Below are 58614 nucleotides of genomic sequence, written 5' to 3'. Positions count from 1 at the left end.
GTGACTGTCTGCCACCCCCGACTATGCTCGTAAACACTGCCCATCCCCTTAGGCTGCCCTTGACCAATCCGAACCCATACCTGATCAAAGTCCAGAGCGGGACAACGATAGCATCCATGTGCAATCCCAACGAGGATCTAGATGGCGCCAAACAACTAAGCGAGCCTCAGATCCGTGAATTCCAGAGTAAAGGACTATTAATACAGGCTGTCGCAGCGGAAGCCAATGTCCTGGGACAACCTGAGGAAGTCCATGATATTGACGGAGCTTTGGTCGGACCAAAGACAGCGGAGACGATACCTGGAGATGAAGTCCTTCCTGAAACCTTGGTGGATGTGGTAGACGTAAACCCAGAGTTATCGCCTGAAGAAAAGGAACAGCTCCGAGCCTTGGTGCAGAAGCACGAGAGGGCCTTCGCTATGGCTGGGAACCTGGGACGATATGATGCCCGCATGCATATATCATTAAAAGAAGGCGTGAAACTGTCAGGGCACACCTGCCTGACCTGGGCCCACCCGGGCCCACCCGGCCACACCACACCCGCTCCCCACTGTCTATCCCCCTCCCCCCTCCTTCCTCCCTCTCCTCCCCTTTCTTTTCCCTCTTCTTTCCCCTTTCTTTATTTCATTCTTCTCATCTTCCTCTTCCTGTTTATTTCTTTCTATCTACACGGACCACCTTCCTTTGTATCGATGTACTATTGACCCGTCCGGCCCACACACCCCGGACGGCTTCCCGCTGTGCCCAGCACGCGCACATGTAGCGGATGCTCTTGGGATCCCCCACGGGGACACCTGGATGCCTGCGGCTGCCTCTGAGGATGACGTGGCACCTGTCATGTGACTCAAGCCGCATGTACATAAATGTACCTGAAGTGGGAACTGAAGAAGTAACCTTCTTCTCACATTCTCCACTTCAGTCTGAGTGGCCAGGGACCACTGTCCCGGATCGGGCCCGCCAGTATGCACGCCCGCTCCACACCCTGCGACGGTGCAAGGGGGCAAGGGATCTACCACCCTAACGAGAAAGAGAGGGGGCCACAGAGTTGGTAGTGCTCGGGGGAGGTTCGGATGATGAGGAAGGGGGAGGAGAAATGGTCCGGGTGCGATGTGATAAAAATGAAAAATCTCGTAAATCTCACTGATAATCAAACTAATGGGAACTCTGTCCCTGCACTATGTCTTGAGCCTCTTTGGCTTTGTATTCGCCACTCTGGGCACTGGTAACGTCTGCTAAAACTTCATGTTCGTTGGGGAGCACCTCTCTCTGTTTGGGGGAGTCCCTTTTTTTTTAAATACAGGGAAGAGGCAGTTATAAATATGAAAGAAATACGTGGAAATCCGAATGATCCGACGGGTTTAGGATGGCAACAGATCCACAAGGAACAAATAAGAAAAAAGCAATATCAAAGAAATATTGATGTTGTTAAGGAAATAAGGAACCATGGCGATCGGAACAACCGCTGAACCAAATGCGTCACTCGTAACATCGTTCGACTCGTGTTGACAAGGGCTTTCCAACGATACCAAATTCGTCCGGATCGGTGGAGAATTGATGGAGATACAGAGGAAGCGGCGGAATATGCGGGTGACAGTTGCCCAATTTGGAAACTGATGGTTGTCCGTGGTCGGGAATGGCTTGAAAAAATCGGAAAAAATATGGGAAACGTGGAAGGGGTATATGGAACAATGGTAGATGTGTTTCGGGGTGGGGTGCTTGACATAGGTGGTAGAATCGCGATAATCGGCTTGTTTGCGTGGTACCGGCTGTGCCTGCCTACAACGGCCTCAGTGCCGGATATTACCCCGGGCCCTCTCGACCCCGGACGCGTCCCTGACAGCAGAAGAAGGTTTTAACCTTATTTCCCCCGCCTCCCCCACCTCCCCAGCCATGGTGTCAGAAGAACAGTATGATGACCTGCTGGCCCGCTTCCAGGAGCTCCAAGCCATTGTGGAGAGCCAAACCCGCAACCACCCCCCACCCGCACCTGCACCCGCACCTGCCCCTGCACCCGCGCCCGTACCCACACTCGCGCCCAGACCCAAACCACCAAAGGTCGCTGCCCCCACTCCCTTCTCGGGAGCCAGTGAAGACCTTGATCGTTTCAAAGCCGAGTGCGGGATCTACTTCCATGTCCGCGCAGCCGAGTTCCCTACCGAACTATCCCAGATCCTCTTCGTCCTCTCCTACATGAAAGGAGGACCCGCAGGGGCGTGGGTGACACAACGGACGATCACCCTGCTGACAGCCACCTCCCCCACCATAACCATGGACGAGTTCAACACGGAACTCGACGCCATGTTTCAAGACCCGAACCGGGAGGCCACAGCTCGGCAGAAGTTGGCAGTCATCCGCCAAGGGACTGACTCCGTGGATAAGGTCATCCAGGAGTTCGAGATATTGGGGCCCGCCTCGAGGCTAGGCGATGTCGGGCTGGTCGACCGGTTTGAGCAAGTGATTAACTCGCGGCTCAGGGAGAGTATATACCGCCTCCGCCCCATGCCCACCACTTGGACTGAGTGGAAGCGCGAAGCCACGCTTCTGGACAACCAGTGGCGACGTTTCCAAGCCACCCAACCACGCGCACCCCCACCTAGACCCCCATTCCCGCCAGCTCGACCTCCGCTGACCGCGACCCCATCCCAGACCCGACCCGTGCAGACCCCCCCACGACCTGCTCCCGCACCTCCGCCCCCCACCCCAGCAGCCCGTCCTACACCAGGGACGGGCCCCCAGCCGATGGATCTCGACAGGTCGAGGACTGACCAGAGACGGTGCTACAATTGTAACACCCCGGGTCATCTTGCGCGAGAATGCCCACACCCCAGGGTCAGCCGAGTACGACGTCTCCACCCGGAAGACCTGAGAACATTGATGGAAGGGCTGAAGAGGCAGTTGACCGAAGGGACAGAGACGGTGGAGGGGGAACCAGAGGAAGAACCTCAGAGGGATTTTCAGGCAGGCGACCGGTAAGGGATGCGTCCCGGCCGCCTGTAGAAGATAGCTCGTGTAAATACCGCAGCGCGTGTAAGCCAACGCCAATGCCAAAGTTTCACCGAGTCATCGCGAAGAAAAAGAGGAGAAACGCATCCTCCACCCGTGAGAACGAGAAGACTCCAAGGGCAGCAACGCCCGAGGTAGCAGTCTCCCCCCCAGCCATTTACGTCCTTTCCAAGCAGTCCCCCAGGTCTCTTAACCTCACAGTGAAACTGACCGCCCTAACCTCCCTCGCGTCGGTATCTGTATCAGCCCTCCTGGACTCAGGAGCCACCGGGAACTTCGTAAGCCCTGAGTTCGTCCGAAAGCACAACCTAGAGACAACCCCCCTTCCCCAGCCCATTCCCGTCCGCAATGTCGATGGAACCCCGAACGAAAATGGAGCCATAACAGAAGAGCTAGAAGCCCTCCTAACCTTCGGGCGACACACAGAGCGGGCACGCTTCGCGGTTGCAAATCTCGGGCGCCAGTCCCTCATCATAGGACACTCGTGGTTGCTGCACCACAACCCAGAAGTGGACTGGGTACGACAGAGAGTCGTCATGTCCCGCTGTCCGTCCTCCTGCAGACAACCGCGAACACAAGATGATCAGGACCCGGTACTGGAGCCTGGGGATGGGACCTACGCTGCTATCATTCCCCCAAGCTGGGGCCATGACCTGAGAGCCACCACGACCCCCTCGCAGCGGATGGCCCAAGAGGCCCGTGACCCGGAGGCTGAGCCTGCGTCGTTTGAGACGCTAGTACCAGAGCACTACCAGGACTTCCGGGATGTGTTCTCCAAAGAGGCCTTTGACCAATTGCCCCCCCGGAAGCCCTGGGACCACGCTATAGACCTGGTACCGGATGCCAAACTGCCCAGGGGGAAGACCTTCCCACTCTCGCGCCCGGAACAGAAAGAACTGGACGAGTTCCTACACGAGAACCTACAGAACGGGCGCATACGGCCGTCCAAATCCCCCATGGGAGCACCAGTCTTCTTCGTCAAGAAGAAGGACGGGTCCCTACGCCTGGTCCAGGACTACAGGAAGCTGAACGAGATCACGGTGAAGAACTCGTACCCGCTCCCCCTCATCTCAGACGTCCTCGCCCGCCTCTGCAACGCCAAATACTTCTCAGCCTTGGACCTACGCTGGGGGTTTAACAATGTCCGGATCAAGGACGGAGACGAGTGGAAGGTGGCATTCGCGACCAACCGGGGGCTGTTCGAGCCCATGGTAATGTTCTTCGGCCTGTGTAACTCCCCGGCAACCTTCCAGACCATGATGAACGACATCCTGAGGGATTTCATCGACCGGGAGGTTGTCATCTGTTACATGGACGACATCCTGATCTTCACGGCCACCCTGGAGGAACATCGAAGGGTTGTCCGAGAAGTCCTAGAGACGCTGAGGAGAAGGAGGCTCTTCCTCAAGCCAGAGAAGTGTAAGTTTGAGCGAACCCGGATCGAGTACCTGGGCCTTGTTATCTCGGAGGGTAACGTTGCGATGGACCCGGTGAAGATCCAGGGTGTCCTCGACTGGCCCCCCCCAACCAAGGTGAAAGAAGTACAATCCTTCCTAGGATTCGTAAACTTCTATCGCCGGTTCATCAGAGACTTCTCTGAGAAGGCCCGCCCCCTTCACAGGCTGACCCGGAAGACCCAAACCTGGAACTGGGGCCTGGATGAAGACGATGCCTTCCGTGCCCTCAAGGAAGCCGTCACCACAGCCCCTGTCCTCTCTTTCCCTACCGACCACGGCCGCTTCAGGCTCGAGTGCGATGCATCCAACTTTGCAACCGGCGCGGTCCTCTCCCAGCTCCAACCGGATGGAGAGTTCCACCCGGTAGCATTCATGTCCAAAAGTTTCACGGATGTAGAGCGCAACTACAAAGTGTACGATAAAGAGATGCTTGCAATCGTCCGAGCCCTCGAGGAATGGCGACACTTCGTGGAAGGTGCTGAGGAGAAAGTCGAGATCTACACCGACCACCGTAACCTGGGCTACTTCCGGATGGCCCAGAGGTTAAATCGACGTCAGGCCAGATGGTCCCTTTTCCTCTCCCGCTTCCATTTCACCCTCGTCCACCGCCCAGGGAAGCTCATGGGGAAACCAGACGCACTCTCTCGCCGCGCTGACCACCCGAAGGGAAGGGACGACAATGAGGGGCTGACCCTCCTCCAACCGGCCTGGTTCGAGGCCTGTGGGACGGAAGCAGTCTCAGTGGAAGGTGAGGAGGCGGATATCCTAGAGAGGGTACGAGAAGCAAGAGATCATGACGAACAGGTGGTAAAGGCCATGAGGGAACTGGGAGAAGGAACGTTGAGGTCGGACGAGTGGGAGAGACAGGGAGAGTTGGTCCTCTACCGAGGCAGGGTGTACGTTCCAAAAGACCCACAACTCCGCCACGATCTGGTACGGCTACACCACGACGCGCGGGCGACGGGACATCCAGGGCGATGGAAAACCCTAGAGCTCGTCTCCCGCGACTACTGGTGGCCTCGGATGGCAGAATATGTTGGGCGATACGTACGTGGATGCGACACCTGTAACCGTGTCAAACCCTTCCCCACATGGAAGGTTGGGAAGCTCACCCCAAATAAAGTTCCCACCCACCGTTGGCAGGTGATCTCGGTAGACATGGTGGGAGAGCTCCCAGAGTCGAAAGGTTATAACGCCATCCTAGTTGTAGTGGACCGTCTGTCCAAACGCATCCACATGATCCCCACCGTGACATCCGTGGACTCGGCTGGTATCGCCCGGCTCTTCCTAGAGCACGTCTGGAAGCACCATGGGCTCCCGGAAGAGATCCTTAGCGACAGAGGGAGCGCCTTCGTCTCGTGCTTCTCGAAAGAACTTGCAGATCTCCTGGGGGTCAAGCTAACCCCTTCAACGCCCTACCACCCCCAGACTGACGGACAGACAGAGCGGGTTAACCAGGAAATCGAGGCCTATCTTCGGGTGTTCGTCAACCACCGCCAGGACGACTGGGCGGACTGGCTCCCACTGGCAGAATTTGCCTACAACAACCACGTCCACTCGTCCACCCGTCGAACCCCCTTTGAGCTTGACACCGGGCAGCATCCCAGGATGGGGACGGAGCCCACACGTACGTCCGAGGTAGAAGCCGCTGACGCCTTCTCGTCCAGGATGATGAAGATGCAGGAAGAGGCGAAGGCGGCCCTGGAGCACGCAGCGGATGAGATGGCCCGCTACTATGACCGAGGTCGAGAGACAGCCCCCAAGTACCAGGAGGGTGACCGAGTCTGGCTCAGCGCCCAAAACTATATGACTGACCGCCCGACCAAGAAGCTAGACCATAAGTGGCTAGGCCCCTTCAAAGTTGTCAAGGTCGTCTCCCTGGCTGCTGTCAAGCTCCAGCTCACCGCATGGCAAAAGGGAATTCACCCAGTCGTATCTGTGACGAACGTAAGACCCTACCGCCCGGACGAGATCGCAGAACGACCCCCCGACCCCCGCCCGGGCCCAGAACTCGTAGATGGAGAGGAGGAATATGAAGTGGAAAAAATACTGGACTCTAAGTGGTTACGCCGGAAGCTCTGGTATTTAGTAAAGTTCGCGGGTTGGCCGAACTCAGAGAATAAATGGCTCCCCCGAGACCAACTAATCCATGCCCCTGACCGGATTGAGGAGTTCCACCAAACACACCCCCACGCCCCAGGAAGGGAGAGAACGAACCCCCTGGCTGCTTCGAGGCGAAGCGGCTTAAGGAGGGGGTGATGTCAGGGCACACCCGCCTGACCCGGGCCCACCCGGGCCCACCTGGCCACACCACACCCGTTCCCCACTGTCTATCCCCCTCCCCCCTCCTTCCTCCCTCTCCTCCCCTTTCTTTTCCCTCTTCTTTCCCCTTTCTTTATTTCATTCTTCTCATCTTCCTCTTCCTGTTTATTTCTTTCTATCTACACGGACCACCTTCCTTTGTATCGATGTACTATTGACCCGTCCGGCCCACACACCCCGGATGGCTTCCCGCTGTGCCCAGCACGCGCGCATGTAGCGGACGCTCTCGGGATCCCCCACAGGGACACCTGGATGCCTGCGGCTGCCTCCGAGGATGACGTGGCACCTGTCATGTGACTCAAGCCGCATGTACATAAATGTACCTGAAGTGGGAACCGAAGAAGTAACCTTCTTCTCACATTCTCCACTTCAGTCTGAGTGGCCAGGGACCACTGTCCCGGATCGGGCCCGCCAGTACGCACGCCCGCTCCACACCCCGCGACGGCCTCAGTGCCGGATATTACCCCCGGGCCCTCTCGACCCCGGACGCGTCCCTGACAGTATGGGTCCAGGTCTGGGCCAGGTCAGGGTATGTGCTGCAAGAGGGCTAGCGGCTCTCTATGCCAACTAAGCTTGTGGGGCCAAGCTCTCCAAAACTCCTACTTCTTGACTAGACTTCGCTACGCTCTCGATCTTAAACTCCGTGTGGGTTCTCCGGGGTTCTGCAAGGTCCGGGCTCAACTAATCTACTACCCACTCGTTGTGGGCTAGACAGTTGCCCTTATTCCTACTGTTGGATTCCACACACTCACACCCACTCTAGCGTGTCCTAGCACCTTAGAGAATTTTGGGGGAGGGGAGAACTTCTTTTCAAAAATCCGGTATGTACAGGATTATAAGAAATAATTATTTTTAGAAATAATAGATGGCAAATATTGGTACCATATGGCACCTGGGTACCTTATTAGGCGAAATAATAAAAAAGGGTAACAGTAACAATAAAAGAATATCAATCAATCACTGAAATGATGGCAAAATATGAAAATATACGAAAATAAGCGATTTCTCAACGGATTTACGGAATTATGAGCCGAAATTGGAAATCAAGCCGGAGATAACTCTCACACAGCCGATAAACATTTTTACCAATTTATTAGACCCTGTGGGAACGAGTGAGGCTGGAATTCTGGGTTGCCGCTTGAGATTCCCACGCCCGCACATGCCCGTGCCTAACTTGCCCAACATAGAACTCCGTCAATTCTCCACCGATTAGGACGTTCTTGATATCGTCGGAATCGTACGAATTAGCACTATTTTTATATGTCAAATTCGTATCGAGTTGTCGCATGAATGGAAGGGGTTTTCTGAATGGTGGAAGTGGGTATCCGAGCTGGCTCTGTGCATGGGCGATTATCCCGCCTACAGCGCCCTGACACTATCTCAGCTGACTGCAAATTTTGATGCAGCCCAGTGTGTCTGCTGGGCTGAAGAGGGGTCATGCATGCCAGAGTGGCAAGCAAAGAGTTATTAATGAACTCTGGAACTCTGGGAATGGGAATTCTGCAGCTCAGCCACATTTCACATGTTGACTATCATTGCTTTGGGCTGTGCATGGCTCAGAGATGTCATATTGTAAGGAGTGGTGGCAACACTTGCCCCATCCTTCATCCTATATCTTTATTGTATATTTGTTGCATAATAAATATGTATAAACATTGTATATATGGAAGCGTGGGAATGTTGCAAGGGTGAATTAGCCTTTACTTCCCCGTTGAAAATACAGCCCATTATAGCATATTTGACGGTCTGGAAGTGTGAGGCAAACATAATATCGCACATATAGTGCGATTAAGTAAATAGCTTACACATATCCATACATGCCCGATCCTGATTCAACTCCCAGACCCTTTCCACCACCTCCAGAGTCTTACCCTATTCCTGTCCACTCTGATCTCCACCTTTGGACCCAACCTCACCTTCCATTCCCCCCAACTCTCCCCTGCCTAATCTCTGCCAAGGTACGACCCCACATTCTGTCCCATACCCCAAACTTGGACACCAATTGTACCTCCACCCCAAGATCCTGTCTTGGTCCCAACCTCAGACTTTGTGTGAGGCCCCAGCCCATGTCTATATTCCACCCACAACATCAATTGATGTTGTGTTGTCTGATAATTATGTCGTGATGCTAATTTAGTGTCGCAGAAGCTTCTCTATTTATTTGTGCCGAGAATGCATTAGAATGTATATAAACCCTCGGGGTAGCTGTAAAAGGCAGATCAGCCTTTACTTCTACCCCATTAATATACAGCCCATCAAAGTGTATACTTAGACGGACTAACTGAGGCCTGAGGCGAATGGGGGAACGGAACGTACCATCCCCAAACAAGTAAGAATCCTTTCACTTTTTTATGCTATATTTTCTTTTCCATTCTCAGCACCGCATTACTGGCACCGAAATCCCATTTGGCAACATGCACATCATCGGCCCCTGACAATGCACCACTTCGATCAAGTTCTCATGCGAACTTGTTGAACAACTCGACACATCCTCTTGATGTCATGGAGATATAACACCAGGAGCACGTCTAACACTCCTGCCAACATGGCCTTCCCCTCCACTGGTGGTAGGGCGGAAGACGACACCACCTCAAGTGATGGTGGTGATCTGGGCCTGCAAGGGCCCAGCAACGTGTCTCAGACGTATTGAACCTATATGAGGGATGTTGATCAAGTCACAACATCTGAAGCCCTCATAGCTGAGACTCTCGCAACATACATCCCAATGTGCATGTCGCATCCTCCATCCCCAACCCACTCCCTCACATCAACCAAGTCGACAAAGACATCACCAACTTGAGGGGCAATGTCCATAACCAGATCTCTGGGAATAGCGATAACATCGCTCGTTTAGATTGCAACATCATTAAGGTGGAAGAAAGACTAAACGAGAAACTAAACGAAATTCTCCTTGCGCTCTCTCGACGCGACGAGCCAAAGCCACCCATAGCAACGGTGGAAAAACCACCTGCAAACCCATCAACCGATGGGGATCCCATTGTCACCTCTAAGCAGATGAAAAAACCCGCTGTTGAGGCGCAGGCGCCCCAAGAGGTCCCTGTAGTCCCCATTAATCAAATGGGTCAACCAATCATTGGGGTCCCAGTACCTGAAGGGATCCCCACTGCCACTGCCGTCGTCACAGAGGTGGCAAGTTCATGCCCATCCGTCGAAGTACATTGATGTTACTCAAACACGTAATCTCCCTCCCAACTACGGGAGAAAGAAAACAGTGCCAATGAAGGCCACTGTGGAGATGATACAGGAAGAGGACAATGACATGGAAGTCGTCAATGTTCCATACGATTATCACACACGGAAAAAGTGCCCGATCTATGTCCAGGACCGTGTAGATGACATTGGCGGACAGCCCACCAAGGTCAGACCAATTTTCGCTGAGCATAGTCTCAGCGAATCCACTTTCGACTTTAACACCTGTCTGGATACAGATGCGGCATTTGTATACAATGTGGGTCATGGGGCAAACGGTGAAAACCCCGAAAGACTGTCCCACGGCACAGCACTCAGATGGGTGCTGGATGATTACCACCATTTCTCACAACCACCTGCAGCTCCAGGAGGGAGCAAGAGGCATGTAGACCAAGTTAGGTCTAACTCAGGAAGAAGGCCCTGCCATCCGAGTGGGGATGGTGATGACGAGGATGGTGGCAAGGGTGGCTCATCCTGGCCCAACCCACCATTCCCTGACCCATTTGGCACCGAGATAAAACGGGAGCCTTCATCTAATTTTCCAAACCGCTTGTCTGTATGACCCGGTTTGTTTGACTCAACCATGCATTCATACGCAGCACCTGCAGCATGAATAGTGCCTGATTGTCAGGGCACGGACGGTTATCCGGCCGGCCCGGACCTCTATCCGGATAGGTTGAGTACCCGTAAGCCGATATCGGCATGTGATTTGCCGTAGTTAGAACGCAGGCTGTATTCAATGCGCTATTTCCGCTATCGCGTCATCCCTCACCCGTTATCGCCCCCTTATCCGCATGATCTATTCTCCTATTTCATGTCGCTTCTCTATCGGCTACCATGTGTTCCCAGTGTAGCCGCGCTCTTATGAGTTGCGGAACTCATGTATATAAGGCCTTATCGCCAGCTGGGTTGGCCCCCCAGCTTTTACAACGACTAGTTTCCTGGGGAGATTCTTACGCGCGAACTGACGCGCGGACTCTGACACTGATCCATCTGAGTTCATGGCTCAGCTTCTTGAATCTGCATGCCGAAGTGTAGAAGTTCGAATCCTGCAGCCACTGCCTGCAGATGTCCGTCCAGAACTGCTCAAAAAGATGCAGGGACTAACCCTGACCATTAAATGGTCTGGAGAAAATAACTCAAAGATATTTCACAACTGGCTGCACTCCTGGCTAGCCTATATGTCATCATGTGGGTGGAAGGGCAAAGCTTACAACGAGTTTCACGTCCACACTTTGACAACTGCTGTTGAAGGCGAGGCACAAGACCTCCTAATGCACTATATTGTCAGAAACTGTATTCGAGGTGATTGCAGGAAGCGGAGCAGAGTGCGGCAGCATGAGTGGTCACTTAGCTAATGTGCAGCTCCGTTGCAAGGCATCTTGGGAGGTGGGACTTCAGCTTCAACAACTCAGCTGGAGCATTGCGCCACACATTCTAGGCTGTCCCATATTTCAGGGTAGTGGGAAGACCTTGCGGCAACGTTACTCAGGCAGGAATGAAACTTAGAGGCAAACTTAAGATGAGAGTACTTTGGGGGGATTTCCAGTCGATATTCGAACTGAGGTACATCGACAGTAAACTACAAGTATAAGTACAAAAGGAGAACAGAGAAGGGGCCGGTCGGTCCGGCGTGGGATGGGAGCAGGATGGTAAGTGCAACAAAACTAAAAGAGCGATGAGAACCAGGGAAATGGAACAGAAGAAATGAATGGAACAGTCATATCCATCCATGGCCATCGACTTCCACTACCTCCAAACTCTGGACTACCTCCGCTCCTTCTTCACTAACCTCGGAGCTCCCATATTCCGCAATCACCTCTGCTTCCCTCAATGGTCACCACCCCCTCTTTTCAATATATTACCTATGCCTCCCTAAGTACAGAGCCCCTAAGGCTTCCAGTGAAGGAGAGAATGAAGGAAGGTCAGTTGGGAGGTTCAAACGAGATCACCACCAAGCTGTTCCCTGGTTCTTTAGTTAGGATGGGGAAGTGTACTAGTATTATTAGTTGTAAATATAGTACCAATCCGAGTGTTTTGGCTAATTCTATTTTTATGGGTTAGTCTAAAATTTCTGGGAATTGACTTACAGATAAACCGAGCCCTGTGGAGCTGTTCCTTTATTGAAATTTCTTAATTTGTCTAGGTGTAATTCTGTGTAGCATTGTTTAATTTGGAATTTAACTTGAATTAAATCTTCTACTTGGTGAAGTTTCAAAGATTCTACTCAGTTAATGGATTTGGATTGTGTCTGGAGTGTCCCTTGAGTTTGTTTTATTTTTGTCTTATTTTATTGCTTGTTTTAACAGTAATAACTGTTTTGTGTTTACACTTTGAAATCTGGAGTGTTAACCAGCTCTCCTGTTGAAATATCTACTTAGTATTTCTCTCCTTAATTGCTGCCTTTTACTACAGTGGCATGTATATCACTTTTTCACACTGGAGTGACAACCAGAAATGCTTGAGAAAAATAATACTCTATTTTCTTACTTCTCTAAGGGGGGCAAAAAGTTGCAGAAAGGGTCTCCCTTTTATACTCCTTGGGTTGCCTTCCTTTTTCATGCTGTACCTCATATTTACAGGATTTATTTACAGTGTATTTTTCTCAAACTGAATAAAAAATGAAAATTTCATGCTATAGTTCTACTGCGCTTTGCTGCGCTGAACTACGGCTCTACTGCGGTCAGACTGCGCCTAGAATCCTTATTGTCCTTCCTCGCCTAAGCTATTTTAATGGTTAATTAAAACTTGACTGCGCTGCATTTGTTGCAGTTTTCCTATTTCAAATTCCTCATATTTACCATTAAATTTGCTATGACTCGGTGATTCTGAATTCAAACTTCGCATTACTATGCGTGCAGCTGCGCTGAGACCTTCAGCTGATTTATTCCATTTTTATTCAGCGACATTTAGTTAAAATGAGACTTGAAATGGTGAATGAGTGAATTATTCAGGTTTAAAACCGAAAGAAAAAGTTGCTAGTAGTCAAGAATTACTCAAACGAATGTATTATAGCTCTCCACTTCATTAGAATATCGTTCCCTAAAATTCCTGCCATGGTCCATCGTAGTTTAGTGGTTTTCATGGATTTCATTCATCTTCCCTGATTCCCCTTTGTATTATCACATCCTAATCCTCCATATGTATTGTTCGTTGTTATAGCAGGTCGTCCTCGAAGATATCATATTTTTATGTATTTTATTTAGGGCTCTGGACCTCTTGAAGCTGTCTTCCCGTGCATTATCAGGTTTCTAACTTCATGTCCTTGTATCTCATTCATTTCTGGATGGTTTCTCACGTTCTTGGTATAATAAATTTTCATTTATTCCCACCTTTCCAATGGTACTAAAGTTGTGTTCTATTTCCTGGTATTTGTCGAGTTAGCAAAAGTTTGCATGCACATTCGGTAATCATGTGCGTCGTTCCCATAGTCGTTCATATGCAGGCGCTGTTTCTGTTTAATTGTTCGGGATTTATGGTATGCGCGGGTGTTTATATCCTTCATATGGGCTTCTGTGATTTATTTCAGATTTTTCCCTCATGATCTAAGGTTGTTTTGCACTTTCTGTGCTTTGTTTTGACCAGGCTCTTCCTTATTTGGACGGAAATTGGTCTTCGCGATCTGCCGAAGTGCGGATCTTGGTTCCGACGGCCAGTTCCCTTCACATTGCCACCCTCACATGTCATTAAACATGATGCAGATTTCTATATTCCCATCATTGGTATAACATTACAATGGCTGGACCGTTTGGGCTGAAAATTTGCATAACTATAGTTTCCTATTTTTCATAATTTCCGTGTAAACTTCGTTGTATGTTTTAATTATGGATCCTACGTAAACATCATCTTTTCCCTGAGCTTGGACTTTTGATGTTGCTATTCCCATTATTGGATATCTCATTAATGCGTGATCCTTTTATTATGAAAGTTTGGGTGGATTAAGATTAGATCCCTTCCTTTCTAATGGGCTATCAAGCTCGTCTCGGTCGTTACTGGTTATTCTTTGCGCTTGCTTTTTAAGCGTTGTCCTCATTTTGCGGGAGTTTTAGTCATATCTCCGTCGTTTATGGGTAGTTTTCCCTGTAATTACTTTCATTGGGTCCGTTTGGGAGACATCTACATTTCCTATTATAAACACGACTTTCAATTTTGCATTAGTTCCTGAGGAATCCTTGTTCTGCAGTACTTCCATCCTTGGCTATGTGTGCGGACGTGGGAAAGTAGTTTCTGTGGAGGTTCTCTGATTGTTTTTATAGTCAAATCTTGGTCGATTGTCCTAATTCTTTGTTTAATATTTGCTATAAATTCCCCCGAGAATTCCGTCTTGTTGATGCTAAGCTTGAAGTATTTTTGCTAATTTTCTTTCTTTCAATTTATTGCATATAATCGTAATAATTCGTAAAAAATTCGTTAAAATTCATTAAAGTTCAGGTCCTTCTATTTTCTCATATCTACTTGTCGTATGGGGTTCTGTGATTTATCTGGCATATTTCCATAATGGGCTTCCATAGTGTGTCCATTATTTCTCCTACACCGGACAGCTCCGACATCCGCTAGCGCACTCCTGCCTCCACTGGGCAATTCACTCGCTTGCCCTGCAAGCCCACCTTCGGGCCTATCCCTCCTTTCCATTTCTGGGTTATCACCTACCATTCCACTAACCCCATAACCCGACTTGTCGGTAATATTCAATCAGCTAATGTTTAACTCCATTAGCTCTGCTCCGCTTGGCCCCGCCATTTACGGGCCTGCCCTCGTTGTAACTATATATACTCAACTTGTACATAGGTTACACCTCAGTAATAAAATCGACTAGAGTTGACCCCCTTTAGTTCTCGTTGCCAGTAAGTGAGATTAGGGCACGGACATGTAACTTGGCACAGTGCTCCTGGCATAAGTTGCTGAGGCCGAAGCCCTCTGCCACGGAGACATTCCCTCGTCTTGATCTGGTCTCTGACAGGAACAGAGGATGGCGAAGTTGGGAGGCAGAATGAATAGGCCGACAATCTAGGCACCAATATGGTGGTGGATCAGAATGTCAATATACAAATAAATCAAATGTCAATAAAGGAATAACCAAGTGTCAATAAAGGAATAAACCAAATGTCAATAAGGAGCAGATCAGCAGCGACAATATCGACCACTAGTAAGTTAAGCAAATGAATGAGAATAAAACAGTATCGGCCAAATGGCTGAGGAAACTCAAGTGGTGGTGGGAGAAAGAAGGAGGCACCGCTACAGGGCCGTAGATGGGAACCACTATCAGTGCCGCTAAGTGATGGACGACAGCGCGATTAATGGGTGCAAGAATGGGGGTGCAGATGATAGAAGTGGTAGAAGGGCAGGGACTTTGCGGGGCCGTGACATATATACGCATTGGAGTGCAGAATGGGGTAACTCCCCCATTCTGGGATCTACTGGAGATCCTTATCTGCACCTTCATTAAGAAGTCTGCAGCGGTAGCGTCCATGAAAGCGTTCAAAACGCTTTCATACGATTCCACGAAGGGAATCAAACACTTCTATAATCAGCTGTATCGTGCAGCTGAGGAGATGATCACGCCTCCTGACCAGGCAACGTTCAATGAACGTTTCCTGAATGCCATCCCTGGAAAAATGCGTTGGGAGATGGTTATGCGCCACGAAATTTCCGTGGATTACACAATGAAAGACAAGTTGTGGACCACCGTGCTCCACCTGGACCATGCATATGATTCAATCAAGGTGATCTCTGCATATCGTAGCGACTTGCAGGCACCAACTGCGTCAAAGCCGACGCAAAAACCCAACACCAATACTGCAGCAGCAACCAAAAAGGCTGCTGATTCCTCGTCCACCAAGAAGGTGTATAAAAACACCTTCAGCAGGAACATGTCAACTCAGAAGAGCAGGCAACGCTCGACCTTCCGTGCAAGCTATTCGCCGACTCCTAAAACAGAAAAGTCGACGTCGTCTACAACAACAAAATCGATGCCATCCTTGGATAAGGATGGGAAACCGTGTTGTTATAAATGCAGGAAAGTAGGGTATCAACGTGATTGCCCAAATCACGACAAGTCCAAACCGTGCATGTACAACATGGCCGTCGAATCTGATGAGCAAGACCTACAGGACTCAGAGCCTGTAGAAGAACCGGAAGGTGTTGATGATCCTGCAGAGGTGCAGGATTATATGCCTGATGACAAAACGTTCAACGATAAACTCGTGGACAACCCATACGATCCCAACCTCCTCGCTGAGGCAGAGGAGGAGTACGTAGAGGTGGATGCCGACATGTTTGTCGGTGCTATGATGTTCATGGACCCCACGGACGAAAATTTCTCCGTTAAATTAGCATCTGCTCGGCAAGCGGACAAACTGCCATCTGATGAGCAGATAGTGGCTGAGCTTGTCGACGATGCAGTAAAATCTTACAAAAGGGACGGCATAATACCAGTCCCTAAATCTTCATCCACCAAACTGTCAACGCAAAGTGTGACGAGTTCTTCAGTGCCTAACAAACTTCTGAAGAAAATCCCACCAATATTTGACGTGAAGTTGAGAATCTCACAAGAGGTGGGTAAATACCCTGAAAACTGCAGCGCTGACTTAAGGTGGATGCTCACCGGCGAGGTTAACATCGCCGGGGTAAATGCTTTTGTCCTATTTGATAGTGGCACTGAAACAGATGCCCTATCTCCAGATTTTGTCCGAGCAGTGCACATTCCACTGCTCGAGTTGCCAAACCCCTTGGTTCTCCAAATGGGGACCAAAAACAGTCGTTTGTGCATAATGTATGGCACAAAGACTCCCATAACCATTCATGGGGTTACGACTACTCACTACTTTGATGTCATTAACATTGACCGCTACGATGCCATTCTCGGAGTTCCTTGGCTGAATGCCAATGGAGCGTCCCTCAATTTCAAAACCCACACCATCCACATAAAGATGGGCAACATCAAAATGTTTGATGTCCTAGGTAAAACTTCCGTGGGGGCTGCTGCATGCGGTCGCCCCAAACTTCCCTGTGCACCGAGATCCGAACTGCCATCTAAACAGATGGCATGATGCAATAGGGCGAAGGCTGTAAACCCTTCGCCACGCATACTTGCCATGTCTGCTCAAAAAGACACGGACACCCCCCAGTGGCCCAATCACTGGCCAAGCCTGAGGTCGAAAGACCTCAGGCTTCCCAACTGTTCCCATTTAGAAGGGCTGCCAATGACAGACCCTGAATTCGTGCCACTCAGGAATTGGTGGCGTGAACGTTTCAAGGACGTCATGGCACCAGCCCCTGAGGTCCTACCTCCATTCAGGGAGGTTAACCACCGGATCAACTTGATTGATCCGAATAAAAAAATATATAGAAAGGAGGGCTATGTGCCCTCAAGCTCTCGAACTGCAGCTTCGAGAAAAAATCGCTCGTTATGAGCAAGCCAAGTGGTGGGAACGCAAGGCAGTCGCGACAGCTGCTCCACTTCTTTGTCTTGCAAAGAAGGACAGTTCTTTATGAACTGTAATCGATGCGAGAAATTGCAATGCAAACTTTATTCTCGATGTCACGCCCATGCCTGACATGCATTTCATCATGGACAGTATGGCTCGGGTAACTTATCGATCGAAAATCGATATGATGGATGCGTACAAACAGATTCGTATCAAACTGGACTGCATACAATACACTGGGATGAGTACCCCATATGGTACTTTCATATCCAACGTGCTGCAACAAGGGGACTGTAACGGCCCCTCCACGTTCCAGCGCGTTTTGACTTGGATCCTAAGGGACCAAATTGGTCGAGCCATGCACATATGGTTTGATGACATCTTCACTGGGACTACAACAGTGCCCAACGAAAAATTCTTGTGGATATATACTCATCTAAAACACGAGAAGCTCTATGTGAGCCCAAGAAAATTTGAGCCATTCACCCCTGTACTCGACATACTAGGGTGTAAAGTGGACTCAAACGGAATCCACGCAGATTCCAATAAATTAGACAAAATAAGGAACTGGCAAACACCAGAGAACCACACCGAGGTTCTTCGGTTCCTAGGTCTCATTGAGTACCTAGCAAAATTCCTGCCCAACATCAGTGCATACACTGGACCATTGCAATCCATATGTACCAGCCATATGCCATTCTGCTGGAGTGCCCTACATGAAAAGTGTTTCGCGCAGATCAAAGCAATCGCGTGCAAGATGCCGATTCTAAAGCCTATAAATCTGGGATATACCAGATTCAATTCCTTCTGAAGACCAAGACAAGTTCCATATCTGGGTCATCACCGACGCCTGCCCAGCTGGCATCGGGGCCGTGCTCGCACAGGGTGAAGAGTGGCAAACCTCTAACCCTGCTGCATTTATGTCAAAGAAATTCACCCCGACTCAATGGGCATATTTCGCCTATGAGCTGGAAGCTTTAGGCATTCTGGAAGCGCTCACCAAATGGCTCAACAAGCTGACTGGTGGGCGAAAATTCACTGTGGTCACTGACCACAAGGCATTTACTTACTTCAAAGGGAAGAACCATACTGTGCCGCATCACATTCGCTGGCAAAATTTCTTTTACGGTTTCAATTGTGACATTGTGTATGTACAGGGCCACACAAACGAAGTGGCTGACACCCTGTCGTGGTACTATGAATCCTTGTCAGATGAGGATGTGCACTACAACGATTACGTATCTGCAGATATACAAATTGATAAAGAGGGTGACGACTTGCCCTTGGCGCGTGCTGAAGAAGCACGAGAATTGTTACACCTGCACAGGTTAAAGATGCAGTGCATACGGCTAGCTGCGTCTCACTCTATTGGAGATGTACAGGAACCACAGGATCTCGAGGCGTCCGAGCTTGATCCCCCTGACAATCGTCAAGGGAGGAGGGAGCTTTCCCTTGAAGATGTACTGCCGCCATTGGCAGAACTACATCCTCATGTAGAGGACAACGCTTTCATCATGAGTGTGAAAGACGGCTACTCCAGGCACACTGCTTGGAAAGGAATCCTTGCAAAACCTGAGGAGTTCCCCAAGTTCTCAATCGTCGATGGCCTGATCTTTCATCTGAATGATTCAGGTGAACCACAACTTGTCCTCCCTGAATCCATTCATAAAGGGGAGAGGATTACAGGCATCGCGATTGAGCACACACACAGAATCCTTGGTCACCTCAGCGTCAAAAAGATGCTCAAGTACGTACAAAAACACTACTGGTGGTCTTCGATGTCAAAAGACATTGAGAAATTCTGCATGTCCTGCGGGACATGCCAGATGACCAAGAAAAGCAAACTCAGATATCCGGGACTGCTGCACCAGCTCCCAATCCTCGAGAAGCCTTGGGAGTCAATCGCCATGGATTTCGTTGGACCATTCCCAACAAGCCTGAGTTATAACTACCTTTGGGTAGTTTTGTGCCGTCTAATGTGCCAGGTTCACCTAGTGCCTGTGATGACCCAGGTAAAGACAATTGAGCTGGTGCATTTGTTCCTGCAACATGTCGTGCATTTGCACAGCATGCCAACATCCATCATGTCAGATCGTGACAGGAAGTTTATGTCTCAATTCTGGACTGAGTTGCACCGACTAATGGGTGTTAAACTCAAGTTAACCACCGTGTTCCATCCTCAAGGGGATGGCCAAGCAGAACGAGCGATCCTGTTACAGGAATGGGTTCCGGGGAACCCAACCTGAGCCGTTCGGCTCACTAATGGAGGTGGCTGCATAGCCATCGGAGGGAGAGCGGAATGGGATGAGTGTCTGGCAGTGTAACCTGTGGGTTGGCCAACGGTAACTTGGCACTCCTGGGAGCATACCGGTAGCAAGTATGACATGGGCTCCTTGAGGGAGCCACCTGGCTGTCTGCTAACGGGGACTTGGCACTCAATGGAGCGTACCGGTAGCATGGGATACTGGGACTCCCAAAGGGAGTCACCCAGTTGGTGGCTATCGGTGACTTGGCGCTCATGGGAGCGTACCGGTAGCGGGGGTTGTTGGGGAAAGCGGGCTGGTGGACCAGTGCACGGTAGTGAGTGACCGTGGGAAGTGGGACCCGCGGGTGCGTGGCCAGACATTCTGGAGCTGCCTGGACTATATCCCTCTCCTAAGGAGGTGGGATAGGCTACAGTTCCTGATAGGGAACTTCTGGTTGGATGGGAGTGACCGCTCAACCACCCGGTGGACTGGTGGGAGCGGGCAGCAGGAGGTTGGGCATGGGAATGCCCTCCTCGCTGCGGTTTTGTCATGGAGAGGATGAATAGGGAGGTGGACATGGTTCCAAGGTTACAGGTTGAGTTTACAGTGGTGGCACAATGGTGAGGATGTTACAATTGCGGTACAAGGTTTGTGGGTTATGTATTCGATAATGAAGAAAGACATTTTTTGGCATCTGCCTTACACATCATATGACTTCTAACTATCTAATATAAAAGTCACAATGGTCAAGGGAAGTCCCTTGAAACTCAACAAATTCCCCAGCCAGCACCAAAACCCAGTGGGAAAGCTTGGCATGGGGTTTGACAGTGAAATAAAGGTGAAGGGACCAAAGGCTTGATTGTTCATAGTCACGGACCATAAGATTCTAGGTCCATTCCTATAACAGATCCAGACAGTGGTCCAGATCCTTCAGTCATTTGTCCGACCCGATCAACGAGATTGGGCCATGCATATACCCATGGTAGAATTCACATTGAACTCAAGTGCGAATAAATCAATGGGATTCGCCCCATTTGAGTTGGTATACGGATACCTCCCACAGATGACCATGTCTCTGCTGTCATCTGAATTGCCAGGGGTAAAATCCTTTGCCCAGCAGGCCCTGGATAACATCCAGGCCGCTCATGACGCTATTATAAAGAGTCGTGTAGAACAGGTTATCCAGGCAAACTGACATCGGCACCCTGATTCCCCCAAACTGAAGAAGGGGGACTCACATATCTTTCAACAAAAGATCTGAACCTCCCCAAGGGGAGGGCACACAAGTTGTTGCCAACCCTTACGAAATACTGGAGGTATTTGAGGACTCATCAAACTACGTCCTCAGGCTTCCCCCAGTGTTGACGCAAAGAAATATCTTTGCAAAGTTTCACATCTCACGGCTCACACCTCATGAGCCGAATGATTCTGTGTTATTCCCTGGGCACACTGTAGAAGTATTTTACGACTTTGGCGACAACCCAGAATGGGAATACCAGGTTAAGGAAATCATCGACCATTGGTGGGACAACAATAAGTCTTTATGGTTCCGTGTCCGATGGGGACTTGGTGACCTTACTTGGGAACCCTTGGCCAACATAAACGATCTAATTGCATTGGATGACTACCTAATAGTACAAGGGGTAGAGAACATTGAGGAACTGAACTGTCAACGACAGGATCAGACACTGGACAATAGATCCAGCAGACCATCATGACTGCAGCATGAACGTCGCCTACCGGTCTGATACCAGCAGATATCAATGCCTTATCACGGCCAACTATGGCATTGAAGCTATGAGTTGCCTAAACTGGCAAGTCCGGGAATATCCGAATAATATCGGATAAATGCGATGAAAGCGGGATCAAATCCTGCTTCCTACCATCAAATTTGAAATCGCTCAAATGAACGTGACTGAATCCCCCCTCGCTGATTCTTCCCTCAACCTTTCCCCCATCAGGAGGCCCTTGTAGACTCCAGCCCAAATTCCCCACCTGTAAGTCCAACCACAGATGCCGCTATGTTGTCGATGGATGATAACTCCACAGTCACTCAGACTGTCGCCCCTGAAGCGCCCAGCATGGGTGTTTTAAACCCAAAACAGGACCCTTCAGTCCTGCCCACTCACGTAAGCGCAAGTGAGAAGTACCCTCACCTTCCTCGTTCCATGCAGACAGGGCTTGATCAGCTCGAAATGATCACTGAGGTTGTGTGGGCCTGCATCAAGAAGAAACTCGAGAAGCATAAGGAGACTACGTTTGAGGACGAACATAGGAAAGATGAGCTAGACGAGCTCAGGAATAAATGCGAAATGTTACAGAACGAGGCTGACAACCTACATTCTGAAAACAACCATCTTCATTGACGGATTGAATCCCTCTGTAAGGCTAACGACAAACTCAACGAGGACGTTTTTAGAGTCGTGCACATGGCAAGGGGATGCCCTGCATCTCCCAAACCCACCCCGATTCAATCTTCTGCTCCCTCATCGTCACGGCCCACTCTCCCCCAAACCATTGTAATCCCTGGGGTTGGCCCAGTGGATCCTGCGTTGGCCAAGTCTGCGCCGTCAAAAAAAAACCACCTCTTCCAAGAGATGGGCTCCCACGTTGCAAGCAGGAATTGGCTACTGTCTCCAGAAAATGGAAGGTAGCACTCCAACTCACTCCCCAAAAGCTAGGGAAGAAAGAGAAAGGGGGCTAAAAGGGGTGTTGTGGTATGAACAGGTCCATATAATCAACAGGAGGGGGGGGGGAATTTGGGGAAATATATATAACTCTGATAACTCTTGCTTATCTTCTTTCCGTGGTGGATTTTCCTAAAGGTCACGATAGCCCTTTACCAATCGTGTGGCCACTCACAGCACCCAAGTGCACGGACTTCAAAAGTAGCAGGAGGGGGAAAATCTCTGATCTGTTTCAATCGCTATGTACATATACCCATACAGCAAACATACAATCTGTCAAAAGAGTCCGAAATATATGGGTTTGGCTGAGCTAAGCCTCCACCAACAACGGCGGTAAGGTTTGGCTGCTGTTGGCTTAGAATAAAATTCCAAACAACAAAGGAAATTGAAAAGAAAAACACAAACTTCCTCATACCACTCCAAACACTGCATCAAACCTCCGTCCCTTTATCCCACTCGACTCTCCTCATCCATAGCTTTCTATCGATACCGATTTTGTGAAGTCTGGTGGAGATTTGACTGAGAACGGGAATTCTCAGAAATGGAATATATATCTTGATTATCTGTGCACAGGGAAACTTGGGCCAAATAATATGCCACAATTCCAAGACTCCTCCAATGTCTTCTTTAGCATTTGTATCATTTAACTAGCCCATATTCTCCTGGAATTTCACTGAGACTAGCTCGCATGTGAGCTTCCACATAGTTCATATTGTCCCATGACTCCTGTCATGCCTGATAATCAGAATATCTCCACAACCACTGAACCGATTAGGGTGAAATTCAACACTGAGTATTTGGGCATTTCTCTCGATTTAATGACCCCAAGATCGTCCTCTTCCGTCAGCTTTTGACCTTGTTCTCATGGTCACAGTCAAGTGCACGGACTTTGCTCATGAGGACATCTCAGGTTGAATTTCACCACCAAATCTCAACCAATTCCTTCGCGGAAAGGCTCATTCGGTTCGTACGAAAACCCTCTTTCTTCTTTCCTATTACTCCCCTCTATCATTCTTTCTTCCTAATAATGTACAAGGGCAGGAGCCCAATTTTGACGTATTTGCTGTGTAAGGTTCCATGAATTTGAGCACACCCATTATGCACTCCTACAACGTCCGACAATGACGAGATGGAAGGCAATTGGGTCGTTGACCCTGATGCCCCCTTCAAGGAATTCGTCACGAACCATCCACCTGGTTACCACTACTATGAATACTACGACACCAAACTCACTGAAGTGCATGGTGAACCCCTACCCCCACCAACATATTGTTGATCGGTGGCCCTTCCTACCCACTTCTACAACATTGACCATGTCGATAGAATCAAATTCCCAGACGCAGCTGCACTCCTCTGCAACAAAGAACCTAAGTGGTTTGAATTGGTCTGAAACTACATACACACCGAAGAAGGTGTGAGATTCTATGCTACGATGTACCATCTTGCCTGGTCGTTCAAGATGGGCAAGCCCTCACAAGAGGACATTGACACCTGTACTGACTGGTACAGGGTGGCTACAAACAACCACACCTCACAAATGCATTTGTTGCACAACGACATTGAGACAGAGGCGAAAAGACTTCCTGACCAGTACCCCCCAGCTCATATTGCACAGATGTACATCCTTGCATGTAGATGGATAAAACCAATGACCAACGATGCTCGTGAGCGTCGTAAGATTCAGCATTAAGAATGAGCACTTATGTACTCAAACCCTCCCCCAACATCATACTCAAACCCTCCTGTGGTGTATGCAAATCCTCACCCTGTGGTGTATTCGAATCCTCCGCCACAGTACCCCCCTCCAATGTACGCACATTCATCAGTGTACAAATCCACCCATGCACCACCAGTGCGTGGGCATGCTCCCTCCACTTCCCATGGATGTGGCCATCCCACGCACCATGCCCATTACTCACACCATCGTCAAGACGAGGATTCGTCCATGAACGACGCTGACATCGAGACTCGTCACTATGATGACAACTATCTCAGCGACGATGTCGCTGTCGACGCAGCAAGGTCCATGATGACTCATAGGACCATGTCGAATCGCCCATCTGGCTCTGGCCTGTCTGGGTCCACGCTGCATAAACGGATGAGGAACTGACCCCCTCATATCCCTACCTTCGTCAACAACAATGCTGTCATTGATTACTCACCTTTGTCAACGACAAGGCCATCATTGATTAATAACTTCTTACCTTCGTCAACGACAATGCTGTCATTGATTATCTACTTTGTACCTTTCCTCTTTCGTCAATGACAATGTCGTTGATTATTCACTTTCCTCTTCATCGATGACAATTCTGCTGTCAATGACCTCCACTGTCAACATCATCACTATCAACGATGGTATTTAATAAACTCACAACGATGAGAAAGTCATTTCATCGTCGACAACTCTGTCATCGAGATCTGGGTGCATATGTTCCAGGAGAAACTCTAAGTGGGCTTCGCCTACAAAATACTATTATAGCCTCCTGCAATGAGTGTGCCCCCATTTGAATACATCCTTCATATGTAGAACATTGTAGGCGGGATAATTGCCCATGTGCAGAACTGGCTCGGATACCCGTTCACACATTCAGAAAACCGCTTTCATTCATGCGACGACTCGGTACGGAATTGGTATCTAAAAATAGTCCTAATTCGTACAATTCTGACGATACCAAGAACGTCCCAATCGGTGGAGATTTGACGGAGTTCCATGTTGGAGAAGTTAGGCACAGCAGGTCACGGGCATGTGCGGGCGTGGGAATCTCAAGCGGCAACCCAGAATTCCAGCCTCACTCATTCCCACGGCGTCTAATAAATTGGTAGAAATGTTTATCGGCTGTGTGAGAGTTATTTCCGGCTACATTTCCAATTTCGACTCATAATTCCGTAAATCCGTTGAGAAATCGCTTATTTTCTTATATTTTCATATTTTGCCATCATTTCAGTTATTGATTGATATTCTTTTATTGTTACTGTTACCCTTTTTATTATTTCGCCTAATAAGGTACCCAGGTGCCATATGGCACCAATATTCACCATCAATTATTTCTAAAAATAATTATTTCTTATAATCCTGTACATACCGGATTTTTGAAAAGAAGTTCTCCCCTCCCCCATTTCTCTAAGGTGCTAGGACACGCTAGAGAGGGTGTGAGTGAGTGGAATTCCAACAGTAGGAATAAGGGCAACAATCTAGCCTGCAACGAGTGGGTAGTGGATTTGTTGAGCCCGGACCTTGCAGAAATCCTGGAGAACTCACCACATGGAGTTAAGGATCGAGAGCATAGTGAAGTTTAGTCAAGAAAGTAGGATTTTGGAGAGTTTGGCCCCACGAGCTTAGTCAGCATAGAGAGCTGCTAGCCCTCTTGCAACGTCAAATTTTTATTTCCTTGAAATGCTTGTTTTCCCCCTGTATATGTGCTTGTACCCTGTCTGTGATTTAATATCACAAGGGAGGAGGATGTGAGGCCCCAGCCCATGTCTATATTCTGCCCACAACATCAATTGATGTTGTGTTGTCTGATAATTATGTCGTGATGCTAATTTAGCATTGCAGAAGCTTCTCTATTTATTTGTGCCGAGAATGCATTAGAATGTATATAAACCCTCGGGGTAGCTGTAAAAGGCGGATCAGCCTTACTTCTACCCCGTTAATATACAGCCCATCAAAGAGTATACTTAGACAGACTAACTGAGGCCTGAGGCAAACAGGGGAACGGAACGTACCATCCCCAAACAAGTAAGAATCCTTTCACTTTGACTCCACCTCAGCTTAAGTCCATTGCATTGGTGACATCATTTCATGTGAATGCCATTGCCAATATTCCTCGGACTTTCAACCCCACCTCCATAATGTCAGGGATCGGCCCCTGACCCCGCTGTCAGGGCACTCAACCACACCCCAGAACCACCTTCCCAGACCTCCCCATCCCTACATACCTCTCACAACTTCAGCCCGCATGTGAGCCCGCGGGAAAAATCACGTGGGTTAAGGCGAGCAACTCGCCTTAACCCATGTGACACCTTTTCCGAGTCGCGGGAACATGCTCGGCTTCTACCTGGAGTCACGTTATGAACTGTACAGTACACTTCCTTTTTATAGTAGCCAAGCGGGGAATAGGGAAACTTACCCTTCTTCTCAACTCAATCCCCGCTTAGGCAAGTTGTAGTTACCCTATGTAATACATGACAACTCAATCCCCGCTTAGTCCCTTCAGTGAGTTTGAGGAGCTAAGGACAGGGTCTAGCGCCCAACCACCCGGAACACCGCACACACCTAGGCCTGAGGTCAGGCTGTCCCTGATCGAGGACCGAGCCCTGACACATAAGCTCTGCTACCTCCAAGCTTCACAGACCTACCTTGGCCCCTTCACTGTTTGTAAAGTATACTTCACACTTCTCCCTCACCCCTATTTGGACTACTGCTTCTTTCCATTTAGCCAGTTAGTGTTAGATACTGATCTGGGGTCGGGCACCGAAGGTCGCCGATGCGGACCGCTAAGGGCCGCGATGGCCGCGATGCCTCAGACAAGGCCCGAGGGTAGGGCATTTGGCCTCAGCAACTCTAAAGGGAGTGCTGTGCCCCCTAGTTGTCTCTTGGCCCTCATTTCGAACTTACTGGGGCTGCCTTGTTGGGGTCAGGGCTTGGGGTCGTGGTCAAGTCGATATTAGAGCTGAGGTACTATAATGTAGCATACAGGATATATATATGAAGATAGAATGAATAGAAGCGGACCCGGGCCGAAGGCCGAAGGGTCCGGAAGCAAATAGGAACAAAGAGCGGGGTTGGCCGCACAGCGGCCGGCAATGACCGAGGGTCAAAACAAACAATAACAGATAAATAAACGAAGGGGTGTAGGGCTGCGATAGCGGCGATGGTATCATAGCGGAGTAGGCGATGTCGCGGAGTCACGCTAGGTCGGTACCAGGGGCGGACTCGGGGCAGGGAGGTCGGTGTGGCTGTGGGGGAGTGAGCAGGGAGCCCTCAGGGAGGATAGGGCTGAGGTCGGGGCTCGCGCTCACGCTCGCATAGCGGTAACGGGCTCGGGCGGCATCGGGACGGGCGGCTAACGGGCCGGAATGCACGGCCGTGACAGTTAGTCATCCAGCCCATTCCCCCTCATCCTCCTGCCCCTCTGGGCCTTCACCCTCCCTACCTCCTTTTGGATGCACCATAGAGTCTAACCCTTGACCCTCAGTGCAGTTCCCAATCCCAAATTCCCTTTGTCTCCATTTTGGACACCTTTGTTCCATTTTGGACCCCCTTTGTTCTTTTTGCTCCTGTCTCCCCTTTATATATAGACTATGTACATACTTGTTGTACCTCAGTCAGTAATTGACTTGATTTCCCCCTAGAGACTTCACCCTTGCCATGTCTGAAATTAAGGACCAACAGGACAACCAGCAATGGCACAGCGCTCCCCTTGAGTCGCTGAGGCCAAGGTCCCTCCCTGCTAAGTCTTTGATTCCATTCCGGAACCATCCGAGCCCACCTGTTCTAACAAGAGAAGCTTGTGTCCACTGCTTGCTGAACCAGACTGGAGTGACAGCAGGAGAGTGAGATGAATTATGTGATTGTTTCTATTTCAGGCATCTATGTAACATATATCAATAACTATTGATATAGACCCCTGGTAGGGTAGGTATATATAGGGGCTCACTGGTCGAGCAGTACTGTAGTAGAGTTCTTTGTATAATTAATATATCCCCAGTATGGGAATGGCCTCCACTGAAGGTTGTCTGTTTGAAACCTGGGTGAGGTTCTGTCAGGGCTCGGCCTTGGACTTGGAGGCTCCCTGACCTCAACCCCCATCTAACCTGTCCTCACACTATGCAGGGCATGAGATGTATAGTAAAAGGAAGAGAATATGTACACTTGCCTATGTGGGGCATGAGATGAGAAGAAGGGTAAAGGTCTCATCTCCCCGCATGGTTGCTATATAAAGGAATGGGTCACATGCCCACAACTATACAGCTCCTAGAGTTGTGTAGTGTGACCTGGAGGGAACATCCAGGTGGCAGTGCCCAGTAAGTGTGGGAACATTCTGGGCAAGCTGCTCGCTCAGAAAGTTCCCACGCTATCCCATGCATGCGGATACACAACACACAGAAGCAACAACAGGGCAACAATGAAGGAATGGGAGGAAGGGAGTGGTTGGGGAGTCTGGGGCACCCTAGGGCAGGGTGCTGAACCCTGACAGGTTCTCACTTTTGGGCCTATTTTACAAATCTATTGTATCATGTTGCAACATGGACCTAGCCATTGCAATGCAGGCTCAGCCATTGCAACATCAAGTGTTTGACACCACGGTTGCATGGCCACCTACCTGTTTTGGCAGTTGCATTGCATTGCAACGCATTGCCACAGATTTCGGTTTTTTCCGACAATGGTAGAGCATCTGTTAATACAGATGAACAGGCAGAGGATTTCTACTGCCAACTGCTGGAGGCAGAGCACCTGCGAGAATGTGGCCTCACCAGTCACGAAATTTATTCCTTGGCACCCAGTCACCAGCACTGAAAATGTAAATGACACACAAGACCTAGTGATGTATGAAACAGCAAGAGCAGAAAGGCCAAGACTATAACTGTTGGAATATCAACAATCAGTTCTGACAACGGAGTTGCAAGGACAGTGTTGGAATACAAGTCACATGATGAAACTGAACCAGAATATCCGGGAATATTCTAGGGGTTACTAGGTGCCTGCGTAAGTGCTGGGCATAGAAGAGCCTGGAATATTGTTGAGAAGTATAAATATGGGCGCTGGAGCGCCATGTGTATTTTAGTTAGTTACAGTTTCTCTTCTTTCTATATTACATCTGGGTTGCGAGTGAACCGCTGAAGCGGGTTGCCATATATGGAACACCGCATTTACAACAGACAGGATTGATTACCTTGCTTGCAAGGTCATTGCCAGGTCATAATTGCTGTGGGAAATATGTAACTATTGCAAATTCCTATGAACACATCACATGTTTTGACATTTGACCTCCGTTCCATCCTCACTCGGTTGTGACCAACGAGAATCAGGCATTGCTTACCCATAGTCAGGTTTCCTTGCGATCTGTGGGACCTTCCGACTCCTAAAATCTCGAACCATGCCTCCAATGGAGCCCAGCACACCATACATTGACTCGCGAAGTAAAAATTGGACTACCCAATCTGAATGGATACGATGATGGTAGCGACAACGAATCAGGTTTGCTCCATTAATCTGCTTGGTGTGTGAGCTGATAATATCCACATCTGAGATAACATGTTCAAGGAGCGAAGGTGGTGAACGAATCCATTACATGCATACCACGAGGGGATCCAAGGTGTCATTCCCCCTACGGAGTATGCGACTGCTCTTCCCGGAGCAACTGTCCAAGTTTCTTTCACGCTGGCATGTCATTTGATAGGAAGTAATGCCGGGAAGAAAGCGACTTTTGTGTGGAGATAATTGTTCTGAGGGACCCCCCCTTGTCAGCGACCATGCAGAGAGTGGCTCTCCTTCCAAGCGGCAATTCTCTGGACCATCTTTCTCTCCCATTAAACGCCAAAAGGCAGAAATAATGTGAGAAGGCATGTATCACTTGTCCCAACCACCTTCACCTAGAGATGGGCATGAACTTCACGTGAACTGCATGAACCAAAGTTCATGAACTTTCAGGGTCCAAGGAGGGTCACACAAACCGTTTGTGAACCGTTCACAATCCGTTCATGAACATTATATTAGGTTACCTAATAGCTCGGGTCCAGCCAGACGACCGTTTCTCGCTCTCTGATTGGCTCAAGCCTCGCTCTTGAAGGTTTTAACCTTAACCCTGAGTTGGGGTACCAGTCTAGCTCATCATCCGTATCATCGTCATCTTCACTGTCGAGGTTGCCATAACAGTTATAGGGCTGATATGAGTAGACCAAATCAGCACTAGCTCGAAAGATAAACTGGACATGCATGCATTCGGGGCAACAAGCATGTGATGGTAGTGTCGGTCAAATTTTGCCACAGCAGAGTTTTCAGGGATGAGATGACACCAAGATGAGCCACATTACATTTCATAGCCTTCTGTTTGAGCTTATCTGTGGACATGTTCTGCACATGACAGCAACCAGGATGACTTGACTCGCAAACATGAGAATACGACAAATGAGCTGGTTCCATGCCTTTGGCTGGAACCCGCGAGAGTGTTTGATTAAAGTGAGCATATTATTCACTCCTCCGCCGGTGTCTGTTGTATGCTCTGAAGATAGTTTAACTGAGCAAATGTGATAAGGACGACATCGACACACCTGCAACATTTGCATCGCTCCAGCCCAACTGTATAGCCTGGACATCCATAATTTTTCCTGTCTGTGTCACATCCACATCTGTTGACCAGTCTATTATCAGAGGGGTGTCTAACATGTGTCTGAACTCTGAAGAGGCGAAGCAGAAAGAATTATAATTGAAGTAGTGGCTAAACGGCGGTCTGCGGTGGCTGGGCTAATTACCTTGCTTGCAAGGTCACTTTCTGGGTCCACAATTCATGGGAATCTTCACTTTCCCACCCCACCGATCTCTCGTCCCATTGGCTACTACGAATCCTGACTCGTGATCTCTTCATGTGCTTTTACATGTCCCATTCATTTAGTCACAAGGTCGTGATTATGTGGTTTCGATCGTTGTCCACTCTGCCACTCTGCCACTCTGCCATCTGAGTCCTCTCCCATCCGGTGCACGTCTCCTTCCCCAATCTTTCATCTTCTACCTCCAAGATTGGACTTGCTGGTTGTCTGAAGAGCCCCTCATTGAATGCTCGCAAAAGTCGGATCGTGTCACGGCCAGAGCTTCGCGATAACGCCACATAAGTGTTGAATGGTGTCAGCCCTCCTGTTGGTGGAGGTGCAAGATCGATGATGACATGCCAGATTGTTTGGCCTTGAGATAATCTGTGAAACCATATGCCCCTGTCATAGGCAGTTGTCGGTGCTTCACTGTCTTCGATTTCCCATCGACAACATCCACCTGATCTCTGGCCACTTCTTCCTTTTCGACTCTTTTCGGAGTGTCTGGATGTAGGGAATGGATGTGTGGTGATGCGTGCTGTGCACGCTTTCTTTATTCATTGTTTATTACTCTTTATTTCTCGATGTAAACAATGTATATAAATTGCGGGGAAGGGTGAAACAGGTTTTCACTCTTCTCCTCCCCTGTCGAAATTACAGCTCTATACTGCCTAATTCCTGACAGCTTGAGGATAGTAGGAGTCAACACCAAGGTCGGAACCTCAACCGACCTTACACTGGATCCTTAACGTACCTGTTGTCAGTCCACAACAGTTGCCATTGGCTCGTCTACCATTATCTCGAATTAGAACCCGTGGCAGAATAACAAAGGGCACAAGCCATGATTGTATTCAAATTGCAGGGAAGAGACGTGCACAATAACGTTGTCATTTTGGCAGGCGGTGCAATGTGGAGAGAAATTTTTACATAAGAGTGTATCACACAACAGTTGAAAACCTAATGTTGATGGCGTTGACATTTAGTGGGTGAGAAAGAAGGCCCAGGAAACGGGCATTCAGAGGGCAACCCATCCTTTCCTCGGCCCTTGACCCACAGGGAGAGATCATCAAGACTATGTTGGACACAAATGAACGAGCACCTGAAAATAACGTCTCTTGAGTCAAGCTGGAGCGATTACTTGCTTGTGTGCTAGCCAGGACGCCACCAATCACGCCACCGATTAAGCCTTCAGAATCCCTGCGAGTTTTGAAGCCTGAAGAGTCACTGAATATTGTCGATGCGGGAGGAGTTGATGATGTTGTGATGACCACAAGCAAGGTCGTGGCTGCGTAAGCGGCCCTTCTAGTTGTTGATGGCGGAAGTGAGGTTTGGGGGTTGAACTTTACACCCCCATTTTTCTTTATGTGACGGGCTCACCACTGGCGTAGTTCGCGTATAAGAAGGGAGCTTTTTGGGCTCCCTCTCCCTCAGATCTCTAACACGAGTCTGAGGTGAGATTGACGTTATTATTTCTTACAAAAGTATCTGACTGTATACTAATTGGCGCAGACACTTACACGCCATAGGTACATATAATTTTATAGATCTCTAACACGAGTCTGAGACACTTACGCGCCATAGCCTTACATTTAAAAATAACTGGATTGCCCTCAGACACGACCTCGAGAAATTCGTCGCACACGGACTCCGCCCCACCCGCTTGCTGGAAGGAGCCAACCCAGCCAGAGCCGAAGAATGGATGCAGACAGAAGGCGCAATCCTAGTCATGCCACTAGATGCGGCCTACAATGAAGAGAATGCGTGTAACTTCCAAACCAATATGGAAGTCTTCATCAAAAGAGCCTTTCTGGACCAGACCAATAGAGTGAGAACCATCCTCCCTTTCCCTGCCGAAGTGGATAAAAAGAACTACACACAGTATGCCCAACCATGGGGCTTGCTAGTCCAAGGCCTAAATGTTATGACTCGATTCAGTCCAGTCCCATATAAACCGCCGTCACTCCGACTCCCTCTTACATTCTTCTCCCACCCACCAAGTCCCTCTCCCCACGGATCGACTCATATAGAGCCCGTGAACTACATGAGATGGAAGTATCGATAGAATCTCCTAGAAAGTCGTGGAAACACGCCACTGGGATTCGCCGAGGCATTCGTGTCGATAATATGATTTCTGTCGATGCTCCAACCCATTATCAGCGTCCTCCTGGATCCGTTGCACCATACAATACCTCCACTTGGGCCCTACCAAAAGGAGGCAGCCCCACATCGGATACCCACTCCGCTCCACGTCTGCACCGCAGCGTCTTGTCTCCTCTCCAATTGCCCCAGGATAGTCGATTGTACGATGACAGCCTGGATGACGAAATTGGATTGGGGTCTGCAGGGTCTGACGACCAAAAGTATCTGATTACTGCAGAGGATGGAGAACTCGTGTCCGTAGCTGATTCACCCGAAGCGTGCAAGCGACGACAGAATACCGTTGCGGCACGTCAGAGTCGACAGCGAAAACTGGAATATGTCCGCTTGCTCGAGACTCAGGTCGCCGAATTTCAGAGTGAGCGCGATGGGGCTTAGAACTCGATGCCAAAAGGCTGAGGAGAAGGTTCAGTGGTTAAAGGAGATGCTCATGGATGGTCGATGCAGCAGTTGAATCTAGCATGTCGACTTAACAACTTCCGACAAAACTCCTATTTAAAATTGCATCTTCAACAGATGCCCAACATTTTGCGTGCGGATCGCTTCATGGGTTTCATTCTCCCGTTCCGCCCACTTATGGATCCGAAGGTGCTTTCTCCAACAAGCCCCCCACTTTCAATTGACGCACTTGTCCACATTGTTCGTTTGATTCACCTGCAATATCCCTTTCCTGTACTCAAGCGCTGTAATTTTTGTTGTTATGTTCTTGCGCTAGTCGTGATTGTGTTGCGTTATATTTTTGTCCCTATATTTCCGTTCAAATCAACTCTCTACTTAGTCCATAATGCACTGTGTTAGCGCCCGTACATTTCGATAATGACAATAGTAGGACGTGCAGCTTCTGAAGGACTTTGAACGGTAACTCGGTTCGGAGGGGTATCAAGCCTTGAGCCGCACGTCCTACAGATTGAAAGTTTCCTTCCGAGTTCTTCCAGGCGGCTCACTCATTTGAGTCACTTGTGCATGGAGATTACACGCTATCCTCTAGAATCCAATATCCAGTCGAGCCATTACCCTGTCGTTGCAAATTTCCTTCGTGTTGCCAATGGGAACTGGCCGGTTATTAGCTTGAGCCTGGCGCTCATTTTTGTTGTTGTTGTTGTTTATGTAAACAACGATCATTGCAATAGAGGCTGGTCACCTGCTTACGACCACTTGCAGGATGGCCAGAGATGGATTCCCAGCCAGGGATCTACCGGATCTACGGGATCAGGGAGTTGATCAAAAAAGTCGGGTTCGATGACTCGTGCCGATCCGATCAGGGGTCAATGGGTAGTGCCGGAGGCGCGGGTTGCGGCTGTGCATGTGTTCGTTTGAAGTTTACCGGCCCGACTGTTCGTGCAGATCTGCAAGATCAATGAGCCCAGGAATGAGCACTGATGGGGGTCGGCAACCGAAGGTTGCTCATGCGACCGCTTACGTAGGCGGAATAGAGGGTTGCGAAAATGTTTTGGCTGCTTTCTCACACTGAGAAAAGTTGATTCCATGTGATGCAACAGGATTTTCGTGGAAAATCCCACTGGAGGATTATTGGAGCAGGACTTTTTTCGACCATTGTGTCGTTCCCCAGACACTCTTACTTTGGTTTGCGAGAGGTTGACGATTTTAATCATGTCATTCCACATACCACCGCCACGGCTTCACTGGAAGAAATCCTCAGTGAAGGTATGTGCTCGTACCATACTATCCACTGTATCCATTGAAACTACCCGCATCTATCCTCCGGAGCCCGTGTAAGAAGGACAATGTCCCTGATGCCCCACTTCGACGTAACTTCACCAATGTGTACCTTAAACCGTTTCGTGAGATCATCAGATGGCTGCCGGAAGTCATGCCACGATGGGGGAAGTCACGTATTGCGGGTGGAGGTGATAAAATGTGCACCTCTTGGGCACGGAATGCGATGCAACTTTTGTTAGGGTGAGTTGCCTGATTGCTCTTTAATCAGACGTTTTACTGAAATTCATTAGTATGGGGTTGCTGTAGATTAAAATCCTGGTGTCCATCGGAAGATGCCGCTTATCAAGCAAATTTGCTACGGCATACTGTACGAGATACTTGTATGCACACCCCCGACCTCGAATTTCCTGGGCATCGATGCGCCAACGACTCATGCACGTACTCCCTCTTGTTTCTGATTGCGGAGCTCATGACAATGCTGCACTCACTCCAGTCTCCTTCACTTCTCTCTCAGAGACGACACAGATTATCGCGTTAGCATCGGTATCATCGGTGTGTGGCCCGTTTCGTTTTGGAACAGCATCGCCGCGATGGGCAATTGGAGATCATGGTATTGAGCTTGCGCGGCCCATTTTTGACGTCGGTGATGATTGATTACATTGTAATACAGGTGAATTGGTAAAGCAATGCTGTACGGGTGCGTACTCATCCTCAGATCCATCGATGAAAGCTTCTATTACAGGTGCGTTGCATGACGGAAACACAATGTGTTGTACTTAACAAGGATCAAAAGGGAATATTGCCCCAGACTCGTGGACGAAAACTAGAAAAGTACGCATATATGGCCGGACCAAAGTGTCGTCAAACCGACAAAAGAATTCTATCAGTCAAGCAGAAGTAAAGAAAAGGTGCTGGTGACACTCCATGTCGCGCTTAAAATTAATCACAACCGTGATCAGTCATGCTGGCAGAATCACCTAAGCTGCCATGAGTGCCCTACTAGAATATTGACGGCATATAATACACACTGTCCGGCTCTATTTGGAACGGCCAACTTCGGGAATATCCTCAAGCCAACTAGATAATAATGGCGTGAGATGGAAGCATGGTAAAATCACCAACGACACGTACTCCACCTGGCCTCCTCCGCCGCCGCCGCCGCTTCTTTTGGCGCCTAGTCTGATAGTGAGCTACGACGTGAACATTAATTGGTATTTTTGGGACTCACTTGAGCCCTTAGGGCCAAGCGGACCCTTGAGCAGCTCCAAACGTCTGGCATATGCATCCACAGTAGGCTCGAGCGGTTTGCTACGTGCCGGGAGAGCCGCCGAGAAAGACACCCCAAACGCAGCCAAAAAGAGTACGAGGGTGGGAAGTTTGGTCAGAAACGTGAACATCCTGTTAAGTTTCTTCCTGGAGGGATTCTGTAACGGTTACTAGTTCCCTCAAAGGACGGCTTTATATAGGAACCGGAAGGGCACAACCTGCTCAAAGGGCAGCTTCGCAAGCATGCAGAAGAGACTGATATCAAAGGCCAGGTCATGACATCCACTATGTTACCACATTGTCGAAGCGCATTGCTCAGCCATTAATATTAATCCCTCCGGCTTCAGCAAAGCGCCCTGATGGACGCTAGTAACCAAAAATCAGTAAGGAAAAAAATCACCAGGGCCGTTCAACTAACTTGCACTAAAATTGATCCGAACCCTAGGATATCCCCTGGTGGAGAGGTGGGGGATATTGAAACCGTCCCTCTTGTAAAATGGATAATCAGTCACTGTGGGAAGTAAAGCGTAGTGAAAAACCATGTTTTGGTCCGTTTTTTACCATTTACCAACGTTTTGGTGGTACTTTGAAGGTGGTAAATTACCGCATATGCACAGTGGGGTTGAAGGCCGGTTTTAAACTTCGTAACATACCACTCTGTCTATGGTATTTGAAACACATTGAATTTTGCACGTATGTACAATGGGTTAGTCATCATCATCCATGCCGAAAGCTGGCCTCGCAGGCTTGCTACCGCGGTCTATAGTAGCCCAATTAGGGCCTGAGTTCATTCCACAATGAAACCGGCCACAAACTCATGATACAGATGCGAGCACAACAATTTGTGTAGTGTCGGAGAGTGCAGTAAATGAGGTAGGCAATAATGCCGCATCCAAGCGCCACTGTCTGAAATGAGGGTGAGGAGGTGTCATTCATTCTGAAGTCGTTCGAGAATTTCATGCAGTTCCCCATAATAGATCATCCTCAGTAGATGGGGATTCAAGTCCACAGTGACCCCATACTGCCAGTGAAGGGAACATCAGGAACATCAGCAAAGTCGGCTTGCAGATTCTCACGGGTCGGCGACTGCACTATGCCTGATTATTACTCTCACGACCAGCTAGACTGGAATAACCATAGATATGCAACCTACTTGTATGCCACATCCTCTAATTCCATGTCAAGTCATAAATTTCTGGGCAAACAAAGACAAGACAGAGGGATAATGCCTGTCTGTTCAGCTAACAGGAAAATTATTACTGATAATAAAATCAACTAATCGGGTGGGAGCGGGAAATGCTGTGCAAGGGGTACTATGCAGGATGCTCTTAATATACAAGGATAAAGTTTTACATGCCAAAGGAGGAAATCCCTAAAAAAAGTGCAAGAAAGGCAAAAGGCAAATACTAGCTGGGTGAATGCAAGAAAGCATGAACAAAGATGAAACCTCCTTGATGAGCTTGTTGATGGGGAAAATCCCAATAACAGAGGTGAGAAGACTTTTGATAGTCACTTCATCACAGTCAACATTGAAAGAGGGCTCACAGCTCTCTATGCCGACTAAGCTTGGGGGGCCAAACTCCTTCTCTCTTGACTTGACTTGACTATACTCAATCCTTGAACTCCATGGTGGGTTCTTGCAAGGTCCGGGCTCAGTGTCCACTACTCACTTGTTGTGAGCTAGACCACTGCCCTTATTCCTACTGTTGGAATTCCACACACTCACTCCAAATCTAGCATGTCCGTGCCTTAGAGAAATTGGGGGAGGGGAGAACTTCTTTTCAAAAATCTGGTATGTACAGGATTATATCTAATAATTATTTTTAGAAAGAATTAATGGTGGATATTGGTGCCATATGGCATCTGAGTCCCTTATTAGGCGAAATAATAAAAAAAGGGTAACAGTAACAATAAAAGAATATTGATCAATATCTGAAATGATGGCAAAAATATGAAAATATAAGAAAATAAGTGATTTCTCAATGGATTTATGTGATTAAGAGCCAAAATCGGAAATGTGGCTGAATAGAACTATTATGCAGCCAATGAACATTTTTACCAATTTATTAGACACTGTGGGAATGAGTGAGGCAGGAATTCTGGGTTGCCGCTTGAGATTCCCATGCCCACACATGCTTGTGACCTGCCATGCCTAACTTGTCCAATGCAGAACTCTGTCAATTCTCCACCATTTGGGATGTTTTTGGTATCGTCGGAATCGTATGAATTAGCACTATTTTTGGATTCCAAATTCGTACCGAGTTGTCGCGTGAATGGAAGGTAGATTTCTAATCGTGAGAATGGGTATCCGAACTGAGTCTGTGTGTGGGTGATTATCCTGCCTACAACGTCCAGGAGGCCACCCACAACCTGAGGCATGTGGGCTGTGTTGACATGCTGAACATAGACCTCGATAAACTTGGCCAATCCATTTTGATAAAGATAAAGAACAAGATTGCAAACAAATTCGAAGCGATCACAGATGATGATAAGCAGGAGTTGATTGGAAAGTTTCACCTTGAGGGGACTCTTGACTTTCTCTGGATTGTAGTAATTGCTCTCACAGCAGATTTGTTCAACCTCACAGATCTGGCCAGTCCAAGTAGTGGCCTGGATATACTTGAAGTGAACCTCAGGTAGGGGTGGGGACTTGAATGACACTGAGATTGAATGGAACAACTCCTAAGGGTTCATCAGAAGGGTAGCATAGTAGAACGTGAACCTTTGTACCTGTTAGAAACCACCTCCACCTAATGTGGGCACTTAGTGTAATTGTCATATCCATACAATCCCAACCTCCACTCCAGGCTCCCGGAACTCCGAAACTGACTCTGGAGCCCCACTTCCCTTCCATCACCTTCTCCTTGCTGACTCCCAAGAGGTTATCCCACCTCCAGCTCCAATACCACCTTTGGTCCGACTCCGGAACATTCCGGGTCCAACCTCAACCTCAACACCTTCCGGATGAGCATGCAACACCTATGCTCCCGACTCTGGACCTCCGCTCCAGAATCCTGTTTGTGTCTCCATCTCCGGAACCTCCGGTCTTAGCTCCGACCTCGGACTTTGACCCCACCTCTGCTTATACCCATTGTATTGGTTAGCTCATTCCATTTAATTGCCTTTGCCAATATTCCAGAGTTTAACTTCTGAGTTCGGACTTTCCGGACTTACTTCGGACCTTGCAACTATTGCATTGTCCTATTCAATTCCGCTATTCTCCCTCATTCCTATTTGGGCTGCTGCTTCCTTTCTATTCAGTCAGCTGGCCATTCCCCACTCCCATCCTCCTTCCTTCCTCCTTGGGCCTTGGCCCTTCACTCCTCCTTTGGGAAACACCATTGAGTCAAACCCTTGACCCTCGGTGTTGTTCCTCCTTCCAGCTCCCTTTGTCTGCTTTCAGAGTACCCTTGCTCCTTTTGATTCCGGACCCCTCCTTATATACAATGTACATAGTAACTTGTAACCTCAGTCCGAAATCGACTTGATTTCCCCCCAAGAGACTTTCCCTCTGCTAGATCCGAAATTAGGGACCCCTAGGACAACCAGCAATGGCACAGTGCTCCGCATGAGTCGCTGAGGCCAAGGTCCTTCCATGCTAAGTCTCCGATTCCACTCCAGAGTCGTCTGAATCCACCTGATCTAACAGGGGGGGGGGGGAATTTTGGGGAAATAACTCTGGTAGCTCTTGTTTATCTTCTTTCCATGGTGGATTTCCCTAAAGGTCACAATAGCCCCTTACCAATTGTGTGGCCACTCACAACACCCAAGTACACAGACTTCAAAAGTAGTGGGAGGGGGGAAATCTTGGTTTTGGTATCAATTGCTATGTACATATACTCATACAGTAAATATACAATTCTGAAAAAGACTCCAAAATATATGGTTTGGCTAAGCCAAGCCTTCACCAACAATGGTGGTAAGGCTCGGTTGCCATTGGCTTTGAATAAATTTCCAAACAACAAAAGAAAATTGAAATGATAAACACCAACTTCCTAATACCACTCCCAATATCGCGTCAAAACTCTGTCCCTTTATTCCATTCGACTCTCCTCATCCATAGCTTTCTAAGGATACCGATTTTGTGAAATTTGGTGGAGAATTGACTGAGAATGGGAATTCTCAGACACAGGATACATATCTTGATTATCTGTGCACAGGGAAACTTGGACCAAATAAAATTCCAAGACTCCTCCATTGACTTTAGCATTTTTATCATTTAACTAGCCCATATTCTCTTGGAATTCCACTGAGACTGGCTCACATGTGAGCATCTGCATAGTTCATATAGTCCCATTGTCATATCCATCCATGGCCATCATCCTCAACCACCTCTGGTCCTCCAGACCCCCTCTGCTCCTTTGTCACTAACCTCGGAGCCTCCAGTTTCCACAACCACCTCCGCCTCCCCCGATGGTCACCACCTCTCCAATTCAATATATTACCTATGCTTCCCTAAGTACGGAACCCCGAAGGCCTCTGGACAGCTCCGACATCTGCTAGTGCACTCCTGCCCCCACTGGGCAATTCACTTGCTTGCCCTGCAAGTCTACCTTTAGGCCTATCCCTCCTTTCCATTTCTGGGTTATAGCCCACTACTCTGCTAACCCTGTAACCCAACTTGTCGGTAATATTCAGTTGGCTAACATTTAACTCCATTAGCTCTGCTCCACTTGGTCCTGCCATTCACGGGCCTGCCCTTGCTGTAACTATATATACATAACTGTAGATAGGTTACACCCTAGTGATAAAATCGACTAGAGTTAATCCCCCCTTTTAGTTCTCACTGCCAGTAAGTAAATTAGGGCATGGACATGTAACTCGGCACAGCGCTCCTGGTCTGAGTTGCTGAGGCCGAAGCCCTCCACCATGGAGACATATCCTTCGTCTCGCATCTGGTCTCTAACACCCATGACACCCATGATGCCCAATAATCAGAATCTCCCTTAATATCTCCACAACCACTGAACCGGTTAGGGTGAAATTCAACACTGAGTCTTTGGGCATTTTTCTCGATTTAATGACCCCAATGACCCCAAGATCGTCCTCTTCCATCAACTTTTGACCTTGTTCCCATGGTCATGGTCAAGTGCACGGACTTCGCACATGAGGACTACTCAGCTTGAATTTCTCCACCAAATATCAACCAATTCCTTCGCAGGAATTCTCTTTCGGTTCGTATGAAAACCCTCTCTCTTCTTTCTGAAATTGAGCATACCCATCATGCACTCCTACAACGTCACCTTGATTAATTGGATTCTGCCTGTAAGGGCACATGTTTAACACCGTTTCTGGGTCTCCTAGATCACCAGAATGTAAATACAAGCATGAGATATATTTTATAATGACATTTCAATGATGTTCAGTTAGTTATTCTTGTCTTGCTTCCACATCTGACAAATCTCACAAGTCCACTTCTTCTGTGTTCATCTAAGGTTAACACAGTCAAGGTGATACTGTAATGGTGACACTTCTATTAGCCAATGGTGAGAATAGACATGGATCATCATGTACCCAGCCTGTTTTGCAATCCGCATAATTGCAATGGATTGCACCACCATCAGCAACCTCCTCCTTGTTTGGTATGCTGCCACAGGTGCAAGTATGTGTTGGAGGAAGCGCCCTCAGCGCATGTATTTACACATGTTTATATTATGATATACAATCTAAGAGTTTACCGCCATGTTGTCCAACCGCCGTTGACCTGGTATTTTCTACAGTATGCAGAAAGTCCACTTGAACAACCTTCCACTTCCGGCCATGTTGTGTTTCAGCAAGTTCAGTGAATTGATGTGAGGGCAATAGCCCTGAACCCCAGGTCACATGTAACAAAGTTGTATGTAGAGAGTCACATGGTTAAGTGGCAACTTCTGTTACCGCTTACACACTACTGTTTTATACACATCTTTGTATCACTTATGGTTCTAGTGTGCTGAGCGACCCCTGAGACCTCACACTTTTTTAAGTGTATGAGATGTGTTTAAAAAATAAACACAACCACACAACTTTACATCGAACTTTACACATGCTGACTGAATAGCGCTAATGGTGTCACGACCCGACATATCCATCACTTCCGTCAACATGTCCTAGTGCCACTTGGCCCGTCCTGCCTGCTATCATCATCATCCGTCCATCCATCTGTCCACCCATCACCCTCATCCGCACTTCCTCCCCCATGTGCGTACCTCCCAACCTAGGTTGCCTGCTTCATTGTTGTCCACCCACCAGCCAGACGGCTTGCTAGACAGCCAGATGGCCTTTTCTCTTTTGTCTGCTTGCGGACTATTGTTCCTCCTTTTATCGCACTTGATCCGCCACTCCTTCCGGGCCGGTCCTATTTAGTTACTTGTGTTTATAATGCGTGTAGGTTACACCGGATGTACCTTAGGTCATATATCGACTTGGATTCCCCCTCTAGACTCCTCTCCTCATCGTAAGGCTTCTGTCTGAAATTGGGACACCAACGTAAGAACGAAGCGCAGCACTCCACCCGAGTTGCTGAAGCTAAAGTCCCACCCCTCCGACCTTATGAGCCCGGACAACTTCGTGTGCCTCATGGGTCACCTGGATATGTGTCTGACATGTTCCTGACAAATGGTGCCAAAACACACCTGCAAGGGCAAGGTCGCATCTTCAGTGACAAAAAAGAATGAGCAGTTCATAAAGAAACTGTAAAGCAGCTGTTGTCGGACAATGACGAGGATCAACATAATCCTGAAAAAGCAACCACTTCAGGGCTAGTCCCTGAGGGTTTAAAAAACTTACATTGTTGTGGGGACAAGTTGTCAGGGACACGTCCGGGGTCGAGGGGGTCCGGGTATAGCGCCCAGCGCTGAGGACCTTGCAGGGGATAGATTGGGCATGTGTACTGGCAGGCCCGATGTGGGACAGCTGTCCCTGGCGACTCAGACTGAAGTGGAAAAGGTGAGAAGAAGGTTACTTCTTTGGTTCCCACTTCAGGTACATTTATGTACATGCGGCTTGAGTCACATGACGGATGCCACATCATCCTCAGAGACAACTGCAGCCATCCGGGTGTCCCCACGGGGGATCCTGAGGGCATCCGGTGCAGGCGCTGTAACGGGTCTATCGCCTAGACTCGAGACAGAGAGAAGGGGGAGGGTGGTAGTGTGCGCGGGTGTGGTTCGTTGGGCCGGGTTTTGGTCCGTGGGTGCTACTGAGTCTGCAAAAACCTCAAACAAACACTCACCTACATCTCTCTTGGACATCAAGGCTGAGTATTATGATGAGAGGGGTCTTAGATGTGAGCAACAATCTCAAGGGGGGCGTTAGGGTCGTGGATGGCGTCTTTGCCACTTGGATGCAACTTCTGCTTGTCCCTTCACGGGTCTATTCAATACTAACTTGTTATGTACAAGCTGTTATCTAGTTTATATATGTTGGAAATGAAATGAATGGACTGGGGGAATGTAAACGGGCCGTTAGGCAACCGTAAATGATGAATATCCAATTGGGAACAAAGAAACAATAAAAGAAATATGAGTGAATGGGGAAAATGTGACAACGGGTCCGAAATGGGAATTGTGAAGATTAACTCCGCAACAGTTCGCCACAGCACCCGCCTATCCTCCCGACAGCAACCTCCTCGTCTCCAGCTTTCCAACGAGCCCTTATTCATCCCATTTGGTGCAGTGGTTCTTGAGATGTGGAGAGGGGGTGAAATTGGCGGCGTGGTTGGGCGTGGGAATTTGGCTTGGGGCTGTCGGGAATGATGGGGAAAATATGGAAAAATATGGAGTGAGTGTATGGAGTGTTGGATAGTGATAGAATGAGTATCGGGAGCGTCAGCGGATATGTACTGCGTGTTAGTGACCAAATTCCGCAGAATCCGACTTTTTGCGGTACACGGAGTTGTCCCCACAACAGCGCTGTAGGAGAAATAACGGTCACACTATGGAAACCCATTGTGGAAATATGCCAGATAGATCACAAAACCTCATACAACAAGTAGATATGAGAAAATAGAAGGACCTGAATTTTAACAAATTTTAACAAATTTTAACAAATTTTTATGACTATACGTTGTAGGAGAAATAACGGCCACACTATGGAAACCCATTATGGAAATATGCCAGATAAATCACAAAAACCTCATACGACAAGTAGATATGAGAACATAGAAGGACCTGAATTTTAACGAATTATTATGACTATACACGATAAATCGAAAGAAAGAAAAATAACAAAAATACTTCAAGCTTACCATCAACGAGACGGAATTCTCGGGGGAATTTATAGCAAATATTAAACCAAGAATTAGGACAATCGACCAAGATTTGACTATAAAAATAATCAGAGAACCTCCACGGAAACTACTTTCCCACGTCCGCACACGTAGCAAGGATGGAAGTACCACGGAACAAAGATTCCTCAGGAACTAATGCAAAAGTCAAAGTCGTGTTTATAATAGGAAATGTAGATGTCACCCAAACGGAACCAATGAGAGTAATTACAGGGGAAACTACCCATAAACGATGGAGATATGACTAAAACTCCTGCAAAACGAGGACAATGTCTAAAAAGCAAGCGCGAAGATTAACTAGTAACGACCGAGACAAGCTTGATAGCCCATTAGAAAGGAAAGGATCTACTCTTAATCCTCCCAAATTTCCATAATAAAAGGATCATGCGTTAATGAGAAATCCAATAACGGGAATAGCGACATCAAAAGTCCGAGCTCAGGGACAAGACGATGATTGCGTAGGATCCATAATTAAAACATACAACGAAATTTACACGGAAATTATGAAAAATAGGAAACTATAGTTATGCAAATTCTCAGCCCAAACGGTCCAGCCGTTGTGAAGTTATACCCATGACGGGAATATAGGAATCCACATCATGTGTAATGACACGTGAGGGTGGCGATGCGCAGGGAACCGGCCGTCGGAACCGAGATCCGCACTTCGGCAGATCGCGAAGACCAATTTCCGTCCAAATAAGGAAGAGCCCGGTCAAAACAAAGCACGAAAAGTGCAAAACAACCTTAGATCATGAGGGAAAAATCTGAAATAAATCACAGAAGCCCATATGAAAGAAATAAACACCCGCGCATATCATAAATCCCGAACAACTAAACGAAAACGGCTCCCGCATACGAACAACTATGGGAACGACGCATGTGATTACCGAATGTGCGTGCGAACTTTTGCTAACTCAACGAATACAGGGAAATAGGACACAACCTTAGTACCATTGGAAAGGTGGGAATAAATGAAAATTTATGATACCAAGAACGTGAGAAAACATCCAGAAATGAATGAGATACAAGGACATGAAGTTAGAAACCTGAAAACACGCGGGAAGACAGCTTCAAGAGGTCTAGAGCCCTAAATAAAATACATAAAAATATGATATCTTCGAGGACGACCTACTATAACAACGAACAATACATATGGAGGATTAGGATGTGATAATACAAAGGGGAATCAGGGAATATGAACGAAATTCACGAAAACTACTAAACTACGACGGACCATGGCGGGAATTTTAGGGAACGATGTTCTAATGAAGTAGAGAGCTATAACACATTCGTTTGAGTAATTCTTGATTACTAGCAACTTTTTCTTTCAGTTTTAAACCTGAATAATTCACTCATTTATCATTTCAGTCTCATTTTAACTAAATGTCACTAAATAAAATTGGAATAAATCAGCTGAAGGTCTCAGCACAGTCGCACGCATAGTAATGCGAGGTTTGAATTCAGTATGACCGAGTCATAGCGAACTTAATGGGAAATATGGGGAATTTGAAATAGGGAACTGCGGCAAATGCGGCGCAGACAAATTCTAATTAACCATTAAAATAGCTTAGGCGAGGAAGGACAATAAGGATTCCAGGCGCAGTCTGACCGCAGTAGAACCGCAGTTCAGTGCAGCAAAAGCGCAGTAGAACTATAGCATGAAAATTTCATTTTTATTCAGTTTGAGAAAAATACACTGTAAATAAATCCTGTAAATAGAAGGTAGAGCGTGAAAAAGGAAGGCGACCCAAGGAGTATAAAAGGGAGACCCTTTCTGCGACTTTTCGCCCCCCTTAGAGAAGTAAGAAAATAGAGTATTATTTTTCTCAAGCATTTCTGGTTGTCACTCCAGTGCGAAAAAGTGATATACAGTTAAGATTGCCACTGTAGTAAAAGGCAGCAATTAAGGAGAGAAATATTAAGTAGATATTTCAACAGGAGAGCTGGTTAACACTCCAGATTTCAAAGTGTAAACACAAACAGTTATTTTGCTACCGTTAAAACAAGCGATAAAATAAAGACAAAAATAAAACGAACTCAAGGGACACTCCAGACACCATCCAAATTCATTAACTGAATAGAATCTTTGAAACTTCACCAAGTAGAAGATTAAATTCAAGTTTAAATCCAAATTAAACAACGCTACACAGAATTACACCTAGACAAATTAATAAATTTCAATAAAGAAACAGCTCCGCAGGGCTCGGTTTATCTGTAAGTCAATTCCCAGGAACTTTAAAACTAACCCATAAAAATAGAATTAGCCAAAACACTCGGATTGGTACTTTATTTACAATAAATAACACTAGTACACTTCCCCATCCTAACTAAAGAACCAGGGAACAGCTTGGTGGTGGTCTCGTTTGAACCTCCCAACTGACCTTCCTTCGTTCTCTCCTTCAGCGCCCAACATTCCAGCGAGATTTTCCAAGCCCAACGACATGGCACAGGGCGGTTACAGAGCCTATCCTCAAGCACCCAACTTTCAATCACAAGCCCACACGGAGTAGTCCAGGGTTACAGGACACTCCAATCAGTGTAAGCAGGGCAGCATAATACGTCAGCGCATCATCGGCAGCACATATCAGTTTTCCCTTCAGCAATGTCAGGTTGCTACCAACTCTTCCCCTCAACCCGACATCCTGACCCTTCCTACTTCAGCAACATTGGGTTGCTACATCAACCCTTCCCCTCAACCCGATGTCCTGGCCTTTCTTGGCAACATCGGATTGCTACCAGTTCTTCTCCATCCCGGCCTTTCCTACTTCAGCAATGTCGGGTTGCTACACTAACACTTCCCCTCAACCCAACGTCCACACATCAAACTATTTCTCCACTGGGCAACGCAGGTACAGTGGCTCGACAGTGAGGGGGAATGGCAAGAGGGACAGTGCAGGGAATGACACAGGGAATGGCAGAGACAGTGCACAGGCAACAGTGCACAGACGGATGGACAGTGGGTGGTGGACAGTGGACAGTGGGCAGTGGCAATGGCAAGGGGGACAGCACAGAGAATGGCACAGGCAGTGCTTTGAGCAACGTGGCAATATAACTCCTTCCCCTTGCTCAAAGTGCCCAAAGCATACAGCGAGTATGGCTTTCACAATGACGGTACACAGTGCACGGGCAGATGGACAGATGGATGACAGCACTATCACAGCGCATAAATGGGGGTGGGTGGCAATGGAGGTAATGTCGGCAACAGCAGCGATTTTGAGCAACACAGCAGTAGAATTCCTTCCCCTTGCTCAAAAAAGCGCCTACAGTGTACAGCAAGTACAGTTCTTACAATGACGGCACAGACAACCCCACACAGGTGGTTGCAGTAACGTGTGGTCAGTACGGGGGTCCTCAGTGTGGACAGACATGGTAGATCAGGCAGGGGGTCAGACAAAGACAGTCCTCAGACAGTACGGCAGTCAGGCCAAACGGCCAGCAAGAGTTATCACCATCACGTCGTCTCAGACACAGAGCACAATGGTCTCAATGGGCGGTGGCGTTGTTGGATACAAGGGAAAGATGACAGTGGTCGATCAGCATGTAACAGCAACGTCAATGGCAATTCCAGCAACAGCCACGCTTTGAGCACTTAATCAGCTCATAATCTCCCTCCCTTGCTCAAAGCGCCCGGACATAACGTGCTCGGCAGCAGCAGAGCAAGGAGGGGGACGGCAACAGCAATGACAGCATAGGCAGTGGGGGGGGGATTTCACATGCAGCGACAGTGATGGTGTCAGTCAGTGGCAAAGGGGTGGACACGGAGGTGTGATGCAATAGGCACCCGGAGTCATTGTTTACTTCGCTAATAACTCCTGCAATAATACATCACTCTCCTCCAAACTCGGCGTGCAGATAAACCCAATTTTTCTCTATCGAACGGGCTCAAGATCAAGTCTCAGCGATTCATGGGTGGCGCTAGCGTCGAGTTTTAAGTTGGGTCGTCCAAAATGCGTCCTTTTGCGTCGATCTCCTTCAGTATTCCATCAATCCCGACGTTCAAGAGGTCGTTCGAATCCTACAAAAAACCTCTACAACTTCTCTTATTTTTCCAAATCGTGATTCCTACTCATTGGCATCGGACGCGCGTCGGGAAGGTCGGAGATGGTTAAGTGCCAAGCACAGGCACTTTCAGGGCATTCGGGAGGGGGGTGACAGGGTAGTGGTGCCCAAGCAGTGGACAGGCAGTCGGATCACAAGCAGCCGCCCCCACACCAGCAGGTGCACTACTCTGTGAGGTCCATGTCATGGGGCGGCATGGCAGCCTTCGTTGTTGCAAGGAAGTGATGTCGAAAAAAACACGTGTCAACATCAGTACAGCGTGGCGGCATGGGGCACGGTCAGATGCAATGACCATAGCGGGCATGTGGGCAGTGGAGATAGTGAAAGAACAGCGCAAGCACAGCGCAAAAACATTCAAAGAGCGGTAGCATCGAACGAGCGGCAGAGTTGACTGGGGGTCATAACCTGTTATAATCGTGGCATTGCAGCCCGATCCTCTGAGCACGATATCACAGTGTCATTAGATGTTATCATCGATGATGGAGCACACTTATATATATTTCTGTGTGGCGCAAAGGAACAAAGGCCAAAGCGTTAAAGCAATAAAACTTCCCATAAAAGGGAACAATAACCGTGACAAAGGGCATCGGAATGCCACTTCAACAGGGAAAGCATTACAACACCTTGAAGTGTTGGAACGATTGAGTTCAGTGTTGAGAGCGTTAGAATGGCATGTGCTGTTGAGAGGCATTACAATGCCTTGTAATGGGTTACAACGCTTCCAGTGTTTTCCAACATTATTCCAGGTGTGTGTGTTTGGTGCTACTCTGTGCAGTGGATTTGCTGTTCAAGCTAGTGTTGTTTAATCAAAGATATTAAACTTGTTTAATAATGTTTGGTCTTAATTGACTTTAATCGGTAGTTTAAACTAGTTTGAGACTGAAGTCGACAAAAGCGAACGGGCATTGGCGGATTACAGAAATGATTATGTAAATTGTATTGAACTTCCTAATTGGGCAACTGATTGGTGATACCCCAACTCGCTGCCACACCTTCCACCATGGCTACTACTCCACCCTGAATAGCAGCATTACGAGCCTCCAGGTCCAACATCTGAGTCTGAGCCCTAGTGCTAGCTTTGCCCTCAACCCAGAACACCTTCCAGGCTCTCTCTACTGTGTAGTCAAAAAGATCTTCGAGGGCCGCTTTCGGCAAGAATCTGTGGAATGCTGCTACACAGAAATTGCCATTATATTTTCTGCGAAACAACTAGCAAGTATGATTCCTACATACCCGGCCTTCAATTTGAGCTGCTGACAACATTGTCTCTTCATCACCACTGTTGCAATCTTGCAGATCAGTGACCAACTGCCTTTGGAATGCATTAAACGATGCCTTTTCTGGTGTCCCATCTTCATCGATGACCTCTTCCTCATCATTTGGTCCCTGTCAGGGTACCGAGCTGCTTGGACTCTAAGTCGAGGGATCCTGAGCCTTCACTGGAGCTGAGGCTGAGGGGGACAGGGTCAGTCTCAATGGGGGAACCTGGCAGAGCAGATTGCGATGGGGATTCCAGCTGAGCAGCGAGGGGAAGTGAGAGAAGAAAGTTATCTTCCTCACTCGCTACCCAGGGGATGATAAAGTCAGTATGCCTGGCAAAGCGGGGCCGCTCTACAGAAGGAAATATAACAAATGTCCATGCCAGTCTGGGGATAATGATCAGGCTGTGTGGGTAATGCTGGTGTTATAGGAATGGACCTAGAATCTTATGGTCCGTGACTATGAACAATCAAGCCTTTGGTCCCTTCACCTTTATTTCACTGTCAAACCCCATGCCAAGCTTTCCCACTGGGTTTTGGTGCTGGCTGGGGAATTTGTTGAGTTTCAAGGGACTTCCCTTGACCATTGTGACTTTTATATTAGATAGTTAGAAGTCATATGATGTGTAAGGCAGATGCCGAAAAATGTCTTTCTTCATTATCGAATACATAACCCACAAACCTTGTACCGCAATTGAACATCCTCACCATTGTGCCACCACTGTAAACTCAACCTGTAACCTCAGAACCATGTCCACCTCCCTATTCATCCTCTCCATGACAAAACCGCAACAAGGAGGGCATTCCCATGCCCAACCTCCTGCTGCCCGCTCCCACCAGTCCACCGGGTGGTTGAGCAATCACTCCCCTCCAACCAGAAGTTCCCTATCAGGAACTGTAGCCTATCCCACCTCCTTAGGAGAGGGATATGGTCCAGGCAGCTCCAGGATGCCTGGCCACACACCCACGGGCCCACTTCCCACGGTCACCCACTACCGTGCACTGGTCCACCAGCCTGCTTTCCCCAACAACTCCCGCTACCGGTACGCTCACATGAGCGCCAAGTCACCGATAGCCACCCACTGGGTGACTCCCTTTGGGAGTCCCAGTATCCCACGCTACCGGTACGCTCCATTGAGCGCCAAGTCACCGCTAGCCAACCACTCCCAGCACACCCGCTACCGGTACGCTCCCAGGAGCGCCAAGTCCCCGTTAGCAGACAGCCAGGTGGCTCCCTCAAGGAGCCCACATCATACTCGCTACCGGTACGCTCCCAGGAGCGCCAAGTTACCGTTGGCCAACCTGCAAGTTGTACTTCCAAATACTCATCCCATTCCGCTCTCCCTCCTCTGGCTATGCAGCCACCTCCATTAGTGAGCTGAACAGTTCAGGTTGGGTTCCCCGGAACCCATTCCTGTAACAGCCGGTCTGGGGCAAGTGTGTCATCAGTTGTGTGTAAGCAGTCCAGACTTAGCTGGGCTGTACTCTGACAGTCCCTCTCCTAAGCCATCCAGTGCTTCTTTGCCTGACTATTTCGTGATCGGGCAATGTCCTCTTCAGTTGCCATCACTCCATGTGTGCACTTGATCCATTTGATATGGGATCCATCCATTGCTCTCTTAGACATCAAGTCAATCTTGATTACTGCACTCTTCTTCATCTTCTCCACTGATAGGCGGCTTTGCTTTTTTGACTTGATGAGCCCACAGTGACTCCACAGCCACTCTGAATCTGCAGCATTACAGACAAAGCTAAGCACAGTGGCTGCAAGTCTCTGAAGTGGGGATGTTTTACTCAAAAGAGCCCAGATATCCTTAGGATCTTGTTTCTGTGGGATAGTTCTAGTTGAGATCAGGGTGATGTACAAAGTAAGATTGTTATGACTCACTGGTGCATATTTATTCATTACCTCTTCTGAAGACCACGCATCTCCTGCATACTGACCTTTGTGTTGCAGATATTTCACAAGCTCTGGGCCTAGGTCAACTGCACTATCTGATTTGGTGATCTGCTTGTACATCCTCTCAGCCATGGTGATGATAATGAATGGTGGCAGCGTAGATGCAAAAAGTTGGGGGTCTATGAATGGATTCAGAATAAGGCCAAGTATGAATACTGTACCCACATGACCAACTACCTGTCACGCATCACGCGGGCTTGCAGGTCAGGCTCATTTGAAGACTCTGTCACGCAAGCAGTCAAATTGTCCCATGTCACGCAAAAATGCTCATTCACTTGTGGCTATGCAAAGGCTATATCAAATTTCTTTTTTCAGGTAATTGGTATGTTCCGAAACGAAAAACAGCCACCTCATCCAAATTGTGTGTTTTTCTAGCTTGCATGACCAAGGTCGGAGGGAGCCAAAGCAACCTCATCAGGCTCAGCCATTTTCCCGAAATTAGCACTGCCTCCCTTTTGGGGCCCAGCTGGCCAGTTGGGTGTCATGCATCAAACTGAGTTGCCGGTTGAAAAATTTGCGTCATGCTCAGGACCCAGCCGGTAGTTGGTCATGTGGGTACAGTAGTTCCTGGTCAAGTTTAGACCAGCGCTTTTCCAAGCTGTTGATTATCTCTTTAACAGCATTATGTTCAGCTGGATTGGACTTCAGAAGCATAGTGTAGTGGTGATAGAGTCAAGCAAATAGGAGGATAACTTGGTCTGTCCATGTTTCTGAACTCTGTGAAATATTAATCCCTATTGCTAATGGCTCCAAATTGTTAGAACTGGGTGAGGGCGGACGATTCCGGAGGGGAACCAGAGACTTAGCAAGGAGGGACCTTGGCCTCAGCGACTCATGTGGAGCGCTGTGCCATTGCTGTTTATCCATTTGGTCCTTAATTTCAGAGGCGTTGAGCAGGAAGTCTCTAGGGGGCATTTCAGGTCAATTTTAGACTAAGGGCCTAAAACGAGTATGTACAAGCGCCGGTATATAATGGAGAGGGCAAAAGCATGAGGAAACAAAGAGGGTCCGAATCGGAACAAAGGCGTCCAAATGGGACAAAGGGAAGACGAAAGCGGAGCGGTGTAGGAGAAATAATGGTCACACTATGGAAACCCATTATGGAAATATGCCAGATAAATCACAAAACCCCATATGACAAGTAGATATGAGAAAATAGAAGAACCTGAATTTTAACGAATTTTAATGAATTATTACGACTACATACAATAAATTGGAAGAAAGAAAATTAGCAAAAATACTTCAAGCTTAGCATCAACAAGACGGAATTCTCGGGGGAATTTATAGCAAATATGAAACAAAGAATTAGGACAATCGACCAAGATTTGACTATAAAAACAACCAGAGAACCTCCACGGAAACTACTTTCCCACGCCCGCACACATAGCCGAGGATGGAAGTACCATGGAACAAGGATTCCTTAGGAACTAATGCAAAATTCAAAGTCGTGTTTATAATAGGCAATGTAGATGTCCCCCAAACGGACCCAATGAAAGTAATTACAGGGAAAACTACCCATAAACGACGGAGATATGACCGAAACTCTTGGGAAACGAGGACAACGTTTAAAAGGCAAGCGCGAAGAACAAGCAGTAACGACCGAGACGAGCTTGATAGCCCATTAGAAGGGAAGGGATCTAATCTTAATCCACCCAAATTTTCATAATAAAAGATTCATGCATCAATGAGATATTCAATAACGGGATAAGCGACATCAAAGCCATGGCTCAGGGAAAAGACGACGTTTACGTAGAATCCATATTTAAAACATACAACGAAATTTACACAAAAATTATGATAAATAGGAAACTATAGTTATGCAAAGTTTCAGCCCAAACGGTCCAGCCGTTGTGAAATTATACCAACAACGGGAATATAGAAATCCACATCATGTTTAAAGACACGTGAGGGTGGCAATGCGAAGGGAACCGGCCATCAGAACCAAGATCCACACTTTGGCAGATTGTGAAGACCAATTTCTGTCCAAATAAGGAAGACCCTGGTCAAAACAAAGCATGGAAAGTACAAAACAACCTTAGATCATGAGGGAAAAATCTGAAATAAATCACGGAAGCCCATATTGAGGATACAAACACCCGTGCATACCATAAATCCTGAACAATTAAACAGAAATGGCGCCTGCATACGAACGACTATGGGAATGATGCACATGATTACTGAATGTGTGTGCGAACTTTTGCTAACTCGACGAATACCAAGAAATAGAACACAACTTTAGTACCATTGGAAAGGTGGGAATAAATGGAAATTTATGATACCGAGAACGTGAAAAACCATTCAGAAATGAATGAGATACAAGGACATGAAGTTAGAAACCTGAAAACACGCGGGAAGACAGCTTCTAGAGGTCCAGAGCCCCAAATAAAATACATAAAAATATGATATCTTCGAGGACGACCTACTATAACAACAAACAATACATATGGAGGACTAGGATGCAATAATACAAAGGGGAATCAGGGGAGATGGATGAAATCCACGAAATCCACTAAATTACAACGGACCATGGTGGGAATTTTAGGGAACGATATACCAATGAAGCAGAGAGCTATAATACATTCGTTTGAGCAATTCTTGACTACTAGCAACTTTTTCTTTCAGTTCTAAACCTGAATAATTCACTCATTTATCATTTCAAGTCTCATTTCAACTAAATGTTACTGGATAAAAATAGAATAGATCAGCTGAAGGTCTCGGCGCAGCTGTACACATAGTAATGCGAAGTTTGAATTCAGAATGACCGAGTCATAGCAAACTTAATGGTAAATATGAGGAATTTGAAATAGAAAACTGTGACAAATGCAGTAACTTGCAAAAAGTGTAATGGCGGTTCATGAACCATCATGGAAGTCATGACATTTCATGAATGGTCACCAAACTTCATGAAGCGGCATGAAGTGTCATACACAGTCATGCTGGTTCATGACAAACCATCATGGAATTTCATGAGATGTCATGAACCTGCATGGGGGGTCATGATTGCTCATGACTTAAGTGGTTCCAGGCAGGTTTTGAGTGGTTACATGCCTGTCTATGAAGTGTCATGAGCATTCATAAAGGATCATGGACCCTCATGGACCTTCATGAATCACTATGAGTCTTCCCAAGAATCATTGTGATTGATCATAAATTAGGATTGTTGGTACAACAATGACAATTGGGGGCATAATGGTTAATTACATGTTACCCTTAAGTTGAAAGTGATATGAAAGCATCACACAAGAGGGGGTTGCTCTAGTTGATTTCAGACTGAGGTCCCTGAAAGTATTTACAAGGTATAAATAAGGGAGAGAAATCATGGGAAGGGCCAGTCGGTCCAGTGCAGAAATGAGTGGGGATTATCAAAGACAAGAACCCAGGTGAAGAATGAATAAGTAAAATATTGACACTTGATCTGCTACTATATTGGCACCCAGGTTGTCAGTTGCCTCCCTACTTTGCCTCTTTGTTTAATTGTTCATTCCACTCTCATTCATTCTCTCACTCTCTGTCTCCCTGGTTCTTGTTCCCTCATTTAGTTTGTCATGTTCACCGCTCTGCCTCCCATTCAGGTGCCAGACTGACCAGCCCATCTTCTGTTCTCCCTTCCATATTTATGCATTGTAGATAGTATACTACCTATGTACCTCAGTTTGAATGTCAACTAGAATACCCCCCAAGTCCTCTTGTCCATAGTTGTCAGGGACAGCTCCGAAAGTGGCAAAGTCCCAGCATGGGGGACTCGATGGGAGGAGTAGCGGCTATGCATAGCAGTGGTCCTGTTGTGGGGTGAGCATCCCTGACCACTTAGTCTGAAGTGGGAAAGTGAGAAGAAGGCTGCTTCTTCTGTTCCCACCCCAGGTGCTGTTATATACATGTGGCTGAGGTCACATGGAAGGAGCCATGTCATCTCTGCACACAGCCACACCCCTCTGGGTGTCTCTGCAGGAGATCCTGGGGGTGGCCACTGTGTGGGTGGGAATGTGTGCAGTGGGTGCGGTGATAGGGGCAGTGGCATTAGGGTGTAGTGGCACAGGAGGGGTGTGCAGTGTTCCCAGGTATGTGGGCGCACCAGTGGTACATAGAGAAAGAGGAAGTTGACCATAGAACATAAATAGAGAGAAAGAAAGGTGAGGGGGAAGGTGAGATAGGAGGAGCAAGAAGCGATGGCAGGGGAAGTGGAGTAGGGCAGCACAGTGCAGCGTGGGGTCAGGCAGGGTATGCCCTGACAATAGTTCGCCTCTGACTTCATCTTCACTTGAGCCTACATCGCCACCAGGTTCCCTCCACTACACCTGAATACAGGATAGCCTAGAGCATGTGGCACAACACTCCCACTGAGTTGTTGAAACCAACATCCCAACCCCCTGACGCCTTGCAATGGAGTAACCTATCAGCTAAGTGATCACTCACACTGCCATACTCTGCTCCACTTCCCATGGATACCCTCAAGCACTGTTTCTGTGTCAGGGCACACACCCTGACTAGCCCGGACCTGGACCCGCATCCAAACCTGCGTCTGCCCACTGTGCTTCCTGCATCCATGCATGCTCCGCACGCTGCATGTTCCGGGCCTGGTTCCCACCCCCTCATGTGACTTCTGGGTATCCCCGGAAGTTTGCCTGATATTGTGGCCACTGTGGGAAGATGAGAAGTTAGCTTCCTTCTCATCTCTTACCCACAGTAGGTTGTGCCCTGGATAGGGCTGGTTACACCTCAGGGCTGTGGACCATAGGGGAGGGTCATGGGGACCTGGGAGTCGTCCCCTGACACTCATTCCTAATGATATCTTCCACTATGCCGTGTGCTTTCACAACCTGGTCATGCTTGTTCCCTCCAGTGGTTAGCAGATCCTGATTGGATCCATCATGCCAAGCATGCTTTGTTGCCAAAGTTTGTAATGGCAACTTTAGCTTGAGGAGTCTCATTAGTGCAAGAGAATGAGAACCCCATCGTGTCAGGCAGGGTTTCAGGAGTGTGAGCACACAACTGGATTCAGGGTATGAACGCTGCTCAAGGAATAGCAGAGCAAGTGCATGTGGGTGATTATTGAACCAATTTATCAGTTCCATAGCGCAACCGACTATTTCAGCTTTGGAAGAGTTTTTCTTAATATAGTCCCCTAGGATCAGCTGTATCTATGTGAGAAGTAAGTTGTCATTTGTGTTGTTACATGTGCAAGTGGTTTACCTGGTGTGCTGTAACGGGGATTTGCTGGTGTACCATAAACAAGCCAAATCCCACGATCCTACCACCCTTAGCCAATGTTCTCTCCTGCATATTTCTTATTTTTCCTGATTTTTCTGACTCCATTTCTAGTCACTAGAGCCCGATGTTTCTTTTTCTTATTGTTCTTTCCTTATTTGTCATTTTTGGACTCTTCCGTGATACCGTGACCAGCTGTATAGTTAGCTAGACAGTGAGGAGTAGCGGAATCCACTCCAAGTTAACGAACCTGTGCATGCTACCACTCCAACCCTCCCCCTCTCTTCTGTCTCGAGTCTAGTGGTGATAGACCCGTTACAGTGCAATACAGCCAGTTTCCAAAAGGTGAGGGAATTTCTTAACCAAGTCCTTGCAGGCCTTTTTGGAGTCAGGCCCCACATCTGAGGTCCAGCCAATTAGGTCTATTTCTAGCTCCTCGATAAACTCCTTCTCTCTCTCCATCAATCCTAGGAGTTTGGCACCGGTTCTCTGCTCTGCAGACATGTTGTGGATGTTAGTGAGCCAAGACTATATGCGACTTAGTATCAACCATTATCAACAACCACCCAGCACTCACTACCCCATCCACACAGACCATGAATCCCTGTAGGTGGTTCTTAGTGATATCCTTCCACCCATCACATTGTCCAGTCCCCATTTTCCCCCTTTGTTTCTGCATGTTTCCCCTCTGAACATCATTGTATGCCGAATCTAGGATCTCTCCTGAGAACTGTGCATGACTTGGCAGTTTATAATCCGAATTCAGAGAGCATGAGTACTCAATCAGATGTGGGTTCTCGGAGGTGAAGGATGCATCAGTGGAAATGATCATATTCAGCAGATTCCGATTGTGACATGCCTGTAATGTATCTTTCTGGAGTTTTGAAGGTGACTTGATTTCGAAGGTGTGTTCATATTCAGGTTGCTTGGTTCCCTGCATCTATTCTTCTGGTTGCTTTTCTTGGTATAGGTGCATACCTTGGCTTGAGCCTCTTCTCTAACCTCCGGCACCACTAGCTGGCATACTGCCAGATGTTTCCATAGGTTCTCAACTTTAGAGATGATTTGGTCCTGTTCCGGGGGGTAACTAGCTCTCCTGTTGAAATATCTACTTAATATTTCTCTCCTTAATTGCTGCCTTTTACTACAGTGGCAATCTTAACTGTATATCACTTTTTCGCACTGGAGTGACAACCAGAAATGCTTGAGAAAAATAATACTCTATTTTCTTACTTCTCTAAGGGGGGCAAAAAGTCGCAGAAAGGGTCTCCCTTTTATACTCCTTGGGTCGCCTTCCTTTTTCATGCTCTACCTTCTATTTACAGGATTTATTTACAGTGTATTTTTCTCAAACTGAATAAAAAATGAAATTTTCACGCTATAGTTCTACTGCGCTTTTGCTGCGCTGAACTGTGGTTCTACTGCGGTCAGACTGCGCCTAGAATCCTTATTGTCCTCCCTCGCCTAAGCTATTTTAATGGTTAATTAGAACTTGGCTGCGCTGCATTTGCTGCAGTTACCTATTTCAAATTCCCTATATATACCATTAAATTTGCTATGACTCGATGATTCTGAATTCAAACTTCGCATTACTATGCGTACGGCTGTGCTGAGACCTTCAGCTGATTTATTCCATTTTTATTTAGTGACATTTAGTTAAAATGAGACTGAAATGGTAAATGAGTGAATTATTCAGGTTTAAAACTGAAAGAAAAAGTTGCTAGTAGTCAAGAATTGCTCAAACGAATGTGTTATAGCTCTCCACCTCATTAGAATATCGTTCCCTATAATTCCCGCCATGGTCCGTCGTAGTTTAGTGGTTTTCATGAATTTCGTTCATATTCCCTGATTCCCCTTTGTATTATCACATCCTAATCCTCC

The 58614-nt window shown here is 47.8% G+C and overlaps 5 protein-coding genes across 5 annotated transcripts; 3 read left to right on the top strand and 2 right to left on the bottom strand.

The window, feature by feature from the left end:
- Positions 1 to 30967: 30967 nt before the first annotated feature.
- Positions 30968 to 31261, bottom strand: EI90DRAFT_2941237 (uncharacterized protein; the record flags this gene model as incomplete). Its single annotated transcript, XM_039055262.1, has 1 exon — positions 30968 to 31261. A coding segment is annotated over one exon (294 nt), but the record flags the coding sequence as incomplete, so codon positions are not given.
- A 1401-nt stretch (positions 31262 to 32662) lies between these two features.
- EI90DRAFT_3082638 (uncharacterized protein) lies at positions 32663 to 33838 on the top strand. The gene has a single exon (XM_039062020.1). The coding sequence runs from the start codon at positions 32928 to 32930 to the stop codon at positions 33414 to 33416; it is 489 nt and encodes a 162-aa protein (XP_038909901.1). The 5' UTR covers positions 32663 to 32927; the 3' UTR covers positions 33417 to 33838.
- A 683-nt stretch (positions 33839 to 34521) lies between these two features.
- Positions 34522 to 35532, top strand: EI90DRAFT_2688991 (uncharacterized protein). Its single transcript, XM_039053468.1, has 3 exons — positions 34522 to 34900; positions 35025 to 35460; positions 35512 to 35532. The coding sequence occupies exons 1-2, from the start codon at positions 34784 to 34786 to the stop codon at positions 35370 to 35372; spliced, it is 465 nt and encodes a 154-aa protein (XP_038909900.1). The 5' UTR covers positions 34522 to 34783; the 3' UTR covers positions 35373 to 35460; positions 35512 to 35532.
- Positions 35533 to 35550: 18 nt separating this feature from the next.
- On the bottom strand, positions 35551 to 36141 carry EI90DRAFT_3082630 (uncharacterized protein). The gene is given in 5 exon segments (XM_039062019.1): positions 35551 to 35695; positions 35747 to 35789; positions 35827 to 35881; positions 35913 to 35916; positions 35930 to 36141. 4 exon segments carry the CDS (start codon positions 36113 to 36115, stop codon positions 35756 to 35758), a joined length of 279 nt encoding a protein of 92 aa, XP_038909899.1. The 5' UTR covers positions 36116 to 36141; the 3' UTR covers positions 35551 to 35695; positions 35747 to 35755.
- An 11475-nt stretch (positions 36142 to 47616) lies between these two features.
- EI90DRAFT_3020881 (uncharacterized protein) lies at positions 47617 to 48677 on the top strand (the record flags this gene model as incomplete). The annotated part of the gene is made up of 4 exons (XM_039057569.1): positions 47617 to 47790; positions 47900 to 48013; positions 48227 to 48468; positions 48563 to 48677. The coding sequence occupies 4 exons, from the start codon at positions 47617 to 47619 to the stop codon at positions 48675 to 48677; spliced, it is 645 nt and encodes a 214-aa protein (XP_038909898.1).
- Positions 48678 to 58614: the final 9937 nt, after the last annotated feature.

The sequence above is a fragment of the Cantharellus anzutake genome, assembly GCF_015039405.1.
Source record: "Cantharellus anzutake strain C23 chromosome Unknown EI90scaffold_94, whole genome shotgun sequence".
NCBI classification, from domain to species: Eukaryota; Fungi; Basidiomycota; class Agaricomycetes; order Cantharellales; family Hydnaceae; genus Cantharellus; species Cantharellus anzutake.
The sequence above is the reverse complement of the archived record's forward strand: the minus strand, read 5'-3'. Positions and strand labels throughout refer to the sequence as shown.

What these genes read in the sequence shown, in the direction of transcription:
- EI90DRAFT_3082638 (XM_039062020.1), top strand. Translation starts at nt 32,928, where the DNA reads ATGGAAGTATCGATAGAATCTCCTAGAAAGTCGTGGAAACACGCCACT.
- EI90DRAFT_2688991 (XM_039053468.1), top strand. Translation starts at nt 34,784, where the DNA reads ATGTCCCTGATGCCCCACTTCGACGTAACTTCACCAATGTGTACCTTA. An exon ending in GGGGAAGTCACGTATTGCGG is followed by an intron (nt 34,901 to 35,024) that starts GTGGAGGTGATA and finishes GGGTTGCTGTAG; the next exon opens with ATTAAAATCCTGGTGTCCAT.
- EI90DRAFT_3082630 (XM_039062019.1), bottom strand. Translation starts at nt 36,115, where the DNA reads ATGTTCACGTTTCTGACCAAACTTCCCACCCTCGTACTCTTTTTGGCT. An exon ending in CGTGTCGTTGGTGATTTTAC is followed by an intron (nt 35,790 to 35,826) that starts CATGCTTCCATC and finishes ATCTAGTTGGCT; the next exon opens with TGAGGATATTCCCGAAGTTG.